We start from the raw sequence: 67,574 nt of genomic DNA on the forward strand, positions 1-67,574 counted from the left end.
GGAACTTGCAAATCCTGCCTGGTGTGGAGAGAGAATGTTTGCGATTAAGTGAAGGTTGTTGAGATGGGGAGATTATCCGGGATTATCCAGAAGCACCCAAAAATGCAATCTCCAGTGTCCCTGTGAGAGGGAGACAGAGGAAGAGGGACTCCTACAGGAGAGGAGGCCGTGTGGCCACAGAGGCAGAGATGAGTGATTTTCCACTGGAGCCTCCGGAGGGGGCGCGGCCCAGAGGTTTCAGCCCAGTGATGCCTACGTCAGACCTCGGGCTCGAGAACGGTGGGAGGACACACTTCTGTTGTTTGAAGCCATCCAGGAATAGGTCTGTCACAGCATTCACGGGAAACCAATACATCCCTAGTTGCCTGGGCTCCCAGTCGGGGAGGGAGCCTATTGCCTGCTGTTCCTCAAACACATCCCAGGCCTCCTGCTGCGGGGCCTTGGCATCAGCTGTGCCCTCTGCCCAAGACTCTTGGCTCAGCCCCCACAGCGGGCTCCACCTCTCGCTTAGGCCTTTGTCCCGACGTCCCCCTACCTTGATCACCCTCCACACCCCCCCATCTTCTCCTTAGCACTTTTCTCCTGCCTCTGTCCCACACCGCCTGCTTGTTCCTCACGGTGGCCCGCTGTGACAGGGAGAAAGGAGAAAGGAAGCTGCTGCCAGATGCCTGGGAACCCCGGCTGGGCATCGGTTCCTCCAGTCCAGCCAGGACGGGGCATGGCCAGGCCTTGCATTTCGGGAGCTGCATCACCGAGTCAGGGTGTCAGGGTGTCAGGGTCTGAGCCGGCACGTGTCGCCAGGAGAAAAGTGTCTAAGGGCCACTAGAGCAGCGTGTGCCGGCCTTACACCCCCTGGAAGTGAGCGTGACTGTGCCCTCTCTCCTAGCATCTGCGTGCTGGCCAGCTGCCTGGCCTCTCCAAAAGCCTGGTCCCTGGTCTACAATGGAGACGTCATTCCCCTTGCTAGGCTCCTGTGGAGGCCCTGCAGGGAGTTGGCACATGGAAGCTTCCAGTAGCTGGCAGAATCGTCTTGCGTAAGGATCCATGTTCACCCACAGGTGCCCGTGGGCAGCTGAGCTGGGCGGCTGCAGCCACATGCGCTCCCACTTGGGCCCCTGGGGACCATCTGTTCCCCATTATATCTGGGGAGCTGACAGGACGTATGGATGAGCCTCATGATCTCACCACCGCTGGGAGGGTGGAGTCCGGCAACCAATCAGCAGCCCTGGCCCATCCGCCCCGTGGCACTGGGAGGAACAGAGCGGGCGGGAGCGCAGTCAGGCTTTGCGGTCCAGACAGACTGAAACAATCATCATTCCCGGGATTTTTACACCTGGCCTCCCACAGACCTTGGCATCCCACTGCTGGCTGGGCTGGCCTGGCCACAGGCCTGGCGGGGGAGGCCATGTGGGCATCTCTGGCCTCTGAGTTCCTGCCCAGTCTCTCTGACTGGGGAGACAGAAGGCAGGAGTGGACAGGGTGCTGGGCATCCCAACAGGGCCTTTGCCCAGTGCTCCCAGGAACGGAGCTTTCTCTTCCATGAAATAGGAGAAGTGATGCCTGCCAGGCTGGGGTACGTGGCTGTGAACCTCCGGTGGGGGAATGAAGGGAGCAGTGTGGTCACAGGGCTGAGCTTCCCCGAGGGGGCTCAGAGCAACAGACCCCCAGCAGCTGGCCCCCTCAGCCTTGTACCATTTGGCTGTGACTTTACATGGTCCCAAATCCAACTTTGCTCCCATTGGTGCTTTACACAAATTCCTAGTTGTTGGCTGATCAGACTGAACTTACACGCCTCTAGGGATGGGGTGCTCACTACCTCCTGAGGACTCTCTTCCACACTTGCACGGCTCTGACTGTTGTCTGCCTTCCCAGGACATCCATGCACCAGTCCTGGCTGTGTCCAGAGAGCCACAGGTGATGTCCTGGGGCCCCCATCCCCACATGGCCGCTCTTCAGCTATGTGCAGGCAGCAGCCTGGCCCCCAGACCTTCTTTCTCCCATCCCTCTGGTGATGGGCATTTGGGCCTCTTCACTATCACTTCCCTCTGGCTGTGCTCTGGTCCCACAGAAGATGTTGCTGGAAATGGCAGAACACGGGGTCCAGCACTTCCCGTGGTGCTAGTGCAAAGGTGCAGCGAGTCCCCACCCTCCCCCACCCTGGCCCCCCCCCCTCCCCCATGCCAGCCCCCACCGTCCCCCACGCCGGCCCCCACCCTCCCCCATGCCGGTCCTCCACCCTCCCCCATGCCGGTCCTCCACCCTCCCCCACGCCGGTCCTCCACCCTTCCCCACGCAGGTCCTCCACCCTCCCCCACGCAGGTCCTCCACCCTCCCCCATGCCAGCCCCCACCCTCCCCCACACTGCTGTTGTCCAGTGTGCCAGAACCCTCTGGCTCCCAGAACGAACCACGTGGGAGCCGAGCCTCTTTGCACCTCATATCTTCATTCATTCATTCATACCTTCATTCATTCATTCATGCAACAAATGTTGTTCAGAGTCCTACTACAGGCCAGGCACAGCCTGTCCTGGGTGTCATTCTCGACATGACAAAATGCCGTGGGGAGACCCGGCTGGAATTGCATTCTTGGTGGCGTGTTGTCATCTCAGCTGAGTGGGCGGGCCTGAGCAGGAAACGCCATGAAAATCATTTTTCTATTTCTGAGCATACTTGTCAGCTTAATGGGAATTTTAAGTGGTTTGCTGAACTTGCACTGTGTGAAGAACAGAACTTAAAAAGCCACATGTTCACTCTACATCGATTCTTTATCTCTCTCTTCTGTGTTTTCCCCCCAAAAGAAATCCATTGCTCACCGCACCGTTTACCAAGCTTCCCGCTAAGACCCTTTCCCCTCACGCGCTGGTGCGTCTTGGGGGCCCTCCCTACCGCTGGCAGTAGTCGCCAGGAAGACCCACGGGCTTTGCTTGGACAGCTTCAGGTCCCGGAGTGCCCCAAGGATGCCGGGCGTGTGTGGACCTGTCGCTTACAGGCGGCACTGCTTCCCCCTATAATGCATACATTGAAGCCCTAATCCCCAGGACCTTAGAATGTGACCTGACTTGGAAGTAGGGTCATTGCAGGGGTAATTAGTTCAGATGAGGTCCATCAGAGTCAGGCAGGCCCTTAATCCAACATGACCGGTGTCCCCATAAAAGGTGGATGTTTGGACCCAGCCATGTCCACAGAGAGAACGTGGTGGGAAGGTTACAGTCACGCTCCCCCAAGCCAAGGGACCACCAGGGCTGAGAGAGAGGCCTGGAACAGACCATGCCCTTGTGCCTGCAGGGGAGCCTGGCTCTGCCAACACCTCGATTTCAGACTTCCAGCCTTCAGGGCGAGGGAGAGCACGTGTCTGCTGCTCAACACCCCCGCCTGTGGGGCTGGGCATGGCAGCCCTGGGAATCCACCATAGCCACTCATAAAACAAACAAATGCCTGGAAAATGGAGCTGTCTGATGAAGGTTTACATTCCAGAGCGTCCACCAGGTAGACTATTATGGGGTGCCTCAATGGCGATTACCGACGATCACCTTAGAACCCATGAAGGCATGTGCTGCATGATGGGGGAAAGGCGTGAAGGCTGGCAGGTGCGCTGTGGACACAGGGCCCCAGCCTAACCCGGAGACTCCTTAGACAACGGGAATGAAACATGCTAAAGATCATCTCACAGAAAACTAGCCCCAGATGTGGCTCTCCACCCACTGCTTCTTTAGGAAGGCAGATTCCCCCTGGGGCAGGCCCCAGCCTCGTCCCCAGGACTGACGGGAACCGCGGGGTGTGGGACAGGGGCAGCCTCAGGGCGGCTCCTGGTTCCACCTAGCACAAGCTCACCAGACCCTAACCTCGTTTGCTTTTAGGCTTCCCAAGTGCCAGGGTCCTAGACCCCTCGTCCGTGCCCCGGCCACCGCCTGTCGAGGCCTCCGAGGTCAGCTTCAAGGTGTGTGTGTGGATGACCGGGCCCCCAGCGGTTGACCGGACCCCCAGTGGGCTCCAGAGCCATTCTGCCTTCTTCACCCTCACCCTCGTTTATGTTCCAAGAGTCCTGGGTTTCCTCAGGTGCAGCTTCAGGGGGCTCTGCCATGGGAGGCCGGTGTGCCGTGGGCTGTGGGCCATGGGAGGCCAGTGTGCTGTGGGAGGCTGTGTGCCATGTGCCATGGGCCTCCCCTGAGAGCAGCTGTTGTTTGTAACAAAATCGCCCTGTGTTGACGTCTTCGGCACAGCTCACGCTCACCTGCAGCTTCATGGGAAGCAGGCATCGCCTCGGTGACGCCTCACCGGGTCCAGGTTCGGGAGCCCCAGAGTCCTGAGAAGCAGAATCGTCAGTGCCCATGCATCCAGGGGTAGGCAAGGGCCCAAATCTCTGCCCGGCCACTTCCTGGCTCTGTGACCTCAGGAAAGGCACCCAGTGCTCTGGGCCTCAGCTTCCTGCACCTGTAACACGAGGACGATCATGCCCGCCTTACCAAGCATAGGATTGGGTGAGATTATGTGAGGGGTGGTCCAGTGCCAGGGTTCCAGGCAGTCACCACCACCACAGGCAAAGCCATGGTGCCCTCCTTGCTGCCCCGGAGGGTGTCAGGGGCCAGAGGATGGGCTGCAGCAGCGCCAGCTCAGGGGCTGGACAGAGACAAGGCGGGCTGGGGGCTACTGTTGCTGCCATACAGAGTCTTCCTCTGTCTGCTCGCAGAATCTCATGGCCGTTGCTGTTACAGGACACTGACTCGAGAGACGAGAGAGACACCAGAACGACACCCACAATTGCTCCTTCCATCTGTTCAGAGAACTTGGGGGTGCCTGCTGAGTGCTGGGCCCTAGTGGGGTGCTGGAGACGCTGTGACGAGGACTCCCCCCAGGAGGGGCAGGGATGCAGCCGTGGGCAGAAGTCATCCCAAGGAGGCAGGTGGTCACCCCTACACAGCCTGGGGCTGGCAGAGGAGGGGAGACCAGGGTCCACGGGGAAGGAAGTTGAAGGCTCAGCAGGCTTCGTGACCTTGCCTGGTGAGTGGGATTTGGACACCCAGGACGGGAAGGTATGGAGGGTGGGGGACGGGAGAAGGAGGACTAGGCTGGGAAGCAGTGAGCAGAACCACTGGGTGCACAGAGCCAGCTGTCGTGTGCACACCTGGTGCTATCAGGGAACCGTCGGGTGCACAGAGCCAGCTGTCAGGTGCCCACCTGGCGCTACCAGGGTCCCCACTTGGATTATGTCTGGTGGGTGGACTCTGGAGATGGCAGCTGCTGCTGTCTACAGCGCCCTGTGTCCTAAGACCTGCAGCTAGCCGACAAGGCTCCGGTGATGTCCTAGAGTGTCTCAGGACAGAGGGGGCCTGTGGAGCTCACTCCCTCCCCTCCAGCCGAGGCCTCGCCATGCCAATCTTCATGCCACCTTGCTGTTTCTTGGGCAACACCTGTGTCTCTGCCCAAGCTGTGACCAGGTGCAGGCCCCCGGCTATCGGCGTGGGAAGAGCAGCTTCTGGGGGGTCTTCTTAGGACCTGGAGAGCTGTGGCTGTGTGGGAGGGTGCAGGGAGCAAGTGTCCTCTTAGGGTCAGGAGCCCCCTCTGACCCTGGTCACTGTCCAGTCATCAAGTGGGTTGCCTGGGGTGGTGAGCAGCCTGTCCTTGAAGGTGTGAGCCGGGACCGTGTGCTCGGCTCAGCCAGACAAGTTTTCTCAAGCCAGAACTGCCCTGAGCGCTCGTCCAAGCGGCCCCCACCCCCTGTGCCAGCCTCGCTGTGCTGTGCAGTTCCAGTTCCATCACAGCAGTTCTTCCTCTGGATGGGGACAGACAGCCCAGCCCTGAATTATTCATGCTGACTCTTGCAGTCTCCGAGCTTGACACCCCATCAAGGAAATGCGTGGTAAATGCAGTGATTTATGCAGGTACTTAAGGCCACAGTGGCTCTGCCCAACCGCCTGGAGGTGATCCAGGCCCCATCTCTCCCCATGCAGGCTTCCTGGAGGTTCCTGGAGGTCTGGCAGTGCAGGTGGGCAGGACCCTTCCAGTTGGGTACCAGGAAGGGATGTGGCCTCTGCGGGGTGCCCCAAAGGGATCCCTCACCTGGAGTGCACTCAGAGCCCCCCTCCCCTGCTATCTGGGCCTGGGCTGAGCTCAAGGGTCCCAAGCAGAGGGAAGGCCAAAGGGGAACACTGCAGAGGGATGCTGGGAAACCCTCTTGCCAGCTCCTGTTCACTGCACTTCACAGTGACTGAGCCTGGGAAACAGCTCAGCTCACTGCAGTTGGGCAGAGAGGGAAACTGAGTCATGGGGTCATTTACCCAGGCCACATGATCAGTCTTTCCCCCATGATCTCTAGGATCTAGGCTAGTGGGGATCATATCTATATCTGGGCATCTCTCTGCCCAGGTTGAGCAATATGGACAAATCATTCATTCATTCATTCATTCATTCATTCATCTGTTCCCAGCTCAGCCACCTACTGGCCTGAGGCCTTGGGTTAGGGACTCAGCTCCCACATGCCTGGTTTCATATGCAGAATGGAGACGACAGCTCCTGCCTCACATCTGTGGTGGGAACGACATGAGTTAGTGCAGGTAAAGGGTTCAGAACAATGAGGTGCACAGAGCCAGCTGTTGGGTTCACACCTGGCACTATCAGGGTCCCCACTCGGATTATGCCTGGTGGCTGGACTCTGGAGATGGCAGCTGCCGCTGTCTACAAGGCCCTGTGTCCTAAGATGTACAGCTCGCTGACAAGGCTGCGGCAATGCCCCAGAGCTTCTCAGGACAGTGGGGACCTGTGGAACATCAGGCAGTACGCACTGGTCGGTACTTTTAGCAGGGCCTTTGGATGGAGCGAGAGGCCTCCCTGCCACACTCCAGCTCCTGACCCTTGTGCCTCAGGCCCAGACCCAGTCCTACCGACGAACATTCACAGAGTATTGCTGTGTGCAGGCCCCCAGGCTCAGGGCTGGGCTAAGCCACTGCAAGAAAGCCATCAGCAGCCCCTCCGCTGGACGCTCTTCTGGGATCCCTTGAATGGGGAGGGACCAGGACTGCTCCAGCCACAGCCTGGGAGAGCCACAGGGCAGGTGCCAGGCGGACTGAGGCTGAATGGAGAGAGAGAGAGAGAGAGAGAGAGAGAGAGAGAGAGAGAGAGAGAGAGAGAGACAGAGAGAAACCCCCCAGGCAGGCCGACCTGGGGATAGCTGAGCAGGGGCACAGAAAGGCAGGGACAGATGAGGAGGAAGGCAGAGACTGTGCCCTCCCTCAGCTCCTCAGCGGCGTGGGTTCCTCTGGCACTGACCTGACCCGGGAGGAGATGACGTCTGCCCCAGGAGGGCCCCCTGCTCAGATGAGGTGCCCTGTGGCAGGGAAGCCCAGGCGGCTGTGCAGAAGAAGGCTGGGAGCCCAGCCCACCCATCCGCAGTGCCCAGAGAAGCAGGCAGGGCCTGTCTGTGGCACAATGGTGCCACCCAGTGGCCATACCCCCAAATCGCACCTGTGCCAGGACCAAAGCTGGGCAGGCAACCCGCGAGAGGTGGAGGTACCCTGCGACCTGAATATTTAGTAAATACAAACTCCACGGGACACTCAGTTAAAGGAAGATTTCAGACGAACGTTGAGTAATTTCTTTAGAATGTGTCCTAAATATTGCACCGGACAAACTCACACTAAACAGTGTTTGTTTATCTGAAATTCATCTTTACCTGGGCTTCCTGTATTTTATCTGTACTTATTTACCTTAGCCTCAAGTGACTTTTAGGACAACAAAGGTTTACTTGGGGTAAACACCATTGGGCTGTTGGGCCTTGGGGTATAAAGGGGCGGTTCTGCTGCCTCCTGCTTATTTCCTGGGGCTTAGAGCAAACTGAAATAGACAGGGGCGCTTCCTTCGGGGCAGGCACCCTGCTAAGCAGTCAGGTATTTAATCCTCACGCACAACCCATGTGGGTAACACCACTGTGTCTTCACTTTACAGATGGGGAAACTGAGGCTCAGAGAAGCAAATCGACTTGCTCCTAACTAGAAGGTGACCTGCTGTGCACTGAATGTTTGTGGCCCCCCAGTTCCTTCCTTCCTTCTTTCCTTCCTTCATTCCTTTATTCTTTCTTTTTCTTTCTTTCTTTCCTTCCTTCCTTCCTTCCTTCCTTCCTTCCTTCCTTCCTTCCTTCCTTCCTTCCTTTCTTTCTTTCTTTCTTTCTTTCTTTCTTTCTTTCTTTCTTTCTTCTTTCTTTCTTTCCTTCCGTCCCTTCCTTTCTCATTCTTCTTTTTCTTTCTTTCTCTTTCTTTCTTTCTTGCTTGCTTGCTTGCTTTCTTTCTTCTTTCTTTCCCTCCCTCCCTTCCTTCCTTTCTCTTTCTTCTCTTTCTTTCTTTCTTTCTTTCTTTCTTTCTTTCTTCTTTCTTTCTTTCCTTCTTTCTTTTTCTTTCTTCCTTCTTTCTTTCTTCTTTCTTTCTTTCTTTCTTTCTTTCTTTCTTTCTTTCTTTCTTTCTTTCTTTCTTTCTTTCTTTCCCTCTCTCTCTCTTTCATTCTTTCTTTCTCTCTCTTTCTTTCGAGATGGAGTCTTGCTCTGTCACCCAGGCAGATTGTGCAGTGGTGCAATCTCCACTCACTGCAACCTCCGCCTCCTGGATTCAAGTGATTCTCCCGTCTCAGCCTCCTGAGTAGCTGAGATTACAGGCACACAGCACCACATCCGGCTAATTTTTGTATTTTTAATAGAGACGGGGTTTTGCCATGTTGGTCAGGCTGGTCTCAAACGCCTGATCTCAAGTGATACCCCCGCCTCAGCCTCCCAAAGTGCTGGGACTATAGGTGTGAGCCACCACACCCGGCCTGCTGCCCACCCCCCATTTCTATGTTGAAGCCCTGATCCCCAGTGTTAGGAGGGGACTGCAGGAAGTGATTATCTCATCCCACGGAAGGCCTCATAGAAGGATCGGTGCCTTTATAAGAAGAGACCAGAGTGTGTGCTCTCTCCCTGGCCTCCCACCACGTGGGGACACAGCATGGACCAAGCAAGACAGCAGAGAGCCTCATCAGACACCACTGTGTGAGCACCTTGACCTGGGCCTTCCAGCCTCCGGAGCTGTGAGGATGTCCACGTCTGTTGCTTCAGCCCCACAGTCTGTGTTACTTTTATTACAGCAGCTCGAACACACAAAGACACTCTCTAAGGGCTCCGCTTCGAGACACTGCCCCTCCCCTGCACAGACACCATTGGGGGTGACTGGTACATTGTACCGATCGGGAGCCTGGGAGAGTGGGATGATACCACGGACAGTGCCAGAGCTGAGACTGGCACCAACATCAGATGGGCCCTGCCTGAGGTTGGCAGAGAACTCTGCCTGTCTCTTTCAGGGGAGAAGAAGCCATGGAGGAGAAGTGGGGGGCATGCAGCTCCTGGGCCACCGAGCCCGGGCCGGGCCACTGCACTTCCCAGCAATGCTGTTCCCAGGAGGGCGTGCTGTGAAGTCCCCCAAAGAGCAGAGAGCGGCTGCAGCTGGCCTGGCTGCAGAGAGCCCACGGCCATCACAAGGGCAGGTGCAGCCCAGGGCCGAGTCCCAGCTCCAGGCTGGCTCCAAGGATGTGGGGACAGGCCATCTGGGGCTTGGGCTCCCTTGTCCTTCCCACCGTTCCAAGAGGGCTAGGTGAACACCCACTGTTCCAGGTGCCAGGGCTATGGAAGGGTCCAGGCAGGCACAGCTCCAGCCCCGTGAGCCAGCCTTCAGACCATGGGGACTGGGGACAGATGATTCTGTGGTTCTCGCAAGTTGGTTCTGGGGATTCTTAGGGGAAGGGGCTCCAGCTCTCTGTGGGGGTCAGAGGAGACCTTGGGTTGAAGCACACAGGAAGGCGGGAGTCTGCCGGGCTGGGGAGGAGAGCTCTGGGACAAACAGCACAGTGAGCACCAAGATCCAGGGGTAGAAGTGAGCTTGGGTATTCTAGGAACAGCGAGGTGGCCCGGGCAGCTGAGTGGCGTCGGGGAGGGGACACACCATGGAGAGATGAGTCAGAGGGGTCCAGACAGATGTCACCAGCAAGACCACCAGGAGCCGCAGGTGGGGAGCTGTGCAACCTCATGTATTTATGGGCAGGGAGACACCGTGACGTGGCTCCTGTAGGCGTCCAGGCCTGAGGGGTGGGGCCCGGGCCTGAGTGGGAGGGCTGGAGGGGGAGGATGCCCCAGATTTGGGGTTTGTGCTGAACATGGTGCCATCAGGATTTTCTGAGGGATTGATGTGGGGCACAAGAGAAACTGAGCCACAAGGACAATTGGAAAGCTCTGGACGGGGGAGATGCAGAAGACCGAGTGGGCTTCTATGCGTACTGAGTGGGACACCCCAGTGAAGGTGGCAGGGATCCCTTGGACACGTGATTGGGTGCACGCTCCAGTTGCATAGGCCGGAGGTCTGGGCTGGAGGCATGAACTTGGGAGTCGGCAGCCTGGGAGTGAGCCTGGGGACCTCCCCGGGGGAGGTCCTGCTCACTGCAGAGGCCCCGGCCCCAACTGCAGTCACAAGTACCTGCAAGTGTCACCACCTCACTGAGGCCTGGAGAGAGTTGTCCTGGCAGCCAAGGCAGACCTGTTGAGCCAAGTGATGTCCACCACCCCTGACAGCATCCTGCTCGCTGGTGACTCCCAGGAGAGTAAAGGGAAAGGCAAAGGGAAATCAGACTTTAAATGGGTGGGCCCCCTTCTCTCTCAGTATAGATGGGAAAATTGAGCCCCAGGAGGCTAAGGGAGATGCCTGAAGGACAGAGTGTTCTTTCCGGTTCTCTAGAACCGGAAAGAAAGTGTAATAGCTTCCCTGGCTGCCCTAACAAACCACCACAAACTTAGTGGCATAAAACAACACAGATGTGTTTTCTCACATACTGGAGGTCAGAACTCCAACAAGAGTCTCACTGTGTTAAAGTCAAGCTGTCAGCAGGCCCATATCCCTTCCGGAGGCTCCTGAGCAGAGAAGCTGTTTCCCTGCCTTGTCCAGCTCCCAGAGGCCACCTGCCTTCCTTGGCTCATGGTCCTTCATCCATCCTCAAAGTCAGCACCAGTGGGTTGAGTCCTCACATCACATCACTCTGGCCTCTGTTCCTGCATCCCTCTTTTACAGTGAAGGACCCTGTGATGACACTGGGCCACCTGCAAGTACAGAATAACCTCCCAATGGTAAGAATGGCTGATTCTCAGCCTGAATTCCACTGCAGCCTGAATTCCCCTTTGCCTTGCAGCCCAAGCTGTTCACAGCTTCAGGATCAGGACTCCTGCTCTCTGGGGACCCTTATTCTGCTGACCACAATCTCCAAGCTCAGACCAAGTCAGGGCCTTTCACCAGCTGCACCCTTCACCTGGAGTGCTCTTTCCCATGAACTTCCCCAGGCTTTCTTCCCCCATGCAAATCTCCGTGCTCAGACATCACCTTCTCCAAAAGGCCTCTGGCTAGGTCACCCCATCCCTGTTGTCCTCTCCCTTGCCTGGTTTTCCTCTTAGCACTGATCACTGCCTGGAATTGGGAAATGCTTGCATATTACAGGTGACATCATTAAGGTAGTGGAACATAGGTAACCTGCTCATATCCCCCCCAAAATAATTCTGTACCCAACCACAGTCAAAAGCTTCTCTTTGAGAACCTCAGGATTCAAGTAGGAGTTTGTGAAACCCCAGTGGAGCCCAAGACTGGGAGGGTTGTTTTGAGAGTGCAGACCCTCACCTAGGTGGCTGATCTGCCAAGCCTGCTCCCAGGTTCAAGCTCACAAATGGCCCAGTCTTCCAACGTGTTTAGCTACAGGTCCATTTGGCCTTGAGCCTACAACCAAAACCATAGGCCAAGGGCTCCAGGTGGAATCACACACATTAGTGCCTTGGCAGAAAGGCTTGTCTGCTCACTGACATCTGTTTTGGCAGTGAACCTGAATGTTGCCCTGTGGCTCAGATCCAGCCCCCTTCAGCTGAGGTCCCAGCTCAGGGATGCTTATACAAGGACCCAGAGGGGACTCACCCATATCTTGTAGCCTAGGAGTATGAACCTCCCTGATGGGGTCACCAACCTCCAACCCACAGTGGATCCTGAACGTGGCCAGTCTCAGCTTCAGCTCCTCTTGCTGCAGTCAGGCACCCATTCCACCTGTGCAGAGACCTGCTGGGAGGCATGCCAATCTGGGCCACCAGGAAAGTCTTCTGGATTCAGGTTCCTGGTCAGTATTCCCAGGTAGCCTCAGTACTTTCCTTGGCCTTCCCCAAGTCAATCTGGGCTGAAAAACCATGTCAACCCCAATTCCTTCACAAAACTTGGGGCAAGCCTGGGCTTAGCGCATCCTCCAGCTGAGATGGCTGCAGTGGTCATAACACTCAGGGGAATCAACAGTCAGTCTGCTTAGAATCCCTGGAAGGCCCTCTGAAGAAGAATAGGCACAGACAAAGCCAGACTGCAAATTAAAATAAATACCTAATCCTTCAATGCACAGACATCATCCCATGTCAACAAGCATCAAGAACATACAGGGAAATAGGAAACCAACATAAAATAGTACCAAAGACCAACGCTAAAGTGATTAAGATGTGTGATCTCTCAGACAAAGAATTCAAGATAGATGTTTTAAGGAAGCTCATTGAACTTCAAGAAAAATCAGAGAATCAATTGTGAAACTTATCACAGAATTTGACAGAGACATTGAAATAATTTTAAAAACCAAACAGAAATCCTGGAGGTGAAAAATGCAATGAATGAAATGAAGAATGAAATAGAGAATATCAACAGCCAGATTAATCAGCGCCTATTTGAAAATACACAAAAAAGGAGAAAAAATAAAAAGAATGAAGACTGCTTACAGAATCTATGGGACAATATGAAAAGAGCAAGTATCTGGGTTATTGTAGTTAAAGAGGGAACTGAGATAGAAAAAGGGGTAGACAACTTATTTCATTATTTCAAAGAAACAATAAAAAAGCTTTCCAAACCTGAAGAAATATATAGATATTCAGGTGCAGGAAAGTTAAAAATCACCAATCAGATGCAACTCAAATAGCAGTACCCCAAGACATATTATAATCAAACTTACAAAGGTCAAAGACAAAGAAGAGAGGATCCTGAAAGCAGTGATAAAAAGTAAGCAAATAACACAGGGAGATCCAATATACTTGGCAGCAGACTTCTCAGGAGAAACCTTATAGGCCAGGGTGGAGTGAGATAATATATTCAGAGTGGAGTGCTGAAGGAATAGAACTGTCAGCCAAGAGTACTGTACCCAACAAAACTTTCCTTCAGAAATGGAGGAGAGACACTTTCCCAGACAAATAAAAACTGACGTAATTTTTTGCTACCAAATCTTTCCTATGCGAAATGCTAAAAGGAGTTCTTCAAACCAAAAGAAAGAATTCTAACGTGATTGTGTCACTAATTTTGTAATCATAATGTGTAAAGCACTTATATTTTTACTAAAGATTAAAAGACAAAACTATTAAGAAACTGCAATAACTGTGATTTGCTAAGATATAGCAGTAGACATCAGAATTTTTTTTGTGACATCAAAAATTCAGATGTGGGGAGAGAAGGAAATTAATGTGTAGAGTTTTTTGTTGTTGTTTATTTTGCAATCAAAGTTAGGTTGGTATCCGTTTTAAATAGCTTGTTATAGCTATAAACTGTTTTTTATAAACCTCATGATAACCACAAAGCAAAGACCTATAACAGATACACTAAAAATAAAAGGCAATAAATTAAAACATACTACCAGAGTAAATTACTTGAGCACAAAGGAAGACAGTAGGAAAGGAAGAAAGGAAGAGAGAAGTTACAAAACAGTTAAAAAACAAGCAACAAAATGACAGCACTAAGTCCTTAGCTATCAATCATAATGTTGAATGTAATGGACTAAATTCTCCAATTAAAAGACATAGAGTGGCTGAATAGGTTTAAAAACAAGACCCAACTATATGCTGCCTACAAAAACTCACTTCATGTCTTCATGTATAAAGACACACAGACACTGAAAATGAAGGGATGGAAAAATATATTTCATGCAACTGAAAATAAAAAAGAGCAAGAACAGCTATAGTTTTATCAGATAAAATAGACTTTAAGCCAAAAAAATTGTCAAAAGAGACAAAGAGGGTCATTAAATAATAATAAAGGGGTAAATTCAGTAAGAGGATATAACAATAGTAAATATATCTGCACCCAACACCACACCACAATTTATAAAGTGAATATTAATAGATCTAAGGGGAGAAACAGTGCACAGTATAATAGTAGAGGACTTCAACACCCCACTTTTGGCAACAGGTGGATCGATCATCCAGGCAGAAAATAAACAAAGAAACATTGGAGTTAAACTATACATTAGACCAAATGGGCCTAATAGACATTTGCAGAACATTTCATCCAACTGCTACAGAATACGCATTTTTCTCATCAATACATGGAACATTCCCCAGGACAGACCATATGTTAGGCCACAGAACAAATCTCAACAAATTCAAAAATGTTGAAATCATATCAAGTATTTTTTTCTGACCACAATGGAATAAAATTAGGAAACAATAACAAGTGGAACTTTAGAAATTGTATGAATAGATGGAAATTAGCATGCTCTTGAATGACCAATGGGTCAATAAAGAAATTAAGAAGAAAAATTTTAAATTTCTTAAAACAAATGAAAATGAAAATGCAACATGCCAGAACCTATGGGCTACAGCAAAAGCAGTACCAAGAGGGAAGTTTATAGTAATAAACACCTGCGTTAAATATAACAGAGGCCAGTGGTAGTGGCTCACACCTGTAATCCCAGCACTTTGGGAGTCCGAGGTGGGCAGATCATGAGGTCAGGGATTTGAGACCAGCCTGGCAAACATGGTAAGACCCTGACTCTTCTAAAACTACAAAAAAAATTAGCCTGGTGGGGGCAGGCGCATGTAATCCCAGCTACTCAGGAGGCTGAGGCAGGAGAATCGCTTGAACCTAGGAGGGTGAGGTTGCAGTGAGCCGAGATCGCACCACTGCACTACAGCCTGGGCAACAGAGGAGATTTCATCTCAAAAAAAAAAAAAAAATAGACTTCAAATGAGCAATCTAATGATATACCTCAAGGAAATAGAAACTCAAGAACAAATCAAACCCAAAATTAGTCAAAGGAAAGAAATAATAAAGATTAGAGCAGAAATAAATTGAGACAAAAAAATACAAAAGATTAATGAAACAAAAAGTTGGGTTTTTTTGAAAAGATAAAATCAACAAATCTTTAACTGGACTATGAAAAACAGACAGAAAACCCAAATAAATAAAATCAGAGGCAAAAAAGGAAACATTACAACTGATACCATGAAAGAATCATTAGAGCGTACTGTGAACAACTATACACCAAAAAATTGGAAAACCTATGTGGAAGGAAAATAAATCTTGGGGCCCCCAAATCACTAAGGTAAAGGGAGAAGTCAAGCTGGGAACTGCTTAGGGCAAACCTGACTCCCATTCTATTCAAAGTCACCCCTCTGCTCACTGAGATAAATGCATCTCTGATCGCCTCCTTTGGAGAGGCTCATCAGAAACTCAAAAGAATGCACCCATTTCTCTCTTATCTACCTATGACCCGGAAGCCCCCTCCTGCTTAGAGTTGTCCTGCCTTTGCTTCAGTTGTCTCCTCTTTGTGGACCAAATCCATGTTCATCTTACATAAGTTGATGGATGTCTCATGTCTCCCTAAAATGTATAAAAACCAAACTACGCTCTGACCATCTTGGGCGCGTGTTGTCAGGACCTCCTGATGCTGTGTCATGGATGGGCATCCTCAACCTTGGCAAAACAGACTTTCTAAATTAACTGAGACCTGTCTCAAATATTCGGGGTTCACATTTTGGTAACCATGAAGGGATTTTGAGTGGAGATGCTCCTGACCATTGACAAATCTCCTATCAGTGCTTGTTACCAGCATATGCTAACTTTAGGCCTCAAGCCAGTAGGACAATTTGCTGAGGTCTGAGAGCACCCTCTTCGGAGAATCCCTGATCTCCCTAAATTTGGTCAAGATCTAAAGCTTATTTTGCTCTACAACTCCCCTTTTTTTTGGAGTTTTACTTGCTTCCAACAAGGAAGGCAAGATTTCCTGCTTCCATGATGATGGAAGGCAGGTAACTCCCTTATGGAGTTTCAGCTCACTCCCAGCAGGGAAGATGATTTTGAGTTTTTTTTTTTTTTATTTTAATGCTTTTAGGATGGTAGAAAGCAATCTTCAGTTTGAGACCCATCCTTAGGTAAGTAGTTGAATTAGAGTTCTGCCTTCGCTAAAGTTTAACAACAAACTGGTCTTAATTTCTCCTTACTTTTTTTTCTTTTTTTTTTTTTGGACGGAGTCTCATTCTGTTGCCCAGGGTGCGGTCTTGGCTCACTGCAACCTCTGCCTCCCCAGTTCAAGTGATTCTCCTGCCTCAGCCTCCCAAGTAGCTGGGATTACAGGCACCCACCACCACCCCTGGCTAATTTTTTTTTTTTTTGTATTTTTAGTAGAGACGAGGTTTCACCATGTTGGCCAGACTGGTCTGGAACTCCTGACCATAGGCAATCTGCCCACCTTGACCTCCCAAAATGCTGGGATTACAGGCGTGAGCCACCGCACCCCTCCTGTTTCTCCTTTTACTATTACAGCGCTCATTGATCATATTGTTGAGTTTTTGTTGTTGTTGTTTGTTCCGGTCTTTCTCCCATCAGATTTGACCAACTCTAATTGACTTGGTCAAATCTGAGTGAGAATTCCAAATTATGGGTAACAAACCCTCTCTAATTTGGCTGAAATTCCTTGCAGCTGCAAAAGAGGAAAAAAACAAAAAACAAAAGCCCAAAACAAAAAAAAACATGGGCTTGGTTTCTGTGTTTGCTTCCTGTCTTAAAAAACAACAACAACAACAACACACACACACACACACAGACACACACACACACACACAAACAAATGTTCTTTTGTTTACTTCTCTTCCACCCTATACCTCCTTCCCCCTTTGCCATCTGCAGTACCAAAAAACCTAGAGAAGGCTTCTAATGACTCAAACCCCTTTAAAGAATTCAGAACAAAGCCACCACTCACCCCTTTTGGAGTGTTCTGTTTCCTTTATGAAGCTTCCAAAGTCATGGGCAGATTCTTCTTAGGTCTAAAGCTCTGTTTTCCTGTATTGCATGACTGCCCTCTTTGGCTTTGGGGATACCAGAGATGACCTTGTACTGTGAGAGGACTTGACCTTGGCCTGTGTAATGGTGGATAAGGGCTACAAACTTCGGGGTGGCTGAGCACAGTTTACAGGAATGGTCTTGGTTATTTTTTATTTTATTTTTTTTCTCCTAGGAAGTGGTTGTTTAAGGATCCTAATTCTAGTTTGGAGATGCATTCTAAAGGGTCTTCTCTTTTGCCTTTTCTCCCCAAGTTAATCTTAATTCAGCTTGTCTGTGCACATTTGCATGAGGAACTGAACTGTTGTTTTCATAGGTAGATGAGAGGCCGAGTTTTCTCAGCTATAAAGAGAAAGGGCATTTGCTTTTGGCAAGCAAAAGACACCCCTGGGTGATCAGGGGCCTCATGGGAGTGTCTGGGGTGATTACCCCCTATGACTTGCAGTGGCCTTATGGGGAAATCCCCAATACAAATTAATTTTTTAAAAGGCTCATCCAGGAAATGCATGTAAGGGCTGATCACCCAGCTTTTTAAGCCCTCTTAGAGGTCATAGACCTCTGGAAACACAAACTGAGACACATAAGAGGGTGGCAGTGAGTTGGTGGTGAAACACTGTGGAATCCGGCCCACAAGCAGCACACATCGATTTACCACACAAGAACCTGGGCCACAGCTCAGCTCCTCCTTTAAAGAAAAAAAAAGCAGGAAACAATATAAGAATGAGGAGAAAACAAGGAGAATTTGAGATGGAGTCTCGCTCTGTTGCCCAGGCTGGAGTGCAGTGGTACGACCTTGGCTCACTGCAACCTCTGCCTTCTGGGTTCAAGTGATTCTGCTGCCTCAGCCTCCTGAGTAGCTGGGATTACAGGCATGCGCCACCACGCCTGGCTAATTTTCTATTTTTTGGTAGAGATGTGTTTCTCCATGTTGGTCAGGTTGGTCTCGAACTCCCGACCTCCGGTGATCCACCTGCCTTGGCCTCCCAAAGTGCTGGGATTACAGGTGTGAGCCACTGCACCCAACCACTCCATAGGTTTTATGTCACCTCTACTTGTCAGAGTCTAGGGAAATGAAAGTAATATGGTCTTTGTGCACTTTTACATTAAGAAAAAGGGGCCCTAAGGTTGAGCTGCAAACTATAGCGTTCCAAAGTTCCCTTTTTTCTCTATTTTCTTTTCTGCCTGCTGTTACTTTTTTACCGAGATAAAACTTGTTTGGATCTAACAGGTTTTTTGTTTGCAGGCTGGTGAATTTGTATTTATCTCATGGTTAAAGTTCTGAAGTAAAAGCTATAGGATCTTTGTGTGTGTGTGTGTGTGTGTGTGTATTTAAAACACCTTTATAATTTCTATAATTTTATGTTTAATTGGCAGTTAAATCCATTTTTTATTTCCCTCTAGCACACCAGACATTTTCTCTCTGTACCTTATGATGTAAATTTTGCTATTTGATTTTCACCTGAGTTGTTTCCTTTAATATGCAAATTTAAGGCTATTTAGCTGACAACTGCCTAGCATAGTGAAACAGGTTATCAAGAATTTGAAAGTCTAAGATAGGAAAAAAAAAGCTTTTTATGAATCTGTAAGATCTACTTCTATTGGCATGCCTAATACATGTGTGTATTTATGTGTTTTGTACACAATGCTTCACCACTGAAAATATATAAAAGAGCTCTAGTTAATTGGCTTAAGAAAATAAAAGTGCTTGAATCAAATACTTTATCAGGAAAAAAGAAAAGACTGGTCAAATGCTGTTTCAAGTTTATGTAACTTAAATCTTTAATAAATAAACTAGCTATAAATTTATTGGTAAAGTAATATTAAAAATGCCTTAAGAATTTCCAGTATACATTTTTGTTTGCATTTATTAATCAAGCAATTTCATACTTATCCCTGCCAAATACTATAAGGTGTCAAAATTTGGCATAGAGGCTACACAACCATAAACCCAGCCCAAGACAGAATGATCTTTGTTTATGTAATTTTTAGTAACTAGGCATTGGTATTGGTTTGATGAAGATAGTAGTAAGATTACCATAACTTCTAATCTAGCGGCCTTAGGTGGTCTAGTCCACAGGCAATAAGGTTTGTTTTGGGCAAGGAATGTTATCATCTTTGTTTCAAAGCTGAACTATAAGTTCCTCCCAAAGTTAGTTCAGCCTTCACCCAGGAATGAACAAGGACAGCTTGGAGTTAGAAGCAAGATGAAGTCAGTTAGGTGAGATCTTTTTCACTGTCTCAGTTATAGTTTTGCAATAGCAGTTCCATAACTTTAAATAATGACTATTGCAGTTTTCATAAATAATCTAGGCAAATGATTAAAATAATTTGGTGAATGTAATGGGATAAATACTTGTAGACAAACTTGTCATAATTTAGAATCTAAAGTTATATTAAATAACAGATATTTCATTATTTGTACATTTTCCAATAAAAATATATTGTAGGAAAACATTCTTTCTATTTTAAAGTGTGCCCTTTCTAAAAAGGTGAACAATTTTTGTTGAATTCAAAGTTTATTTAGAGGTTATGTATAAAGGTAAAAGGAACCAGGAAAAGGAACCAGGAAATAAGAGAGATGTAAAGAAAGTTAGAAAAATAAAGAGGTTTTTTGGTTAAAAAAAACTTAAAGAAAAATAATTTTACATGGGAAAGAATCTTTTGTGGTAAATTTAATCCTATAATAAAATGACTGGTTGTTTAAGAAACAGCGTTGTTCAGGACAAACCAGAAAGTCCAAGCATATCATGAACAGGTTGTTTAAGTCACTATAAGAGGATTTATTTAAAAAATACTTTATATGATCAAGTCATCTATAATTAAAGGGAAATTATAATGGTTTTTCTAGAGATTGGGTTTGATGTAAAAAAAACTACTTTTACACTAAATAATTGGTTAGAACAATAAAATTTTCTTAAGAGAATGATAAATTATGAAATTTTAATAAATTATGAGATTTTAATTTTTTTGACCCAAAGTTCAACTTTTATTGCATCTCGCCATTTTCAGTTTTCTCTACCCTTTTAAAGGATGCAAAGTACTAACAATCTCCTTCAATTCATTTTTGGCTCATGTAAGATTTTTCCTCAAGTTCTGTTTGTTGTGGCCTGATGCTAACAATGTTTTCTTAAAGGTCAAAAGAAAATGTTTTCTTTCAACATAATATTCTGTGCAGTGCAGGTATTTTCTTTTGCCTTTTGGTAACTGGTCTAACAGATTTTATGGTTTATCAAAACAATTCCTGTGCCATTATGATTAAGTTTTGGTTTGCTTAGAAAAAAATGAGATTAAAAAATTTTTTTTTAAATTAAGGTCATTACATTTCTACATCTTTCTGTATAGGCTTTTAAAGTCCTTCTGACATTGAGTTACAGGGCCTTGATTCCTGGATCTAAAAAGGACACCAAGTCCTGCTAAATCTTAAATACTGACAACAATTAAAGCCTCATCTTTGGCCAGGCATGGTAGCTCACGCCTGTAATCCCAGCACTTTGGGAGGCTGAGGCAGGTGGATCACGAGGTCAGGAGATCAAGACCATCCTGGCTAACCTGGTGAAACCCCATCTCTACTAAAAATACAAAAAATTAGCCGGGCTTAGTGGCAGGCACCTGTAGTCCCAGCTACTTGGGAGGCTGAGGCAGGAGAATGGTTTGAACCCGGCAGGTGGAGCTTGCAGTGAGCAGAGATTATGCCACTGCACTCCAGCCTGGGTGACAGAGCAAGACTCCATCTCAAAAAAAAAAAAAAAAAAAAGCCTCATCTTCAGGCCCAGTAGAAGATGCCAATCAAAATAAACTGCATTCCTGAGACACAGAAATTAAAGCTATTCAGCTCCTCAGGGCCCAGGGACTATCACAAAAGAGGTGGACATGTGAGATTGTAAGGGCCAATTTTGAGAGAGAAAATAAGTTGAGTTTCTCTATAATCATTAATCTCAAAGTCACACTGATGCAAGACCAGCATATGGGCCCCTGTGTCAGATTAACAAGGTTTTCTTGAAGCATTAACTGACTCCTTAATAAAGGTTATAAAGGTTACAAAAGGCTTACAGAAGTCATATCTTATGGTCAAGATTAAAATTTTATAGACTGTTTATAAAATTTTGAAAAACAAATGTAATTGGCTTCATGCTGTTTTATTAGGTCTTATTGTTTGGAAAATTAAGTCTCCTCTCCCAAAGAATGAAGGTTTTCACCTTTTTTTTGAAATCCTTGAGTTATCACTTTGGTCAAATTGATGACTTATTTTATAGTAACCTGTGATATCAAGTGTCTTAAAACTTTGATATTTGACAAAACTTTCCAAAATCAAATTGTGAGTTATGTATTTTTCTGACCTAATTAATCCTTTAATATATTAGTTTCCCTGAAGTCCAAAATTGATGTAATTTGGTTTATTTTGTATAAAAATTATAAAGGAAGTATTGTCAAATATGAAATGTTTGGTTTTCTTTGGGCTGAATTTGTTTAACTATGTTATTGGTATGTGTTCCAAAATTATGGGATACTTCTATAATTCTGATATGACTTAGTGTACATTATCAGTAATAATTATAATTGTTACATAAAATTATTGTATTCCACAGAGGTAACAAATTTCCTTGTCAATTGTGTTTTTGACTATGGCTGCCCTAAAATTTTTTGTCATCCACAGACAATTGTTGTCTTTTTTTGGTCCTCTTTAGAAGGTGGTTTTTGTTTTAGTTTGTTTTTTGAGATGGAGTTTCACTCTTGTCTCCCAGGCTGGAATGCAGTGGCACAATCTTGGCTCACTGCAACCTCCGCCTCCTGGGTTCAAGCAATTCTCCTACCTCAGCCTCCTGGGTAGCTGAGATTACAGGCACATGCCACATCACCTGGCTAATTTTTGAATTTTTAGTAGAGATGGTGTTTCACCATGTTGGCCAGGCTGGTCTCAAACTTCTGACCTCAGGTGATCCACCCACCTTGTCCTCCCAAAGTGCTGAGATTAAAGGTGTGAGCCATCATGCCCAGCCAGAAGATGGTTTTACAATAAGCTATAAAACTCTAACAGATGCTCTTAAACGCAGGTTTCTGATAACTCTGGAAATGGTGACATCAGAATATAGGAAAAACTTTCAGGACTCATGGACAGTTGAAATGTTCATGAATATCAAGCAGAACAGAAATTAACTGCATGGACTGAACTAATAGAAGACTGAAGTAATCCTTTTGACTTTTTGCATAAAACATTGCCAATCCTTTGTTTTGTTTTTCAGAGTCAAGAAAACTTTTATTTTGTGCTATTGACAGCTTTTACCAATTTAGTATACTCTATGAACAAAACTTGGAGCATATTTGTTTCTCTCTACCTGATTTCTCCAGAATTTGGAAACTATCTGTGAGTATTCTTACCTTATGCCAATAGTATTATTTGCATAAATTCAATAAGAATGTGTTTTCATTTGTAACAAGACACAATTGGGGAAACTGGTTATTTTACCAAGACTTTGACTGGAATGGTGTGGTTTCCTTTAAGGAATCAAACTTGACTTATGGAGCCAATAAAAGCCCCTTGGGAAAACTGGCCTTACACATTGTCTACACAGTCCGTGTACAGGGTTCCTGACCTGTGGTAAAGAATTCCTCTAGCCCCAAGCGTAAAGGAATTCACCCAACTCGTAGGTATTTGATGGTACAAATCCATGGCTGGGCTGAGCTTTAAAAAATCTTATCTAAGATTCCTTCTTCAGAACAAAGTTCCATCAAAGCCAATTTAAAAGTCTGTGTAAAAAAATAATTATTCTTGTTGCACTGCATACAAATAATCAGGCCAAGTATAATAAAGCAAATCAATCCTACAATGATTTGTCTTTAGTAAAAATGGGAAACTGGAGAGAGAAGAATTATATTTCAAAAACTATAGGACACCTGTTTTTAGTGTCTAGTCTTGCCTAATGTTTTTTGATTTTTATTATTTTCTACAATTTGGACCAAATTCTAATTTTTCTTGGTTACAAGTCTTCAAAATAGTGTTTTAAATTTTGTTTCCATCTTTTTTCCCGTGTTTCCTAATTTGGAGTCACTGAAAACTACACTGTGCTTTTGTAAAGCCCTGGGAACTGAAACTAGACAACTTAAACTTCAGAAGAAAATAACAGCAACCTGTTTACATACAGAAGTGACTTACATATCTGCCTGCTGATGTATGAACTTCAGAGTAATATGGGCCTATATTAATTTTCCAGCATTGTTCTTTTGTTTGTTGTTGTTTTTCTCCCTTCCTCCTCCTATTTTCTCTTCATGGGACATGAGACCTCACAACCTGCTAAAAATGAGCTTTCCTAATAACTTGGGACCCACCTGTCTAGGAATAAACTGTCCCAGCCATGAGAGACCAGATGAAACCTGAGACCAGAGACTTATTGTCTTCTAAAATGTTTTCTCCAAAAAATTTTTAAAAGAAAAGGGGAGAAGACCGGGTGCAGTGGCTCACACTTGTAATCCCAGCACTTTGGGAGGCCAAGGTGGGCAGATCACCTGAAGTCAGGAGTTCAAGACCAGCCTGGCTGACGTGGTGAAACCCCATCTCTACTAAAAACACAAAAATTAGCCAGGTGCAGTGGCATATGACTGTAATCCCAGCTACTCAGGAGGCTGAGGCATGGGAATTGCTTGAACCCGGGAGGTGGAGGTTGTGATGAGCCAAGATCACGCCACTGCACTCTAGCCTGGGTGACAGAGTGAGACTCCATCTCAGAAAAAAAAAAAAAAAAAAAAAAAGAAGGAATGAAAGAAAAGCAGGCTATGTGTAAGGAAAATAAATCTTGGGGCCCCCAAATCAGTAAGCTAAAGGGAAGAGTCAAGCTGGGAACTACTTAGGGTAAACCTGCCTCCCATTCTATTCCTAGTCACCTCTCTGTTCACTGAGATAAATGCAGATCTGATTGCTTCCTTTGGAGAGGCCAATTAGAAGCTCAAATGAAGGCAACAATTTGTCTCTTATCTACCTATGACCTGGAAGCCCCTGCCCACTTCAACTTGTCCCAGCTTTCATTCTAGTTGTCCTGCCTTTCCAGACCAAACCAATGTTCATCTTACATATGTTGATTGATGTCTCGTGTCTCCTTAAAATGTATAAAACCAAACTGTGCTCTGACCACCTTGGACACATATCATCAGGGCCTCCTGAGGCTGTCTCATGGGCATGCATCCTCATCCTTGGTAAAATAAACTTTCTAAATCAACCGAGACATGTCTCAGATATTTGGGGTTCACATCTAGAAGAAATGGATAAATTCCTACACACATACAACCTACCAAGATTGAACCATGAAGAAACAGAGAACCCGAACAGACCAAAAATGAGTAATGAGGTGAAATGAGTAATAAAAAGTTTATCTTGAAAGAAAAGCCCAGGACCTGATGGATTCACTGCTGAATTCTACCAAACATTTAAGTAGAACTAACACCAATTCTACCCAAACTATTTCAAAAACTTGAAGAGAAAAGAATATTTCCAAACTCATTCTACAAGGTCAGCATTACCCTGACACCAAAACTAGACATGGATGCAACAGAAAAAGAAAATTACAGGCCTGTATTCCTGATGAAAATAGATGCAAAAATCCTCAACAAAGTATTAAGAAACTGAATTCAACAATACATTTAAAAATGCATTCACCACAATAAAGTGGGATTTATTCAATGGATGCAAGGATGGTTCAACATATGTGAGTCAGTGAACATGATACATCACATTAACAGAACAAATACCATATGATCATTTCAATAAATGCTAGAAAAACATTTGATAAAATTCAGCATCACTTCATGATATAAAAACTCTCAACTATTTGGGTATATAAGGAACATACCTCAAGATGATAAAGACCATATATGACAAACTGCAGCTAATGTCATACTGAATAGGGAAAAACTGAAAGCCTTTATACTAAGGTCTGGAACAAGACAAGGCCTTTCCACTTTCACCACTTCTATTCAACGTAGTACTGGACATCCTAGCCAGGGCAATCAGGCAAGAGAAAGAAATAATGGACATCCAAATTAGAAAGGAAGAAGTCAAATTTTCCTTGTTTGCACATGACATTATCTTAATTCGCCAAAAAACTTAGAACTTATAGACAAATTCAGTGAAGGTGCAGGATACAACATCAACATGCAATAACCAATAGCCTTTATATATGCTAATGGCGATCAATCTGAAAAAGAAGTCAAGAAAGAAATCCCATTTACAATAGCTACAAAAAATATTTAGGAATAAATTTAGCTAACAAAGTGAAAGATCTCTACAAGAAAAACTATAAAATATCAATGAAAGAAATTGAAGAAAACACCAAAAAAAGGAAAGGTATACCATGCTCATGGATTGGAAAAATTGATATTGTTAAAATGTCTATACTACTCAAAGTGATCTACAGACTCAATGCAATTACTATCAAAATACCAATGATATTCTTCATATAAATAGAAAAAAACCATAATTCATATAGAGTCACAAAAGACCTTAAATAGCTAATGCAATCCTGAGCAAAAATAACAAAACCAGAAGCATTATACTACAAAGTGCTAGTAATGAAAACAGCATGATGCTGGCATAGAAACAGGCACATAAACCAATGGAACAGAATAGAGAACCCAGAAATAAATCCACGTACTTGCAGTCAACTTATTTTTGATGAAGATGCCAAGAAAAATACAGTGAAGAAAGAATTGTCTATTTAAATAAAGAACTCAAACAATAGCAAACAAATAATTCGATTAAATAAATGGGCAAAAGACCTGAATAGACGTTTCTCAAAAGAAGACATAAAAATGGCCAACAGATATATGAAAAAATACTCAACATTACTAATTATCAGGGAAATACAAATAAGAAGCACAATGAAATATCATCTCACCCTAGTTAGAATGGCTATTATCAAAGAGATAGAAATAACAAATGCTGATAAGGATGCAGAGAAAGGGGAATGCTCGCACACTGTTGCTGGAAATGTGAAGTCATTACGGAAAACAGTGTGGAGGTACCTCAAAAAACTAAAACTAGAACTACCACATGATCCAGCAATCCCACTGCTGGGTATATACCACCACCCCAAAAGGAAATCAGTACATCAGAGAGATATCTTCACTTCTATATTTATTGCAGCACCATTTCCAATAGCCAAGATATGGAATCAACCCAAGTGTCCATCAATGATGAATGGATAAAATGGAAATGTACCTGTACACGATGGAATATATTATTCAGCCTTAAAAAAGAATAAAATCCTGTCATTTGCAGCAACATGGATGGAACTGGAGAATATTATGTTATGTGAAATAAGCCAGGCATAGGAAGACAAATATGTGTTCTCATTCATATGTGGGAGCTAGAAAAGTGGATGTCATGGATGGAGAGAGGAGAACGGTGGTTACCAGAGAATGGGAAGGGAAGGGGGAAAGGAGATGAAGAGAAGTTGGTTAAGGGGTCAGTACAAAATTTCAGCTAGATAGAAGGAATATGTTCTAGTATTCAATAGTGCAGTAAGGAAATTGGAGTTAACAATAATTTATTGTATATTTCAAAATAGCTAGAAGAGAAGAATTGTAATGTTTCTAACTCAAAGAAAAGACAAATGTTTGAGGTAACAGACATCTCAATTATCCTGATTTGATCATTCCACATTGTAGCAAAATATCACATGGACTCTCAACAGATGTAGAAAAAATTAAGTTGCAAAAAAAAAAAAAAAAAAGAGAGAGAGACAGAAAAAAACATATTTGCATATTGCATTATATTTCTTTACGGTTGATCTCCGGCCCAGAGTGCAGGTACCATAAAGATGAGATTTTCTGTTTTGTGCACTGCTATATCCCAAGCATCCAGAATCATGTCTGGTGCATCAAATGATCCCGTGGACGAATGCGCTGATATGAGTGATGTGAACATGACTCTCGAACACGAAGGAAATTCTTCAGCAGGCAGAGGGGTGAAGCTTTGGGCCCTGTTAGATGTTGTCTGAACTGAAATATGGGCTGTGAATGTGACATTGAGCTGCAGCCCCTGATGGAGAGATTGGCCTGTGCAGGGTTACAAGGGGATGTGCTTGTTATCCACATCCCGGGAAGGCAGGGAGGAAACCAGAGAGAAACTGGAACTGCAATGAAGTCCCAACGAAGCCCCCACTGACCCCATGGCAACTCTGGAGCAGGGCAGCACTTCTGAGTTGAATGGAATCAGGCTGAGTGGAGTTGGCCTGTTGTACTTCCAGCTCACCAGCCATCACCTGTCCCTGGGGTGAGCAGTGACCATGAGAGGCAAAGAAGGCAGACAGTGAGGGTGTATTCCTGCAGCACTTTGGTGCCCTGGGAGAAAGACCTCACTCCTAAAGGGGGATTTGGGCAGCATAGTGGGTGGTCCACACAGTGTCCAAATCCACAGAAGGGCAGAGGGGCAGGAAAGGATTCCAGGAACCTGTTTGGAAGCACTTGGGGTGGAGAAGGGGCATGCGGCAGGACAGGGTGAGCGGCACCCCTCCAATGCCCCTCCCAGCTGTGCCTGGCCAGGGCGCAGGTGACGTGCCCAGCTCCGACCGGCTCCCTGGATGGCCGAGGGCAAGTTGCCATGCGTCTTTGGGTCTCAGTTTGACTACATCTGAGGCACAGAATCTGTTGTTTCTAAAATGTGTCACAAAATGTCCAGATGTCCCCCTAAAATGTGTCACAAAATGTCACAGATGTCCCCCTACATCTGTTGTTTCTAAAATATGTCACAAAACCCCAAAATATTTGCTGTTCCCACCCATTTTGGCATTTGTGTCTTGAAATGTATTTTTATTCTCTTGTTGAATTGTGATGATTTGATCAATCCCAAAGGCACCTTGGGCATCTGCCCCGAGGGACAGGACGCAGCCATGGCTCCCCCACCCCATGAGAAGCTCAGGTGTCCAGAAACAGGCAGACATGGAGCAGAGGGGAGCAGGTATGTGGGGGGCAGCAGTAGAGGGGGTAAGTCCGGGGGCTTCCTGAGGAGGGCCAGGAGGAATTAGCAGTTTCAGGGGTGCTGTTCTTCATGGGGGTAAAAGTCCCATTTCCTTGGGGCTTCTGCAATATGGCCCCAGCTGGGACCCCTCCCTCTAGCCTCTGGATTCTGTCTTGGGGTGGCACAGATGGAAGGCAGGGCCCGGACGGCACCTGCAGCTGTCACCTGACCTCTCACTGCTCATCTGTAGGATGGGCCAGCGACACCCACCTGTGAGCCCCCTCCCACCTTCCTGACGGTCCTGTCCTCTAAGGGAACTCTGCCAGGCAGAGAAGGGTGGCTGCTGACAGTCCTGTCCTCTAAGGGAACTCTGCCAGGCAGAGAAGGGTGGCTGCACCTCCACCCCACCCAGGTCCCCCAAGGCGTGCCATATCCCTCTTCTCTCACCAGCTGCTCTGTCTCCTCCCTGCTGGCCTGGGCGAGACAGAACCTAGGGGCTGCCTTTCTGTCCCACACAGGCCCTCAGCCCCCTGGTCCCCAAAGCTCAGCTGGACACAGGCTACAGCAATGAGACAAAACTCAAAGGGCCCAGAAATAACACCAGGAAAATAGCACAGAGAGACTGGTGGCCTCCCCACCACGCCCTAGCCCAAGAACCCTGCTGTGGCGGGGCGGTCCCTGGCTCTCAGCCTTGGTGGCTGCCCTTCCTCCAACATCCCCAAAGAGAAGCAGGTCCCTTTTCATTATGGGCATGCCCTGGGACCCGCCTCTCCTGGGGGCTGTCCAAGGGCCTCACCCCGCCAGCCCACACTGCCCAGCTTCCTCGCGAGGGTTACACAGACGGAGCACCGACCCGAGGTGTGCGGAAGAGGGGTCCGTGATGCTCCAGAGCAGCCCCCACACACCTGCAGCTCCCTTCCCAGTCTCACCCTCCCCATCCCCTGAATCCTAAGGATTGTTCAGCACAGAGCTGTGAGCCGAACATTGTGCTGGTGCTTGGGGCCTCCCTGCTGGACAAGACAATCACTCCTCCACTCATTCACTCTCTGGGCTACAGTGTCTTTGCGCAGGGAGTGCGTGTGGCCCCAGCCCTGAAGGAAACAGCTGTCCTGAAAGAAATACCCAGCTCCCTCCTGTGGAAGCTCGGGGCCTCCAAGAAGCCAGGACAGCATCTGTTGGATTTCCTGGGGCCCTGGGGAGGGCACAGGAGAGAACCGGAGTGGGGAGGGGCGTCAGGGAGGGTGGGGTGGGCAGAGGCACAGTTCCTGAGCAGCGCTGTGGAAGCTTCCACTGGCCCCCAGGCCACTAGGAAGTCCTGGAGCTGGAATCCCCTCCCCCGGGAGCCTCCCGCTGTAGTCAGCCATCCCGGTGTGGGGTGTGGGCGCAGCGACGGAAGGCTCTGCAGACAGCCGATCCCGGGGGCCCAAGTCCATGGCCCAGAAACAACTTTTGAAATGTATTTGGGCAACTGTCCAACCTGGAAACCTTGTAGGAGGAAGGGCCTTGTGTTATTCTCCAAACAGCTGCACCGGGTTTGATGGGCACCCGGACTACTGCAGGCCTCACGACTGCAGTGTGACCGCGCGGCCGTGCACACCGTGAAGCTGGCACCATGTAGGGTACTGATCATGTCCTCCCGGAGAACCAGGGGGCTGCCAGACCCGAACTCTGTGGGTGCAGCAGATGCTGCGGCTGCACCCACCCCGTGTGGCCTCGGCAGACCCAGGGCCCTGGGAGTTCTCGGTTTACCCATCTGTGAAATGGGCTGCTCCCAGCATCACTGCTCTGTCTCTGACCCTCCTGGTGACGCTGGGGTCACATTGGTCTCCATCTGCCCTCATGTCATCCTCAGATGTGACTAGCTCAGGCAGAAGAGCTGGCGAGCATCTAACTCTGGCTGTCTCCGGGGAGCAGTCGTCTCATCTCCTTACCCCTTGCAGATACTAAGGACCCACGTGGCCCCATCAGCTGGGACCAGGAGGAGAGCCCTGGCCTGTGCACGAGCTGACTTTCTATCTGACACAGAGAGCCTGTGGTGCCGTCTTTGGTTCAATGTAACGCCAGGGTGAGAAACGGACAACTTCTAGCCTCCAAGGAGACCCTGGGGCATGGCGGCAGACCCTCGCTGCACTGAAGGGTCTCCGGGGCTCCAGGACCCAGGCAGCGAGCGGTGCGGCCCCACCTCTCCACCGTCCGCCTCTGGGAGCCTCGGTTTCCTCAGCAGGGATCATGACACTTCATGGCTACTCTCATTCAGGGGGAGGCTGTGTCATCGCCACTTTGTAGATAAAGGAAATGAGGCCCAGAGACGTTGATTAACCACCCAAGGTCACACAGCCAGAATCTAAGCCCAGGTCTGTCCAAGGCCTATCCAGATTTTTCTTCCAGGAAGGCCCTCCCTCTTCTTTCCCGTCTTCCCATCACCCATCTCTTTCCTCTTCCTGTCCTCTTCTCACCTCTTCTTGCCTCCCCTCCCCCTTTCCCCCCTTCTTCCCCTCTCCTCCCTCAATTTCTCCTTCCTTCCTCTCTCCTCCCCAAGCTCTCAGGTGAACTTGCGTCCCACCTCTTATGGCGAATGGTCAGCAGGTGGCAGCAAACCCCGCCTTCCTGCGCTGTAGGAGGCGGTGGTCAACCTCTCCTGCAAACTCTCCACCTTTGAATATTAAGAACAATATCTCCTGCAACATCTCCACCTTTGAATATTAAGAACAATATCACAGACTGGTTGTACACCCCCTGCGATATTGGGAGTCATATCAGCCTCTCCTCTCCATGGATATTAGGAATAATATCCCAGGATGGGTGTACACCTCCTGCTGTATGGGGAGTCATATCGTCCTCTCCCTTCTTGGCTGCTAGGAACAATGTCAGAGGGTGGGTGTACACAGCCTGCGATATTGCGAGTAATATCACCCTCTCCCTCTCTGGATATTAGGAGCAATGTCACAGAAGGGGTGTACACCTCCTGCGATACTGGGAGTAATAGCATTCTCTTCTTCCGTGAATATCAGGAGCAAAATCACCGGGTGGATGCACACCTAGTGCTATATTGGGAGTAACGTCATACTCCACCCCTGGAGATTATCTTTGGATCAATATCACCGGCTGGGTGTACACCTACTGCGATATTGAAAGTAATATCATGCTCTCTCCCTCCCTGGACATTAGGAGCAATAGCACAGGTGGGTGTACACCCACTGAGGTATTAGGCGTAATATTAGTATGAATTATTCCTCATTTATTATTAACATGAATATGAATGACCGGTATTAATATTAATATTAAGAAATAATTGCTAATAAAAAGTTTTCAGATTATTAATATTAATATTAATTATTAGGAGCTAATATTACTGTTTTCTAATGAATAAGATCAATATCAGTTATTAATATCAGGCATCATTAATCATTAATATTCATCATTTATTGTTATAATGAGTAAAACTCTTTAATATGAATTATCATTATTATCGGTATTGATTTTAAAAATTATATTATCAGTTATTAATATTGATAATTATTAGTGTCAATTAATAATTGGGATTATTAATTGCGGTAAGTCGCATTGCGCCATTCCACCCCTCCCTCGGCAGCTCGTTTACGACCCAAAACGGGGACACAAATGCCCCTGAGAGAGCAGCGGTATACTGGGATAGATGTGGATGGTCACGTGGTGGAGAAGCGTGTTTTTGGGTACCAGCCCTTCACCTGCGTCGACCTTCTCTACTGGAAAAACAATACACCGCCCTATACCAAAAAGCCACAAGCCCTAATTGATTTGCTCCAAATTGTTATCCAGACCCACAACCACACCTGGGCTGATTGGCAACAGTTGCTCACATTCCCTTTAACAGAGAAGAAAGGCGGAGAGTCCTCCAAGCAGCAACTAAGTGGCTAGAGGAGCATGCACCAGCTGATTATCAAAACCCCCAAGAGTATGGAAGGACCCAGTCACCAGGAACCGACCCCCAGTTGGACCCACATGAAAGAGAGGATATGCAAAGGCTAAACCGAGACAGGGAAGCTCTCTTGGAAGGATTAATGAGGGGAGCGCAGAAGGCCACAAACGTTAACAAGGTCTCTGAGGTCATTCAGGGAAAACAGGAAAGTCCAGCACAATTCTACGAGAGACTGTGTGAGGCCTATCGTATGTATACTCCCTTTGATTCCGATAGCCTTGAAAATCAGCCCATGATTAACATGGCTTTAGTCCGTCAAAGCGAAGAAGACATGAGAGGAAAACTGCAGAAACAGGCTGGGCTTGCAGGGATGAATCCATCCCAATTACTAGAAATAGCTAGCCAGGTGTTTGTAAACAGGGATGCAGTAAGCCCTAAGGAAAACGGCAAAGAGAATGGAGGTCAGGCCCGGAGACACGCCGCCCTGTTTGTCAGCTGCAGCAATCAGAGGGACCCCCCCAAAGAGGCAAGGGAAGGGGGGCCCTGGGAAAGAAACTCAGCTTGGCTGTCAGAGTTTGCAGCGTAACCAGCGTGCTCATTGTAAAGAAATAGGACAGTGGAAGAACAAATGCCCTCAGCTCAAAAGAAAACAAGGTGACTCAGAGCAGGAGGCCCCAGACAAGGAGGAAGCGGCCCTGCTCAACCTGGCAGAAGGGTTCTTGGACTGAGGGAGACCGGACTCAAGCGTCCCCAAAGAGCCTGTGGTCAGAATGACAGTTGGGGGTGGAGACATTGACTTTCTTGTAGATAGCGGTGCTGAACATTCGCTAGTAACCGCCCCGGTCACCCACTTATCCAAAAAGACTATTGACGTCATCGGAGCCACGGGGGTTTCAGGAAAGCAAGCTTTCTGCTTGCCTCGGACTTGTACTGTAGGAGGACATCAAGTCATTCATCAGTTTTGGTACATGCCTGACTGTCCCTTGACCTTTTTGGGAAAGGATTTGCTCAGCAAGCTGAGAGCCACTATCTCTTTGACAGAGCACAGCTCTTTGATGCTAAAGTTACCTTTAACGGGAGACATTATGAGGCTTTTGCTCCCCCGAGAGGAGGAATGGAGACTTTTCTGAATTGAGCCGGGCCAAGAGAGAAGACCAGCTCTGGCTAAGAGGTGGCCAAGAGTACAGGCAGAAGACAACCCTCCAGGATTTGCCAGTTAAGACTGGGGCCCAGCCAGTGAGGCAAAAACAGGACCCGGTCCCCACAGAAGCCCTTCAAGGTATCCAAGTCCGTCTCAAGCACCTAAGAAGTTTTGGAATTATTGTTCCTTGTCAGTCTCCATGGAACACTCCCCTCCTGCCTGTTCCCAAGCCACGGACCAAGGACTACCGGCCGGTACAGGATTTGCACTTGCTTCATCAAGCTACACTGACTTTCCCTCCAACAGTACCTAACCTGTCCACATTGTTGGGGTTGTTGCCAGCTGAGGACAGCTGGTTCACCTGCTTGGACCTGAAAGATGCTTTCTTTCCTATCAGATTAGCCCCTGAGAGGCAGAAGCTGTTTGCTTTTCAGTGGGAAGATCCGGAGTCAGGTGTCACTACTCAGTACACTTGGACCGGGCTTCCCTAAGGGTTCAAGCACTACCCCACCATCTTCGGGGAGGCGTTGGCTCAAGACCTCCAGAAGTTTCCCAGCAGAGACCTAGGCTGCGTGTTCCTCCAGTAGGTTGATGGCCTTCCGCTGGGACACCCCACGGCACTCGGGTGTGCCAAGGGAACAGATGCCCTACACCGGCACCTGGAGGACTGTGGGTAGAAGGTGTCCAAGAAGAAAGCTCAGATCTGCCGACAGCAGGTACGTTACTTGGGATTTACTATCCAACAGGGGTCCGAACACAGCCTGGGATCAGAAAGAAAGCAGGTCGTTTGCAATCTAGCAGAGCCTAAGAGCAGAAGGCAGGTGAGAGAATTCTTGGGAGCTGTGGGGTTTTGTAGACTGTGCATCCCAAACTTTGCAGTATTAGCCAAGCCTTTGTATGAGGTCACAAAGGGGGCGGGGAACGGGAACCTTTGGAATGGGGATCCCAACAACAGCAAGTCTTTCATGAGTTAAAGGAAAAACTTCTGGCATCCCCAGCCCTGGGGCTACCCGATCTGACAAAGCCTTTTCCATTGTATGCATCAGAGAGAGAAAAGATGGCAGCTGGACTTTGAACCCAAACTATGCGGCCCTGGCCGAGGCCGGTGGCCTACCTCTCTCAACAACTAGACGGGGTTTCTAAAGGATGGCCCCCCTGTTGGAGGGCTTTGGCAGCAACTGCCCTGCTAGTACAAGAAGCAAATAAGCTGACTCTTGGGCGAAACCTGAACATAAAGGCCTCCCGTGCTGTGGTGGCTTTAATGAATACTAAAGGACATCATTGGCTAACGAATGCCAGACTCACTAAGTACCAGACTTGGCTCTGTGAAAATTCCCGTATAACCATTGAAGTTTGTAACAGCCTACACCCCTCTACCTTGTGTCCCGTATCAGAGAGCCCTGTTGAGCCTTATTGTGTAGAAGTGTTGGACTCAGTTGACTCTAGCAGACCTGACCTCCGGGACCAGGCTTGGGCATCAGTAGAGTGGGAACTATACGTGGACGGGAGCAGCTTCTTCAACCTCCAAGGAGAGAGAGGTGCAGGGTATGCAGTGATAACCCTGGGCACTGTTGTTGAAGCCAGATCGTTGCCCCAGGCCACTTCAGCCCAGAAAGCTGAACTCATTGCTTTCATTCTGGCCTTAGAGCTCAGTGAGGGTGAGACTGTCAACATTTACACTGATTCTCGGTATGTCTTTTCAACCCTTCAAGTGCATGGAGCGTGATAGAAAGAAAAGCGCCTATTGAACTCTGGGGGAAAAGACAGAAAATATCCACAAGAAATCTTGCAATGATTAGAAGCAGTATGGAAACCCCACAAGGTGGCAGTTAGGCATTGCAAGGGACACCAGCGAGCTTCCACCTTGCTGGGTTTGGGGAATTCCCGTGCTGACTCAGAGGCTGGAAAAGCAGCATCTGCCCCCTTCCGGGCATCAGTGCTCCCTCAAGCACCTGATCTTGGACCTACTTCTTCTAAAGAAGAAAAGGACTTTCTCCAGGTAGAGGAAGGACAAGTGATGGAGGAAGGATGGATTCAGTTACCAGATGGGAGAGTAGCTGTGCCACAGCTGCTAGGAGCTGCAGTTGTACTGGCTGTGCAAGAAACCACCCATCGAGGTCAGGAGTCACTGGAAAAGTTGTTAGGCCGGTATTTCTACATCTCACCTTTGTCAGCCCTTGCAAAAACGGTGAGGCAGCGGTGTGTTACCTGCCGACAGCATGATGCGAGGCAAGGTCTAGCCGTTCCGCCCGGCATACGAGCTTATGGAGCAGCCCCATTTGAAGGTCTCCAGATGGACTTCACCGAGATGCAAAAGTGTGGAGGTAACAAGTATGTACTAGTTCTTGGGCGCACCTACTCTGGGTGGGTGGAGGCCTATCCAACACGAACTGAGAAAGCTTGTGAAGTAACCCCTGTGCTTCTTCGAGATCTGATTCCTAGATTTCGACCGCCCTTACGGATCGGCTGAGACAACGGGTCTGCGTTTTTGGCTGCCTTGGTACAGAAGACGGCAAAGGTATTGGGGATCACGCGGAAACTGCATGCCGCCTCCCGGCCTCAGAGTTCCGGAAAGGTGGAGTGGATGAATCGGACTATCAAAAATAGTACTATTGTCTTCCCCGCTGGATATTTAAAACAATACCACAAGTTGCGTCAAACCACCTGCTAAATTTGAGGGAAAGTTATCCTCTCCCCCAATCCCCCGGCCCCGGATATTAGAGACAATAACACAGGGGTGATGTGCACCCACTACTTTATTGGGAGTAATATCATCCTCTCCCTTCTTGGATATTAGGAATAATATCACACTGTGTGTGTACGCCTGTCGCGAAACCTCCCTGGATATGACGAACAATATCATGGGGGATGTACAACTTCTGAGATATTGGGAGTGATATCATCCTCTCCCCTCTGGAAGTTAGGGACAATATCACAGGGGTAGTGTACACCCTCTGGGATGTTGGGACTAATATCATCCTCCCGCCCACTGGATATTAAAAAGCATATCACAAGGGGGGTGTACACACACTTCGATATTGGTTGGAATACCATCCTCTCCCTCTTTGGATATTCGGTGCCATATTTCAGGTGGGGTATACAGCACCTGCAATATTGGAAGTAATATGATTTTCTCTCCCCCTGGATATCAGAAACAATATTACAGGGGGTTGTGAACAACCCCAGCGATATTTGCAGTCATATCATCGTCTCCCCTCACGATTTTTAAGAACAATATCGTAGGGGTGGGGGATGTACACCCCCTTTCATATTTGATATCATCCTCTTCCCCCCTGGATATTAGGAGCAATATCAGGAAGGGATGTACAGACCCTGCGACCTTTGCTGTCATATAATTGCCTCTCCCCTAGATATTAGGAAAAAATGTCACTGGGGATGTGAACAGCCCTGCGATATTGAGAGTAGTATCATCCTCTCCCCCCTTGCATATGGGGAACAACATCACAGGTGGGGTGTACTGCCTCCGTGATATTGGGAGTGAAATTTTCCTCTCTTCCCCTGGACATGAGGAAGGGTATCAGAGGGGGAGGGTGTACATTCCCTGCGATATTCAACGTAACCTTATCCTCTCCCTCCCAGGGTATTCAGAACAATATTACAGGAGGGGTGTACACCCTCTGCGATATTGAGAGTCATATCATCCTCTTTCGCTCTGGATGTTAGGAACAATATCACAGGGTTGTGTACACCCCCTGCGATATTGGGAGTAAGATTATCCTCTCCACCCGGGAAATGACTAACAAGGTCACGGGGGGGTATACTCCCCCTGCGATATTGGGAGTAATGTCGTCCTCCCCAAACCTGGATCTTAGCAATGAGATCACAGAGGGGGTGTACACACCCTGCGACATTGGAAGTAATATGATCCTCTCCCCACCTGGATACTGGGAAAGATAGCACAGCGCGGGTATACATTTCCTACGCTGTTGGGAGTAATATCATTCTTTTCCTTTCTGGATATTAGGAAGAATATCACAGGGGTGCTGTACAATTACTTCGGTCTTGGGAGTAATATCATCCTCTATTTTCCTGGATATTGGGCACAAAAACACAAAAGGGTGTACAACCCCTGCGATATTGGGAGTAATAGCATGCTCTCCTTCACTGGATGTTAGAAAACAATATCATCAGGGCTGAACACCCCCTGCGATAATGGGAGTCATGTTTACTCTTTCACAGGCCATTTGGAACAATATCACGGGGGGTGTTTACAAACAGGGGTGGTGTACACCCCCTGTGATATTGGGAGTGACATCATTCTCTCCACCTCTGGATATTGAGAACAATATCCCGGCGGGAGGTGGTACACCCCCAGTGATATTGCGAATAATGTCATCCTCTCCTTCCCTGGATATTAGGAACACTATCACAGGGGGGTGTACACCTTCTGTGATATTGGAAGCAATAACATCCTCTCCCCCACATGATATTAGAAAAAAATATCACTCACGGTTTACATACACCCACTGTGATATGAGGAGTAATATCTTCCTAGGGTATTACGAATAATTTCACAGTCTGTACACACATGGTGTACACTCACTGTGATATTAGGAGTAATATCTACCTGGTAGATAACAAAAAACATCGCAGGATGTACACCCACTTTGATATTAGCTGTAATATTTTTCTAAGTTGTTACAAATATCACAGGGTGTACAAACATGGTGTACACTCACTGTGATATCAGGAGTCGTATCTCTGTAATATATTATGAATAATATCACAGGGTGTACACCCACTGTATTATTAGGAGTAAGATCTCTGTAGGATATTACAATTAAGATCACAGGGTGTAGAGCCACCGTGATATTAGGAGCAATATCTTTCTAGGATATTACAAATAATATCACAGGGTGTACGCCCACTCTGCTATCAGGAGCACTATCTCCCTAGGATATCAAAAATCCTATCACAGGGTGTCCAATCTCTGCCTTCCATGTTCTAAGGGATTCTCCCGCTTCAGCCTCCTGAGTACCTAGAGTTACCCGCCACAACGTCCGGCTAATTTTTTTTTACTTTCACTGGAGATGGGGTTTCACCACGTTGGCCAGGCTGGTCTGGAACTCCTGACCTCAGGTGATCCATCAGCCTCGGCTGCCCAAAGTGCTGGGATTACAGGTGTGAACCATGGTGCTGGACCAAGAGTTATATATTCAATTCATTTGGAAACACAGCTCCCATTTTAGAGTGTGCATGTACTTTTATGAAGAAATGATGTCAGAAAACAGAAGGATGATAATAAATATGAAAAGTAACAGGCATGTGAAAAGCTCTTCCGATTGAGAACGATAAGGTTCGATTTCATTTTCAGATAATGGGGTCCTAGCTCTTGTGTCATCCTTTTACATATTCTACATCAATGGAAGTTGTAGCACGGTGTCAGAATAAAGTAGAGTGTATTTCATGGCTTCTTAATTTCTTTCAATTAGACTGAGATCTTTTTCTTCAAGAGAGAAGGACATTGTCATTGCATTGCATTTTTTCTGAAAAGAGTAGGCCGTATTTTACTGAGATCACGGATTTGTGATATATGACGTTTTGGTCTTCTAATATTCTTCAGTGGATTTTCTCTAAAATAGTATGTACAGAAAGCCTTGTATAGCAAAAAAGTAAATCACGTAATAATTCTGAGATTGTTGGAATTGTCACAACTGAGAAACATTGCTGGCGGCGTATGGTCCGCAAGTGTGAAGACGTTCCTTGTGAATTGCTTGCATCTAGCATTAACGGCTGGTTTTTATCTTTTATTTTTCCAATCCTCTTTCCTTCTCAAGGTGTCCAAGACACACAGAGCCACGGAATCTCACAGGTGTCTGAGAATTCCTCCTCCTGGGACTCTCAGAGGATCCAGAACTGCAGCCGGTCCTCGCTTTGCTGTCCCTGTCCCTGTCCATGTATCTGGTCACGGTGCTGAGGAACCTCCTCAGTATCCTGGCTGTCAGCTCTGACTCCCCCCTCCACACCCCCATGTACTTCTTCCTCTCCAACCTGTGCTGGGCTGACATCGGTTTCACCTCGGCCATGGTTCCCAAGATGATTGTGGACATGCAGTCGCATAGCAGAGTCATCTCTCATGAGGGCTGCCTGACACAGATGTTTTTCTTGGTCCTTTTTGCATGTATAGAAGGCATGATCCTGACTGTGATGGCCTATGACTGCTTTGTAGCCATCTGTCGCCCTCTGAATTACCCAGTCATCGTGAATCCTCACCTCTGTGTCTTCTTCATTTTGATGTCCTTTTTCCTTAGCCTGTTGGATTCCCAGCTGCACAGTTGGATTGTGTTACAATTCACAATCATCAAGAATGTGGAAATCTCTAATTTTGTCTGTGACCCCTCTCAACTTCTCAAACTTGCCTGTTCTGACAGCGTCATCAATAGCATATTCACATATTTCCATAGTACTATGTTTGCTTTTCTTCCCATTTCAGCAATCCTTTTATCTTACTATAAAATCGTCACCTCCATTCTCAGGATTTCATCTTCAGATGGGAAGTATAAAGCCTTCTCCACCTGTGACTCTCACCTAGCAGTTGTTTGCTGATTTTATGGAACAGACATTGGGATGTACCTGACTTCAGCTGTGTCACCACCTCCCAGGAATGGTGTAGTGGCGTCAATGATGTACGCTGTGGTCACCCCCATGCTGAACCTTTTCATCTACAGCCTGAGAAACAGGGACATACAAAGTGCCTTGCGGAGGCTGCGCAGCAGAACAGTCGAATCTCATGATCTGTTCCATCCTTTTTCTTGTGTGGATGAGAAAGGGCAACCACAGTAAATCTCTACATCTGCAAATCCTGCCCCTTAGTCACATTCTTTTTGTGGCTTGATGGCTTTTATTCCTTTCCGCATTTCCTTTGTGAATATTGCTTTCTTCATTATGCCTTGAACTGGAATGGGTGAGGATTCTGGGACCCTTTGTTTAGCAGAAACCTCATGACAGAATCCTCTATACCTAGGCAGCCTCTTTTAGTTTCTGAGCAATAACCCTGTCATCCAGGTGGAATCACAACCATCTTTTTATATACACGAAGTCCTCACTTCGTTTTGGAATTCCCTGAAAACTGACTTAATGGAAACAATGTACAGGAGGTCCTCCAACACAATTGGTTGTTCAAAGTTGTGTAGTTGTACTGTTGATGAAAAATAGGTGGTTTCACTGTACATAATTTTGCTTCAAGGTGAAGTTTCCAAGAGACTTTCAAAGATGTTAAGTGAGGACATACTGTACATCAAATTCATATCCTCTTCCACAGTTCATGTGGAGTTTTTTTATGAACTGCTTCTAGAGAATCTATTTAGGCAGGTTAAGTGTAGAGATCCATGTCGCCGTTCCTCAATCTTGGCTTTGAGTCAAATCACCTGGGGAGCTTACAAATGATGAGGCCTGGGTCTCAATACCTGAGATTCTGATTTCCTTGCACCTGTGTGAGTATGTGGATTTTTTTTTTCTTTTAAAGCACCAGAGGTGGTTCCAATGACGAAGTTTTTAGAGGCATCAAGCTCCAATGAGGAAGAACAGAAATTAATTGTAATATGATTTCTTCAAATATTATCTTCAAATGCATTGTCCATCAACACCATACAAATGTTTATTATGCTGTTTTTTCTTACCATTTCGCATTTTCTATTTCTTTCTTTTCCTTTTTTTTTTTTTTTTTGAGTCAGAGTTTCACTCTTGTTGCCCAGGCTGGAGTTCAATGTCACGGTCTCGGCTCACTGCAACCTCTGCCTCCCATATTCAAGCAATTCTCCTGTCTCAGCCTTCCAAGTAGCTGGGATTACAGGCATGCGCTACCATGTCTGACTAATTTTTTTTTTTTTTGTATTGTTAATAGAGACAGTGTTTCTCCATTTTGGTCAGGCTGGTCTTGAACTCCCGACCTCAGGTGATCCGCCCGCTTCCGCCTCCCAAAGTGCTGGGATTGCAGGCATGAGCGACCTTGCCCAGCCACCACTTAGCATTTACATTTTACCTTTCTTCAAGTTATAGATTTATACACACATTGGTTGCTACTTTATTATACACTTGCATATACATAAGATGGGAAATAGAAAAGAATAAAATGGGCACAGTATCCCTGAAGTTTCATATTCCGAGACATTTTAAAATTATTTGCTCTTCAGAAATTTGTTTCAATGAAGAAACTGTGGTATACACACCCAGTGAAGTATTATTCAGCCTAAAAAGGAAGAAACTCCTCTCCGCTACAGACAAAATGGATGAGATTGCAGGTCTTTATATTAAATGAAATAAGCCAGGCAGAGAATGACAAATATTTCATGTCCTCACTTCTATGTAGGAAGAAAGAAGGAAACCTTGGCCAGGTGTGGTGGCTCAGGCCTGTCATCCCAGCACTCTGGAAGGCCGAGTCGCACAGATCACTTGAGTCCAGGAGTTTGAGACCCGCCTGGCCAACATGGTGAAACCCCGTCTCTACGGAAAACACAAACAATGAGTCAGGCGTGGTGACGCGTGCCTGTAGTCTCAGCTACTCGGAGGGCTGAGGCCCAAGAAGCACTTGAACTCGGGGGGCGGAGCTTGCAGTGAACCCGGATTGTGCCTGCGTACTCCAACCTGGGCAACAGAAAGAGACTCCATCACACACCTACACACAAAAGGAATCTCAGGAAGGTGGAAAGTATAAAGGTGGTTAGCAGACGCTAGGAAGAAAACAGGTGGCATAGGGAATGAAGACAAGTGGATAATTGGGTCCCAAAATACAGAAAGATAGAATAAGTGAGTTCTAGTATTTGATAGTACAGTATGAAAATTTTAGTTCACCAGAATTGCTTGCATATTTCCAGATGCTTTGGTAAGAAGCTTCCTAACTTTCTCATTATGCTGGTTTTTAAGCTATTCTCTTTCTGTTCTTGAAATCATGCTGGTTTTTTTTTTGTTTGTTTGTTTTGAGATGGAGTTTCACTCTTGTTGCCCAGGCTGGAGTGTCATGGTGCAAACTTTACTCACCGCAACCTCTGCCTCCTGGGTTCAAGCGATTCTCCTGCCTCCACCTCCCGAGTAGCTGGGATTACAGGCATGCGTCAGCACGCCCAGCTAATGTTGTATTTCTAGAAGAGACTGGGGTTTCTCCCTGTCGGTCAGGCTGGTCTTCAACTCCTGACCTCAGGTGATCCGCAAGCCTTGGACTCCCAGAGGGCTGGGATTACAGGCGTGAGCGACTCCGCCCGGCCCATGCTGTATCCTTATCTGTTGTCTGTTGTTGTTTGTTTGTTTTGGAGACCAGAAATAACTTCTCACCTATATGTTCAAATGATTTTTCACGAGTGCTAAGAAAGCTCATTGGTGGAAAAGCAGCCTTTTCAAGAAATGGTGTTGGAGAAACTTGATTTCCACATGCAGAAGAATGAAGGTGGACCCTATGTCACACCAGGTGCAAAAATTAACACAAACTGGATCAAAGACCTCACCCCAAGTGCTAAAAGTATCATACGCCTAAAAGAAAACATTGGCCCTACTTTCATGACATCAGATTGGACAATGTTCTCTGGGATATGACACCAAAAGCATAGGCAACAAAAGAAAATTAGATTCCTTGGATTACATCTAAATGACAGATACTTTTGTGCAGCAAAAAACACTGCGAACTGAGTGAAAAGATAACCCATGGATTAGGAAAAATATTTGGAAAGCATATATCTGAAAAGAGGCTGATAGCCATCATATATAAAGAACAGCTAGAACTAAACAACAAGAAACCCAAAGCATCCCATCAACAATGGTCAGAAGACTCGAGTAGACATGTTCCTAAAGAAGATATAGCAATGGCCAATAAGCATCTAAAATGATGTTCAAAATCACTCATCATAGGGAAGCACAAATCAAACCAAGAATGTGATACCACACATTAGGATGGATATGATAAACAAACAGGCATTGGTGAGACTAGAGGGAAGTAGCAATGCTCGAATATGATCGGAGGGAATGTAAAACCGTGAAGGAATGGGGAAAATAGTATGGCGTGTACTGAAAAAATTAGAAACAGAATGATCAGATGTTCCCGCAGTTGCATTTGTGGGTACCTACCAAAAAGAATTAGAAGCCAGGAGAGGAAGAGAGACTTGTGTACACCCATATTCATAGCAGCATTATTCACAACAGCCAAAATGTGGAAGCAAACCAAGGGTTCGTGGACAGATGAATGAAAAAGCACACTGCAGTTCCTTCATACAGTGGAAGACTATTCAGCCTTCAAAAGGCAGGCACTTCTGGCCGGTGCGGTGGCTCACGCCTGTAATCGTAGCGTCTTGGAAGACCGAGGTGGGCGGATCACCTGAGGTCAGGAATTCAAGACCAGCCTGGCCATCTTTGTGAAACCCTGTCTCTACTGAAAATGCAAAAAATGAGAGGAGCGCGGTGTCGTGTGCCTATAGTTCCAAGTACTCAGGAGGCTGAGGCACAAGAATGGCTGGAACCCGGGAGGCGGAGGTTGCAGTGAGCCCAGATTGTGGCGCTGCACTCCAGCCTGTGCGACAGAGTGAGACTCCATGGAAACACAAAACAAAACAAAGTCAAACGAACAAACAAAACCAAAAAACAAACAAACAAAAAAACAACAGAGAGGCACTTCTGACGCAGGCTGCAACATGGATGAACCTTGAAAACATTATCGTCACTGAAATAAATAAATCCCAAAAGGATAAACACGCCCAGGCTCGGTGGCTCGCACCTGTAGCCCCAGCACTTGGGGAGGCTGAGCCAGGCGGATCACTTCAGGTCAGGATTTCGAGACAAGCCTGGCCAATATGGTCTCTATTAAAAATACAAAAATTATCTGGGCGTGGTGACGCACGCCTGTAATCCCAGCTACTCGGGAGACTGAGACACAGGAATCGCTTGAACCCACAATGTGGAGGTTGCAGTGAGGCGACATCACGTCACTACACTCCAGCCGGGGTGACAGAGAAAGACTCTGTTTCCAAAACAAGAAAATTAAACACGGTATGATTCCACTTATCTATCAAGTGTCTAGAGTAGTTAAACTCATAGAGTTGCAAACTAGAAAGGTGGCCCCCAGGGGCGGGCGAGAGAGAGGAGTGGAGAGCTTGGTGAAAGGGTGCAATTTCCATTTTGAAAGATAAAACTGTTCCAGAGACGATGACGGTGATGGTTGCTAAACAATGTGAACGTACTTAATGTCATGAAACTGTAAACTGAAAAAGCGTGGAAACAGTAAATGTTTATACTGGCCATTCTATATGAACTAATATATATTTATAATTTTTCATATTTATACGTGGTATATTTTCCCATAATAAAAGATGAAAATTAAAGCAGTTGGATGTTTAAAAAGAAAAGAAAGAAGTGAAGAATACACACCAGCTTTCTCCTGATTAGAGGAAGAGCCCCAAAACTTCTATGGACACTCACTTTTCTCTTCTACTTCTTGCATTATTATGAGGAAATCCTTAGAGGTTGGGGAACTTGGGTGACTTTGGCTAATAAGGAGCTCTGTGCCTTGAGCCCCCCAGGCCACAGAATAGTAAATAGTCAGTCTGTGCCTCCAGCCCTGCAGTGTGAGGTTGCAGTCCTGTGGGCTCCACTCCCGTCACCTGTATCAGGAGGCTCATGTCTCACCCTGTCTTCTTGCCAGCCTTGAGGACGGAGCCTGAGCCTCCATGGTGCACCACAAAGGGAAGACAGTGGACATGTTCTCCGTGGTCATGGCCCAGCAGATGGGAAGGGCAGTTCAGTGAGTGTAGGCAAAAGAGAGAGAGATCAGACTCTTACTGTGTCTATGTAGAAAGGAAAGACATAAGAGACTCCATTTTGAGAAAGACCTATACTTTCAACAATTGCTTTGCTGAGATGTTGTTAATGTGTAGCTTTGCCCCAGCCACTTTGACCCAACCTGAAGCTCACAAAAACATGTGTTGTATAAAATCAAGGTTTAAGGGATCTAGTGCTGTGCAGGACGTGCCTTGTTAACAAGATGTTTCCAAGCAGTATACTTGGTAAAAGTCATCGCCATTCTCTAGTCTCAATAAACCAGGGGCACAATACACTGTGGAAAGCCACAGGGAGCCCTGCCCTTGAAAGCGGAGTATTGTCCAAGGTTTCTCCCCATGTGATAGTCTGAGAAGTGGCCTCGTGGGAGAAGAAAGACCTGACCGTCCCCGAGCCCGACACCAGTAAAGGGTCTGGCTGAGATGGATTAGTCAAAGAGGAAAGCCTCTTGCAGTTGAGAGAGAGGAAGGCCACTGTCTCCTGCCTGCCCATGGGAACTGAATGTCTTGGTATAACACCCGATTGTACATTTGTTCAATTCTGAGATGGGGGTAAAACCGCCCTATTGTGGGAGGTGAGACACGTTTTCAGCAATGCTGTCTTGTTATTCTTTACTCCACTGAGATGTTTGGGTGGAGAGAAACATCAATCTGGCTTGCGTACGAGTCCAGTCATAGTACCTTCCCGTGAACTTCATTATGACATAGATTCTATTGCTCACATGTTCGTTGCTGACCTTCTCCTTATTATCACCCTGCCCTCCTACTACATTCCTTTTTGCTGAAATAATAAAAATAATAACCAATAAAAACCGAGGGAACTCAGAGGCTTGTGTCAGTGCAGCTCCTTGGTATGCTGAGCGCCGGTCCTCTAGGCTCACTGTTGTTTCTCCATACTTTGTCTCTGTGTCTTATTTCTTTTCTCAGTCTCTCATCCCACCCGACTAGAAATACGCACAGGTGTGGAGGGACGGGCCCCCCCTTCAAGTGAGTGCTGAGGGACGGTCAGGAACCTTGTTTTGTTTCCTCCTCAGGACAGACAGCAGAGTGAGCTGGGCAGATGGGAGGAGACCAATGTGCAAACTATCCGCTCAGCAGAGTGTGGAGTTTCTGTTCTTGATTGTGCTGGGGTCTCAGAAATCTACTTCAAAATTTTGCTACCCTCCCCCACTGGTTGTCCTTTTCATAGATATCTCACCCACGATAGCAGGGAATGAGTCCCTCTAAACTATTCCCTCAGGAATAGTGAGAGCCAGCCCCTCTTCCCACCCTGGATTTTAGGACCCCCATCGCAGGGGGGTGAGGCACCCCCCGCGATGCGGGGAGTAAGAGCCAGCCCCTCATCCCCCCCCGGCTCTTAGGACCCCCATCGCAGGGGGGGTTAGGCACCCCCCGCGATGCGGGGAGTAAGAGCCAGCCCCTCTTCCCCCTCTGGGTTTTTAGGATCCGCAGTGGACTCACAGTCTGTTTACCACATTGTGAGTAATATCATCTCCCCTCTGGAAATTATGAACTATTTCACAGACGGGTGTACACCGTCTGTATTGGGAACAATATCATCCTCGTCCTCCCTGAATATTAAGAACAGTAACACAGGGGTGTTTCTACTCCCTGCGGTACTGGGTGTCATATCCTTCTCTCCCACGTTGCAATTAGAGACAATATCATTGGGGGCATGTCCACCTTCTGTTATATTTAAAGTAAGATCATCCTCTTCCCTCCAGGATCATGGGAACAATATACCTGGGGGGTGTACACTTTCTGCCATATATGTAGTCATATCAACCCCTCCGCCTTGGAATATTACGAAGGACCATCTCACACGGGGGTGTACACTTCCTGCGATATTGGAAGTAATATCAACCTCTCGGCCTCTTAATATGAGGAAGAATATCACAGGGTGGGTGTACACCTCCTGCTCTATTATGGGGAGGCATATCTATCTATTATGGGGAGTAATATCATCCTCTCCCTTTCAGGATATTAATAACAATATCACAGGCTGGGTGAACACAGCCTATGATGCTGGAATTATTGTCACCCTCTCCTCTTCGGGATACTAGGAACAATATCACAGAAGAGGTGTACACTCCCTGCGATATTGGGAGTAATATACGCTTCTTCCCTGAATATTAGGAGCAATATCACCGGGTGGCTGTACATTCATTGCTATGTTGGCAGTCATGTCATACTCCACCCGCTGGATATTAGGATCAGTGTCACAGGGTGAGTGTACACCTACTGCGATATTAAAACTAATATCAAGTTCTCCATCCCTGGATATTAGGAACAATATCACAGGTAGGTGTACACCCCCTGCGGTATTAGGAGTAATAATATTATGAATTATTAAACATCAGTCTCATTAATGATTATAAATGGTAATATTAATTAATAGTATAACTTTATTAGTCATTAATGATTATTTTAAAGATATGATTATGCATGATTAAAATTAATTCTTACTATTAATGCCATTTTTAATAATATTAGTTATTAATATTAACATTAATCATTGTTTTATTACCAACATCACTTATGATGGATTTAAGTAACATTAATTACTGATATTATTATTTTACTATTAATATTGATATTGCTATTATTAATTGTAATCATGAATATTTTTAATCCACATTAAGTTTTACTGTCTCCACTGTAGTTATTAATATCAATGATTACTGTTAATTGTTATTATATTTATTAATATTAATAATTAATAAAACTGTTCCCGATATCCGTGGGGGAGAGGATATGACTCCCAATATCGCAGAAAGTGTACAACCCTCTATGATGTTACTCCTAATAGCCAGGGGGTAGAGGATGACATTATGGAAAATATCGCAGTGGGTGTACATCCCTTCGATTATGTTGTTCCTAATATCCTGGGTGGGAGAGGATGTTACGACTCCCAAAATCGCAGTGGGCGGAGACATCTCCTGTGATACTGTTCCGAACATCCAAAGGTGGAGAGGATGATATTTCTTCCAATTTCGCCGGGGGTGCACACCACTCCTGTGATATTGATCCTAATATCCGGGGGGCGAGAGGATGATATTAGTCTGAATATTGCAGGAGGTGTACAATCCCTAGGGTTATTGTTCCTAATATCCAGGGACAGAGAGGATGATATCACTCCCATTATAGCAGGAGGTGTACACCCCTTGTGTGACATTGTTCCTAATAGGCAGCGGGGGAGAGGAAGATATCACCACGAGTATCGCAGGGGGTGTACACCCCCTTGTGACATTGTTCCTTCTATCCTGGGAGGGAGAGGAAGATACTAGCGGCAATGTCGCAAGGGCTGTACACACCCACTGTGATATTTTTCCGAATATCTGGAGGGGGAGAAAATGATGTTACTTCCAATATCGCAGGGGGCTTACATGCTCCTGAGATATTATTTCTCAGGTTCAGGGGGAGAGGATGATATTACTGCCAATATCGCAGGGGTTGTACACACCTCCCGTGATGCGAGGAGTAAGAGCCAGCCCCTCTTCCCACCCTGGCTCTTAGGACTTCCATCGCAGGGGAGTGAGGCATCCCTCGCGATGCGGGGAGTAAGAGCCAGCCCCTCTTCCCCTCCTAGCTCTTAGGACCCCCATCCCAGGGGGCTGAGGCACCCCCCGCCATGCGGGGAGTAAGAGACAGTCCCTCTTCCCCCACTGGCTCTTAGGACCCCCATCGCAGTGGGGTGAGGCACCCCCGCAATGCGGGGAGTAAGAGCCAGCCCCTCTTTCCCTCCCTGGCTCTTAGGACCCACATCGCAGGGGGGTGATTCACCCCCCGCGATGCGGGGAGTACAAGCCAGCCCCTCACCCCCCATGGCTCTTAGGACACACATCGCAGGGGGGTGAGGCACCCCCCGCGATGCGGGGAGTACAAGCCAGCCCCTCACCCCCCATGGCTCTTAGGACACCCATCGCAGGGGGGTGAGGCACCCCCCGCGATGCGGGGAGGGCTGAGACTGGGGTCTGGGCTGTTCCGGACTTCAACACTCACCCCTTGTCCCCACGCAGGGCTATGGTGTGTGCTCGGCGGGGCTGGAGCGGCTGGCTTACCTCCTTGTGGCTTACAGCCTGGACGCCTCAGTCGCCTCACTACTGGGCCTGCTGGGCTTGTGGCTGTCACGCCCGGTTTCCCTCGTGGCTGGAGCAGGGGTGCACCTGCTGCTCACCTTCATCCTCTTTTTCTGGGCCCCTGTGCCTTGGGTCCTTCAACACAGCTGGATCCTCTGTGTGGCAGCCGCCCTTTGGGGTGTGGGCAGCACCCTGAACAAAACTGGACTCAGCAGTGAGTATAGCTGTGGGCACTGGGAGGGCAGGGCAGGGGGCTTTATGGCTATCTGTGGGTGGTTGGCTAGACATAGACATCCCAGGGACAGATATGGGGTCCCATGGTCACATAGCATCCTGTGGACATGACAGAGTCCAGTGGGTCTTCCTGTGGACACTCCAGGGGTGGAAGGGAAGTCTCATGGACACACTGGGGGCAGATGGGTAGGGCGTGGACACCCTGGAGACAGGTGTGGGGGTTCCACGCCATGGACATTCCATTAATACCCCATGGTGGGCACAGGGCCCCATCAACACTGGAGCATCAGTGTGAAATCTCGTGGCTACAGGGGGCAGGTGTGGGGCTCTGTGGACACCCCTTAGGGACGGTATGAAAAACACATCAGGGATTCTTCCTTTTCATACCAGGGGACAGGGCTTACCCTGGCATATTTTTCATGACACTTGGAGCAGATGTTTTGGTCTCTGCCTCACAGAGCATGTGGTAGGAGCAAGTGGCCTGTTGTACATCCACGGCATAGATACAGACATGGGCCTTTGTATAGAGAGGAGCAGGCCTGCAGCCCCAACCCAGTCTGCTCAGTACCAGAGTCCAGGCCCCAGGTCTGGGCTGCTGGGGAACAGGGCCCTGTTTGCAGAAGGCAGCGGGTGGGCCCATGTTCAGCTCCAGGATGCTCCCTGCCCACAGATGGGCACATGCAGTGACACACAGCTAGCACACATGGGCACAGTCCTGCAGGGCATCCATGTCAGTGTCTGTTCTGATGGGCCGAAACTAAGAACAGTTTTGAACGTCATCCTTGGGGGTGTGGAGTGGCAGAGGTCATGCCTGCTCCTGGCAGGGCAGAGGGTGGCTCGGTGTCTCTGTCTGTAGCAGGGGCTGGAGCCTCATACTGCACCACAGTCTCTTGGCCGTTTTGCCCAAGGATAGTCAATTCTGGGCAGAGTCCATCCTGGGTATCTTGGACCCATGTTGTGCCCTGTCTGGTCATGGCATCCCCTCTGCCCAGCTCCATATCCCATCTCCTCCGGTGAACCCTGGGGGATCCTTGTCTCTTCATAGCAGCACTGTGGGGGTAAAGTCACCCTGCAGGGCCCCAAGACAGGAGTGTTCATGTCCTGAGTGCCTGGTGAAGGTGTTAATAGTGGCCCCTATGATTTGGCAGGTGCCATGCCCACTTTCTCACTTTAGAACTTCAGAACACAGCACACAATAGGCATAGGCTCATCTCACCATTGGGAAAAGCAGCTCTGGGGAGTTAAGTACCCAAATCACCCACAGAGCCAACGTTACAGTCCTGAGAACGAGTGTGCATCTTCTGACTCCCAATGCATTACTCTTGTTGCCCACCCTGGGAGGACTCACTGGAAAGGAAGCCCCCTCTCCATGCTTAGCTTCAGGTTTGATTTGCAGAGTTGGCAGCTGCAAACAGTTCGATCTCTCTAGTCCAGGCTGAGAAAGAGAAACAGCGCCTGCAAGCTTGGTACTGCACACCTGGGGTTGGGGACAGGACATGACTAAGCACAGAGCTTTCTTCTTTTGAGGCCACGCATGTGGTGCGGAGCGGGACCACCTGCATCCACACAACCCGGCACACCTGCTCCTACTTCTGCTTAGCGTGTGAGCAGCGTGGTGACCAGGGTCTCCACCAGGGGGCAGGCCAGGACCAGCTTACAGCACTTTCTAGGCGCTCTCTGGTCCCGGGCTGGGACACATACAGGGCTTAGTAAAGTTCGTAGATGGTAGCTAGGCAGCCCCAGGCCCCAGGTGACACCTCTCCCCTGACTGCCCTGTACTGCCTGCCTGCAGCACTCCTGGGAATCTTGTACGAAGACAAGGAGAGACAGGACTTCATCTTCACCATCTACCACTGGTGGCAGGCTGTGGCCATCTTCACCGTGTACCTGGGCTCGAGCCTGCACATGAAGGTGAGACTGGGCAGGGTTGGGGGCCCCATGCCCAATGACAGGTATTTCCTTAGCCCCTGCCCTGGCTTCACAGCTTCCTAAACGCCACCCCTTCCCAAGCCAGTCTCTGGGCCAAGGCCCCATTCCTGCAGCCCACTGGGTGGCCCCCAACTCAGCACCCCACTTACTGGCCCACCTCCAGCCAGTCTCAGTTTGCCCACCTCTGAGGGGATTTGTGGGTGCATCACAGCCATCCTGTGGGCTGTTTGGTACCCTGTTGTCCAGATGTTGCGTCTGTCTCCCTTCATGTCCTGAACGGGAGCAGGCTTCTCATGCTCTGCTCCCAAAAGATGGTGGCTCGGTCTAGCAAGTCCCAGTTGCTAAACATTTTTTAAAAATAGAACTAAAGGCCGGGCACGGTGGCTCACGCCTGTAATCCCAGCACTTTGGGAGGCCGAGGCAAGTAGATTGCCTGAGGTAGGGAGTTTGAAACCAGCCTGACCGACATGGTGAAACCTCGTCTCTTCTAAAAATACAAAAATTAGCTGGGCGTGGTGGCAGGTGGCTGTAATCACAGCTACTCAGGAGGCTGAGGCAGGAGAATCGCTTGAACTGGGAGGCGGAGGTTGCAGTTAGCCGAGACGGGGCCTTGGCACTCCATCCAGCCTAAGCAACAAGAGCGAAAATCCATCTCAAAATAAAAATAAAAATAAAAATAAAAATAAAAATAGAACTAAAAATAGCAGGGAGTGGGCTGGGAGCAGTGGCTCATGCCTATAATCCCAGCATTTTGAGACGCTGAGGTGGGGGTATCACCTGAGATCTGGAGTTCGAGACCGGCCTGTGTAACAGGCTGTGAAACCCTGTCTCTACTAAAAACACAAAAATTAGTTGGGCATGGTGGCACGTCCCTGTGATCCCAGCTACTCTGGAGGCTGAGGCACAAGAATGGCCTGAACCTGGGAGATGGAGGTTGCAGTGAGCCAAGATTGCGCCACCGCACTTCAGCCTGGAGGACAGAGCGAGACTCTGTCTCCCAAAAAAAAAGGAAAAAAAGAAAAAAGAAAAGCAGTGAGTGGGCTGGGCATGGTGGCTCACGCCTGTAATCCCAACACTTTGGGAGGCTGAGGCGGGAGGATTGCTTGAGGCCAGGAGTTCAAGACCAGCCTGGGCAACATAGGAGACCCTGTCTCTACAAGAAATTTAAAAATTAGCTGGGCGTGATGGCGCGTGCCTGTAGTTCCAGCTGCTTGGGAGACTGAGGTGGGAGGATGGCTTGAGCCTGGAAGATTGAGGCTGAAGTGAGCGTGCCACTGCGCTCCAGCAGTGGGTGGGGGAAGGGAGGGAGGGGGCGCGGTGGGGAAACGGAGCGACCGTGTCTGGAAAAAAGAAAAGAGCAGGAAGTATGCATACAGAGGTGTGTGTGTGTGCTGAGCTATGGTGTGAAATCATTCCTGACTGCGGGTTATAGTCAAATCCCCATGAAGAGCATCACTGCAGCCCACGGGTGTGTCAGGGACACAGTGTTGTGAGCCCTGGGAAGGCAGGGCCTGTGGCCAGCACTTTATCAACACTGGCACATGCACCCTATGAGGCAAAGGGATTTGCATTGTCCCCTTACAGCGTGGGACACTGAGGTCGCCAGGGGCATGGCGACTGTAAGGGACAGTGCTGGATGTGAGCCTCGCCTGCAGGAGGCGGTCCAGGAAGCGTGGGTGGAGCGGCTGGAGAAGTTGAGGGTCGCGTGGCCCGGGAGGCTCCCGGAGGAGGGAAGGGCCTATCTCAGAGAGGGGCATAGGCGAGGAAGGTGCGGGGCAAGGCGGCCGCGGGTCCCTGGCATCCCTCTCCTTACGCCCAGGCTAAGCTGGCGGTGCTGCTGGTGACGCTGGTGGCCGCCGCGGTCTCCTACCTGCGGATGGAGCAGAAGCTGCGGCGGGGCATGGCCCCGCGCCAGCCCTGCATCCCGCGGCCCCAGCACAAGGTGCGAGGTTACTTCTACTTGGAGGAGGACAACTCGGACGAGAGAGACGCGGAAGGCGAGCATGGGGACGCCGCGGAGGAGGAGGCGCCGCCCGCGGGGCCCAGGCCTGGCCCCGAGCCCGCTGGACTCGGCCGCCGGCCCTGCCCGTACGAACAGGCGCAGGGGGGCGACGGGCCGGAGGAGCAGTGAGGGGCCGCCTGGTCCCCGGACTCAGCCTCCCTCCTCGCCGGCCTCAGTTTACCACGTCTTAGGTCGGGGGCACCCCCTCCTAGTCCCGCGCTGTCTTCAAAGGCCCCTGTCACCCCTCCCCCACGTTGGGGACGCCCCTTCCAGAGCCCGTGTCACCTCCGGGCTTCCGCAGCCCCCCTCCAAGGCGGAGTGGAGCCTTGGGAACCCCTCGGCCAAGCACAGGGGTTCGAAAATACAGCTGAAACCCCGCGGGCCCCTAGCACGCGCCCCAGCCCCGGAGCAGGGTCAGGGTCTTCTTGCGACCCGGCCCCGCTCCAGATCCCCCCAGCTCTCGGCCGCGGACCCGGGCCGCGTGTGAGCGCGCTTTGCACCTCCTATCTCCAGGGTCCTCCGAGAGCCACGATTTTTTACAGAAAATGAGCAATAAAGAGATTTTGTACTGTCCTGACTGGGGAGTCCCAGGCCGCCGGGGATGGAGCGCCCCTGGGGTACACACCCGGCTGGCCCGGCGTCTGGGCGCGGTGGTGGGAGGCCCTGACCTAGGGGGACCACGGGGTGTGGGGAGTGCGGAGCCCCACTGGGGGCGGGGCGAGGTGTCCGTAGGCCCCGCCCACCAGCCCTTCCTCCCTCCTGAGGCCCCGCCCCCCATATCTGCCTGCCTTTGCCAGCCCCAGCCAGGAGAAGGGAGTGGCGGAGCGGCTGGCAGATACAGAGGAGGGTGTGACGGCGTTGCTGGTCCCCCATGGGTCCAGAGGGCAAGACAGACTCCCGAGGCACACCCTCCAGGGGCCTGTGTAGGCATCCTCGGCCCTCCAGCGACCATCCCCGCGTCGGACAGGGTCCACTTCCGAGCCACGGTGGGGTCACCCTGTGCCCAGTAGGGGCCTTGGAAGTGGTGGTTGGAGGCCAGGTACGCTCGGTTACTACCCTTTCCCGGCTACAGCCTCAGCTGCGATGCCCACGAGAAACAGGCTGGTGGAGGGGCAGACCCCCTACAAGGCCTGAAGTTGCCGTTCCTCCACCCACTCCTCTTGTGGGCACAGGAGAGGGACAACCCCGCCATGAAGAGCTCTGAACGGTTGGGTGAGGACAAGTAGGGGCCGTGGGAGGGCCATGGAGCCCCCAGCTGCACCCCAGCAGGCCCGGGGCTGGCCCACACCATTCCTCACTCCCCACAGCCTCTCCACCCCTGATTTTGGCGAGACCCTCGTCCGTACCTCCAGGCTCCATGTCTGCCTCAGCATCGCTCTATGGATTCTCCCAGCCCTAAACTGGCCCCATCTCTCCTCTCTGCCCTCATGTGAGTTTGGTTTTTGAAGCCTCTAGTGGTCCCTGGGGCCAGACTCTGTGGCCTTGGACAGGGAGTCTCCCATGTAAGCCACAGGTTCCTTCTCTGTTGAGTGTGTGAGGGAACATGTTGGAGCCCTTAGTGTGGCGGCAGCAAGTGCCCCAGGTCCTGTAAGAAACACAAAAGGGTGCGGCGGGAGACTTGACATTTTCTAAATCTGGGAGGGAACGCTGCCTTCCTCACGCCGAACTTCAGTGAAAAGCAGACTCAGAAGCGGTCCCAAGGTGCCACTGTAAGCTGGGTGAAGGCCAGCGCTGTGTGCTTCCAGTTCCCCCTCGGCATCTGTAGACTGAGTGTTCTCTGGAGGTGGCTGGCTGTCGACATCCTCCAGGCAGCCTCCAGCAAAACCAGTCGGAGTTGGGCAACCTGACGCTCAGATGATTCACCTCTGAATGGAGGGCAAGGTGATATTTGGAAGGGTGTGGGCCCCTGGGATGCTGGGCAAACGGGCAGCGGGTGCCTGGATAGTGGGCCTACAGCTCTTCCCAGTTTCGAGTCAATTCCAATGTCCATGATGCCAAGGAACAGAGGCTCTGATGTTGAGCAGACTTGAAGGTGATCCAGGCACATGGAGTGGCCACTCAGGGGCGTGGCTCCTGGCTGTGCTCTTCCTATATGGGCATTTCCCATGAGAAGGCTTCACAGGCCACCTGGCTGCTCCTGGCACACGGAGAATGCCCAGATGCTGACATGTGCCAGACAACACACGTACACCTGATAGGCCACACACATGCAACATGCAAACACACGTGACGGGTAACACCTGTGACAGACACTACATGACAACACACGTGCACACATGATGGGAAACACATATCACAGGCCGTGCGACGTGAAACACACATCACAGGCTGTGCGATGGGAAACACAGCGCAGGCAGTGCGACGGGCCCTGGCAGCAAGCTCAGCAGGCTGGCTCTTTTCGAGCAGGAGAAGAGCTCATTGCAAGAGATGACACTGGCGTAGGTGGCACCTCCCCTGTCTCCATCAACCCCAGATAAGGTGACTGGGTGGAGGTTCTGGACCCCTGAGTGGACGAGAAGCTTGTGTAATGGCCTCCGTGTCTGATTGCACCCTCGCTCCTAAAGCACCTCTGATTTTGGCCATGTGCACTGTGGGGATTTTTCTTTTTCTTTTCTTTTTCTTTCTTTTTTTTTTTTTTGCAAAGGAGTTTCATTCTTGTTGCCTAAGCTGGAGTGCAATGGCGTGATCTCAGCTCACTGCAACCTCCGTCTCCTGGGTTCAAGCGATTCTCCTACCTCAGCCTCCCGAGTAGCGGGGATTACAGGCGCCCACCACCAAGCCAGGCTAATTTTTTTGTATTTTCAGCAGAGACGAAGTTTCACCATGTTGGCCAAGCTGGTCTCAAACTCCTGACCTCAGGTGATCCACCTGCCTCGGCATCCCAAAGTGCTGGGATTACAGACGTGAGCCATCACACCCGGCTGGGATTTTTCAATTATGTGATTCCAAGAATCTCCAGTCCAAGATTTTCCCTATCTTTAAGTTCTCAGTAGCAGGTTAGATAACCTGAGAAGTCTCCCTCTTCAAAACACCTAGGAATGCTGGGTAAGAAACAAATGTCCTTTTAACTATAGAGCTGAGGCCGGGCATGGTAGTTCACGCCTGTAATTCCACAACATTGGGAGGCTGAGGTGGGCGGATCACCTGAGGCCAGGAGTTCGAGACCAGCCTGGCCAACGGTGAAACCCCATCTCTACTAAAAATACAAAAATCAGCCAGGAGTGGTGGCAGGGGCTTGTAGTCTCAGCTACTTAGGAGGCTGAAGCAGAAGAATCGCTTAAACCCGGAAGGCAGAAGTTGCAGTGAGCCAAGATCACGCCATTACACTCCAGCCTGGGCAAAAGAGCGAAACTCCATCTCAAAAAATATATAAATAAAATAAAATAAAATAAAATAAATATATAGCTGAGTTCTTCAGAAAATAAGTTAAGTCCCCTAAGGCCAGAAGTGAAGACGGGAGTGAGAACCAAGGTGGGGACAGAGGAGCTGGTGCTGCAACTGCCTGAGGGCAGGGCTGGGTTGAGCGTTGGAAGTCCTTACAAGGCAGGGGGTCAGGGTTACAGTCAAGCATGATGAAGTTGGGGCCACAGAAATGCAACACCTTTAGAGAAAGGAACAGAAACATTTCCACCCAGGGGAACAGAGAGAGGTGAGAAAATTTGAGCTTTAGGTGTTGAACAAGTTTCCCATGAGATCGTTGCGTTTTCAGGCCTCTCTTATGTAAATGTGGAACTCCTACAATGAAGTCATGCTACCTGTGTGGTCTAGGAATGCAAGAGTTGAGAAATTAACACTAAAAAGTTGCTTTGGGCCGGGCGTGGTGGCTCACGCCTGTAATCCCAGGTCTTCGGGAAGCTGAGGCAGGTGAATCACCTGAGGTCAGGAGTTCGAGACCAGCCTGGCCAACACGGTGAAACCCCGTCTCCACTAAAAATACAAAAAATTAGCCACGCCTCGTGTGCGTGTAATCCCAGCTTCTCGGGAGGCTGAGGCAGGAGAATAGCTTGAACCTGGGAGGCAGAGGTTGCAGTGAGCTGAGATTGCGCCACTGCACTCCAGCCTGGGCAACAAGAGTGAAACTCTGTCTCAAAAAAAAAAAGTTGCCTTGGCTTAGTGGTACCCTGGGGCTCCTGGAAAGGCCAAATAGAAAACCTCTCTAGGTGGCTCCCTCAAACCTGGCCACCCAGGATTCCCCACATAAAGCCCCTCTGAAGCTGAGCTCACGATCCAAAATTACAGAACGCACAGGAAACACGTCACCGCCAGAAAAGGCAACAGAAATACAAAAGAGCAGGATTCGACACCCGCTCCAAATACCCCCAGCTAGGAGAGAGAAGCTGTCCAACAGGTATGTGAGATAGGTAGCTTCTATAAGGGCTGCCAGCGATCTCCCACCCTTGACTCTTCACAGCTTTGTGTAATTTCCATCCCTTGATTGTGGGCTGGACCTAGTGAGTTTCTTTTAACCAACTGAATTCTTATTTTACTTATTTTATTTTATTTTATTTTATTTTATTTTATTTTATTTTATTTTATTTTATTTTACTTAGAGATAGAGTTGCACTGTACTGTCCATTCTAGGCTGAAACTCCTGGCCTTAAGCAGTCTTTCTGCCTCGGCCTCCCAAAGTGCCAGGATTATAAGCATGAGCCACTGCGCTCAGCAGCCTTCGCATTTATTTATTTTTGAGACTCGCTGTATCGCCCAGGCTGGAGTGCAATGGCACGATCTCGGCTCACTGCAACCTCCACCTCCCAGGTTCAAGCGATTCTCCTACCTCAGGCTTCCAAGTAGCTGAGATTACAGGCGCCTACCACCACGCCTGGCTAATTTTTGTATTTTTAGTAGAGACTGGGTTTCAGCATGTTGGCCAGGCTGGTCTCGAACTCCTGGCCTCAGGTGATCTGCCCGCCTCGGCCTCCCAAAGTGCTGGGATTACAGGCGTGAGCCACTGAACCTGGCCAACCAACTGAATGCTAAACTGGCCTGAGAGATTCTCACTCCCTGGTGTCCACACCCCGCTAATGCCCTCCTGTGAGTGAATGTGATGGGCTACAGTACTTTTGAGCTAATCAAATGGGACGATACCTAATGGACCTGAACCAGTCAGGCAAGTCTTTTAAAAGAAAGGGACATGGCAGAGAGGCGCTCTTCTGCAGGCTTGGAGTAGGGCAAGTGGCCATGGTGCCACCTACAAGGGGGCCCCTGGAAGCCGAGAGTGGTCCCCGATGGCAGCTTGCAAGAAAACAGGGACCTCAGTGCCCCAACGTAGGGAACAGCCCCTCTCCCCCGCCGGCTCTTAGGACCCCCATCGCAGGGGGTGAGGCATCCCCCGCAATGCGGGGAGTAAGAGCCAGCCCCTTTTCCCCTCCTGGTTTTTAGGATCCGCGGTGGACTCACAGCCTCTTTACCGTATTGTGAGCAATATCATCTCCAACTCTGGAGATTATGAACTGTTTCAGAGACAGGTGTACACCCTCGGTGTACAGAGGGTGTACACCCGTCTGTATTGGGAGTAATATCATCCTCTTCCTCCCTGAATATTAAGAAGAGTATCACAGGGGTGTTTCCACTCCCTCGGATATCGCGTGTCATATCCTCCTCTCCCACGCTGCAATTAGAAACAGTATCAGTGGGGGCGTGTCCACCTTCTGTGATATTGAAAGTAATATCATCCTCTTCCCTCCAGGATCATGGGAACAATATCCCTGGGGGGTGTCCACTTTCTGCCATATATGTAGTCATATCAACCCCTCCGCCTTGAAATATTATGAAGGACCATCTCACACGGGAGTGTATACTTCCTGCGATATTGGGAGTAATATCAACCTCTCGGCCTCTGAATATTAGGAAGAATATCACAGGGTGGGTGTACACCTCCTGCTCTATTATGGGGAGTCATATCTATCTATTATGGGGAGTAATATCATCCTCTCCCTTTCAGGATATTAATAACAATTTCACAGGCTGGGTGAACACAGCCTGCGATGCTGGAATTATTATCACCCTCTCTCCCTCGGGATACTAGGAAGAATATCACAGAAGAGGTGTACACTCCCTGCGATATTGGGAGTAATATCATATGCTTCTTCCGTGAATATTAGGAGCAATATAACCGCGTGGCTGTACATTGATTGCTATGTTGGCAGTCATGTCATACTCTACCCGCTGGGTATTAGGATCGGTGTCACAGGGTGAGCGTACACCTACTGCGATATGAAAACTAATATCATGCTCTCCATCCCTGGATATTAGGAACAATATCACAGGTAGGTGTACACCCCCTGCGGTATTAGCAGTAATAATATTCTGAATTATTAAACATCAGTCTTATTAATAATTATCAATGGTAATATTAATTAACAGTATAACGTTATTAATCATTAATGATTATTTTCCAAATATGATTATGCATGATTAAAATTAATTATTAATATTTATGTCACTTTTAATATTAGTTATTAATCTTAATATTAATTATTGTTTTATTACCAACATCACTTATGATTGATTGAAGTAACATTAATTAGTGATATCATTATTTTATTATTAATAGTGATATTGCTATTAATTATTAATAGTAACCGTTAATATTTTTCATCCGTACTGTTTTAATGTCTCTACTGTAATTATTAATATTGATGAATACTATTAATTGTTATTATATCCATTAGTATTAATAATTAATAGAACTGTTCCCGATATCCGTGGGGGAGAGGATATTACTCCCAATATTGCAGAAAGTGTACACCTCTCTATGATGTTACTCCTAATAGCCGGGAGGTAGAGGATGACATTATTGAAAATAGTGCAGTGGGTGTACATCCCTTCGGTTATCTTGTTCCTAATATCCTGGGTGGGAGCGGATGATAAGACTCCCAATATCGCAGGGGGCGGAGACCTCCCCCGTGATACTGACCCTAACATCCAAAGGTGGAGAGGATGATATTTCTTCCAATTTCGCCGGGGGTGCACACCAACCTTGTGATATTGATCCTAATATTCAGGCGGCGAAAGGAGGATATTAGTCTGAATATTGCAGGATGTGTACACTCCCTAGGGATATTGTTCCTAATATCCAGGGACGGAGAGGATGATATCACTCCCAATATAGCCGGGGTTGTACACCCCTTGTGTGACATTGCTCCTAAAGTGCAGCGGGGGAGAGGAAGATATTACAGCCAATATCGCAGGGGGTGTACACCCCCTTGTGACATTCTTTCTTCTATCCTGGGAAGGAGAGGAAGATACTAGCGGCAATGTCGCAGGGGCTGTACACACCCGCTGTGATATTGTTCCGAATATCCGGAGGGGAAGAAAATGATGTTACTTCCAATATCGCAGGGGGTGTACATCCTCCTGTGATATTGTTTCTTATATTCAGGGGGAGAGGATGATATTACTCCCAATATCGCAGGGGTTGTACACACCTCCTGCGATATGGGGAGTAAGAGCCAGCCCCACTCCCCCCCGGCTCTTAGGAGCCCCTTCGCAGGGGGATGAGGCCCCACCCCGAGGTACGGGGAGTAAGAGCCAGCCCCTATCCCCCCTGGCTCTTAGGACCCCCATCGCAAGGGGGTGAGGCCCCCGCTATGCGGGCAGTCATATCACCCCCCTCTGGATATGACGATTCACGTCGCAGGGGGACGGGCGCCCCCCGCGATGCGGGGCGTCATATAACCCCCCCTTCCCCCCTGGAAATTACGGTCCACGGTGGTCACACAGCGTGTTCACGTTATTGTCAGTAATATCTTCTCCGCCTCTGGAAATTACCAACTATGTCACAGATGGGTGCACATCCTCTGCGCTCTTTGGAGTAATAGCATCCTCTTTCCCCTTGATATTAAGAACAATATCACAGGAGTGTTTTTACCCCTAGGGGCATTCCGTGTAGTATCATCCTCTCCCACGTTGAAATTAGAAACAATATCACTGGGGGCGTGTCCACCCCGTGCGATATTGAAAGTAACATCACCCTCTTCTCTCCTGGATCATGGGAACCATATCACTGGGGTTGTGTACACTTTCTGCGGTATTGGGAGTAAGATCATCCTCTCCGCCTTGGAATATTAAGGACCATATCACAGTGGGGCTGTACACACCCTGTGCCGTGAAGAAGAGTATTATCCTCCCCTGCCCTGCACATTGGAAAAAATATCAGAGTGGGTGTACACCTCCTGCGATGGGGGGTGATATCATCTTCTCTTCTTCTGGATAATAGCAACAATAGTACACGGGTTTGTACACTTTCTGTGACATTGGGAGTAATACCAACCTCTCCACCTTTGAATATTAAGAACAATATCACAGACTGGATGTACAACCCTTGCGATATTGGGAGTCATATCAGCCTCTCCTCTCCGTGGATATTAGGAATAATATCCCAGGATGGGTGTACACTTCCTGCTTTATGGGGAGTCATATCGTCTTCTCACTTCCTGGCTGCTAGGAACAATATCAGAGGGTGGGTGTACACAGCCTGCGATATTGCGAGTAATATCACCCTCTCCCCCTCCGGATATTAGGAACAATGTCACAGAAGGGGTGTACACTTCTTGAGATACTGGGAGTAATAGCATTCTCTTCTTCCGGGAATATTAGGAGGAATATCAACGGGTCGATGCACACCCACGGCTATCTTGGGAGTAACGTCATACGCGACCCCCTGGAGATGATATTCGGATCAATATCACCGGTTGGGTGTACACCTACTGCGATACTGAACGTCATATCATGCTCTCTCCCTCCCTGGACATTAGGAACAATATCACAGGTGGGTGTACACCCACTGAGGTATTAGGGATAATATTCATATTAATTCTTCCTCATTTATTAACATGAATATGTATTACCAATATTAATATTAATATTAAGAAATCATTGTTAAAATAGTGTTCAGATTATTAATATTAATGTTAGTTATTAGGAGCTAATATGACAGTTTTCTAATGAATAAGATCAATATCACTCTTTAAGACCAGGCGTCATTAATCATTAATATTCATCATTTATTGTTATCGTGAGTAAAACTCTTTAATACGAATTATCATTATTATCGGTATTGATTTTAAGAATTATATGATCAGTTATTAATATTGATAATTATCAGTATCAGTTAATAATTGAGATTATTAATTGTGGTAAGTAACATTGCGCCATTCCACCCCTCCCTCGGCAGCTCGTTTACGACCCAAAACGGGGATTCAAATGCCCCTGAGAGAGCAGCGGCATACTGGGAGAGAGGAGGATGCTCACGTGGTGGAGAGGCGTGTTTTTGTGTACCAGCCCTTCACCTCTGCCGACCTTCTCAACTGGGAAAACAATACCCCGTCCTACACCGAAAAGCCGCAAGCCCTAATTGATTTGCTCCAAACTGTTATCCAGACCCACAACCCCACCTGGGCTGACCGCCACCCGTTGCTCATGTTCCTCTTTAAGAGAGATGAAAGGCGAAAGGCGGAGAGGGCTCCAAGCAGCAACTAAGTAGCTAGAGGAACATGCACCAGCTGATTATCAAAACTCGCAAGAGTATGGAAGGACCCAGTTACCAGGAACCCACACCCAGTTGGACCCACATGAAAGAGAGGATATGCAAAGGCTAAACCGAGACAGGGAAGCTCTCTTGGAAGGATTCAAGAGGGGAGCTGAGAAGGCCACAAACGTTAACAAGGTCTCTGAGGTCATTCAGGGAAAAGAAGAAAGTCCGGCACAATTCTACGAGAGACTGTGTGAGGCCTGTGGTATGTATACTCCCTTTGATCCCGATAACCCTGAAAATCAGCGCATGATTCACATGGCTTTAGTCCGTCAAAGCGCGGAAGACGTTAGAAGAAAACTGCAGAAGCAGGCTGGGCTTGCAGGGAAGAATACATCACATTGATGAGAAATAGCTAAGCAGGTGTTTGTAAACAGGGATGCAGTAAGCCACGAGGGAAAATGCAAAGAGAATGAAGGTCTGGCCCGGCGAAACGCCGACCTGTTTGTTAGCTGCAGCAATCAGAGCTGTCCCCCCCAAAGAAGCAAGGGAAGGGGGGCCCTGGGAAAGAAACTCAGCTTGGATGTCAGAGTTTGCAGTGTAACCAGTGTGCTCATTGTAAAGAAATAGGACAGTGGAAGAACAAATGCCCTCAGCTCAAAAGAAAACAAGATGACTCAGAGCAGGAGGCCCCGGACAAGGAGGAAGGGGCCCTGCTCAACCTGGTAGAAGGGATATTGGACTGAGGGAGACCGGGCTTAAGTGTCCCCAAAGAACCTCTGGTCAGAATGACAGTCGAGGGTAGAGACATTGATTTTCTTGTAGATACCGCTGCTGAACATTCGCTAGTAACCGCCCCGGTCGCCCCCTTATCCAGAAAGACTATTGATGTCATCGGAGCCATGGGGGTTTCAGCAAAGCAAGCTTTCTGCTTGCCTGGGACTTGTACTGTAGGAGGACATCAAGTGATTCATCAGTTTTTGTACATGCCTGACTATCCCTTGCCCTTGTTGGGAAGGGACTTGCTTAGCAAGCTGAGAGCTGCTCTCTCTTTGACAGAACACAGCTCTTTGCTGCTAAAGTTACCCGCCACGGGAGTCATTATGACCCTTACGGTCCCCCAAGAGGAGGAATGGAGCCTTTTGTGAACTGAGGCGGGCCAAGAGAGAAGACCAGCTCTGGCTAAGCGGTAGCCAAGAGTACGGGCAGAAGACAACCCTCCAGGGTTGATCAGTTAAGACTGGGGCCCAGCCGCTTAGGCAAAAACAGGACCCGGTCCCCAGAGAAGCTCTTCAAGGTATCCAGGTCCATCTTAAGCACCTAAGAACTTTTGGTATGATAGTTCCTTGTCAGTCTCCACGGAATACTCCCCTCCTGCCTGTTCCCAAGCCATGGACCAAGGACTACAGGCCGGGACAGGATTCGGGCTTGCTTAGTCAAACTACTCTGACTTTCCATCCAACAGTACCTAGCCCGTCCACATTGTTGGGGTTGCTGCCAGCTGAGGACAGCTGGTTCACCTGCTTGGACCTGAGAGACGCTTTCTTTCCTATCAGATTAGCCCCTGAGAGCCAGAAGCTGTTTGCCTTTCAGTGGGGAGATCCGGAGTCAGGTGTCACTACTCAGTACACTTGGACCGGGCTTCCCCAAGGGTTCAAGGACTCCCCCACCATCTTCAGGGAGGCGTTGGCTCGAGACCTCCGGAAGTTTCCCACCAGAGACCTAGGCTGTGCGTTGCTCCGCTAGGTTGATGAGCTTTTGCTGGGACACCCCACGGCAGTCGGGTGCGCCAAGGGAACGGATTGCCCTACGCCGACACCTGGAGGACTGTGGGTGTAAGCTGTCCAAGAAGAAAGCTCAGATCTGCCGACAGCAGGTACGTTCCTTGGGATTTACTATCCGACGGGGGAACGCAGCCCGGGATCAGAAAGAAAGCAGGTCATTTGCAATCTAGCAGAGCCTAAGAGCAGAAGGCAGGTGAGAGAATTCTTAGGAGCTGTGGGGTTTTGTAGACTGCAGATCCCAAACTTTGCAGTTAGCCAAGCCTTTGTATGAGGTCACAAAGGGGGCGGGGACCGGGAAATTTTTGAATGAGGATCCCAACAACAGCAAGTCTTTCGTGAGTTAAAGGAGAAACTTATGTCAGCCCCAGCCCTGGGGCTACCCGATCTCACAAAGCCTTTTACATCCTATGTGTCAGAGAGAGAGAAAAGATGGCAGCTGGACTTTGAACCCAAACTGTGGGGCCCTGGCCGAGGCCGCTGGCCTACCTCTCTAAACAACTAGACGGGGTTTCTAAAGGACGGCCCCCGTGTTTGAGGGCCTTGGCAGCAACTGCCCTGCTAGTACAAGAAGCAAAGAAGCTGACTCTTGGGCAGAACCTGAACAGAAAGGCCCCCCATGCGTGGTGACTTTAATGAATACTAAAGGACATCATTGACTAACGAATGCCAGACTCACCAAGTACCAGACTTTGCTCTGTGAAAATCCCCGTATAACCATTGAAGTTTGTAACACCCTGCCACCTTGCTCCCGCTGTCAGAGAGCCCTGTCGAACATGATTGTGTAGAAGTGTTGGACTCAGTTGACTCTAGCAGACCTGACATCCGGGACCAGGCTTGGGCATCAGTAGACCGGGAACTATACAAAGATGGGAGCAGCTTCGTCAACACCCAAGGAGAGAGAGGTGCAGGGTATGCAGTTATAATCCTGGACACTGTTGTTGAAGCCAGATCGTTGCCCCAGGGCACTTCAGCCCAGAAAGCTGAACTCATTGCTTTAATTCGGGCCTTAGAACTCCGTGAGGGTGAGACTGTCAACATTTACACTGATTCTCGGTATGTCTTTTGACATACCTTCTAGTGCATGGAGCGTGATAGAAAGAAAAGGGCCTCTTGAACTCTGGGGGGAAAAGCAGAAAATATCAACCAGAAATCTTCCTGTATTAGAAGCAGTATGGAAACCCCACAAGGTAGCAGTTATGCATTGTAGGGGGCACCAGCGAGCTTCCACCTTGGTGGGCTTGGGGAATTCCCGCGCTGACTCAGAGGCTCGAAAAGCAGCATCTGCCCCTTTCCAGGCATCAGTCACATCTCCTCTGCTCCCTCAAGCACCTGATCTTGGACCTGCTTATTCTAAAGAAGAAAAGGACTTTCTCCAGGTAGAGGGCAGGACAAGTGATGGAGGAAGGATGGATTCGGTTAGCAGATGGGAGAGTAGCTGTGCCACAGCTGCGAGGAGCTGCAGTTGTACTGGCTGTGCATGAAACCACCCATCGAGGTCAGGAGTCATTGGAAAAGTTGTTAGGCCAGTATTTCTACATCTCGCGTTTCTCAGCCCTTGCCAAAACGGTGAGGCAGCAATGTGTCAGCTGCCGACAGCATCATGCGAGGCAAGGTCCAGCCATTCCACCCGGCATACAAGCTTATGGAGCAGCCCCCTTTAAAGATCTCCAGGTAGACTTCACAGAGATGCCAAAGTGTGGAGGTAACAAGTATTTACTAGTTCTTGGGCGTACCTACTCTGGGTGGGTGGAGGCTTATCCCACAGGAACTGAGAAAGCTCGTGAAGTAACCCCGTGTACTTCTTCGAGATCTGATTCATAGATTGGGACTGCCCTTCCGGATCGGCTTAGATAACGGGCTGGCGTTTGTGGCTGACTTGCTACAGAAAACGGCAAAAATATTGGGGGATCACACGGAAACTGCATGCCGCCCCCCAGACTCAGTGTTCCGGAAAGGTGGAGCGGATGAATCGGACTATCAAAAATAGTATTATTGTCTTCCCCGCTGGATATGTAAAACAACACCACGAGGGGCGTCAAACCACCTGCTACATTTGAGGGAATGTTACCCTCTCCCCCCGTTCCCCGGCCCCGGATATTAGAGGCAATAACACAGGGTAATGTACACCCACTGCTTTATTGGGAGTAATGTCATCCTCTGCCTTCTTGGATATTAGGAACAATATCACACTGTGCGTGTACGCCTGTCGCGAAATTCAATGGAATGTCGTCCCGTGCCTCCCTGGATATGACGAACAGTATCACGGGGGATGTACAACTTCTGAGATATTGGGAGTGATCTCATCCTCTCCTTTCTGGAAGTTAGGGACAATATCACAGGGGTGGTGTACACATTCTGTGACGTTGGGACTAATATCATCCTCCCGCCCCCTGAATATTAAAAACCATGTCACAAGGGCCGTGAACACACACTTCGATATTGGTATGAATACCATCCTCTCCCTCTTTGGATATTCGGTGCAATATTTCAGGTGGGGTATACACCACCTGCAATATTGGAAGTCATGTTATTTTCTCCCCCACTGGATATTAGAAAGAATATCACAGGGGGGTGTGAACAACCCCTGCGATATTTGGAGTCATATCATCGTCTCCCCTCAAGAATATTAAGAACAATATCTTAGGGGTGGGGGTTGTAAACCCCCTTTCATATTCGATATCATCCTCTTCCCCCTGGATATTAGGAACAATATCAGGAAGGGATGTACAGACCCTGCGACATTTGCTGTCATGTAATTGTCTCTCCCCTAGATATTAGGAAAAATGTCACTGGGGATGTGAACAGCCCTGCTATATTGGGAGTAGTATCATCCCCTCCCCCCTTGCATATTGGGAACAATTTCACTGGTGGGGCGTACTGCCTCTGCGATATTGGGAGTACAATTATCCTCTCTTCCCCTGGATACTAGGAAGGGTATCAGAGGGAGAGGGTGTACATTCCCTGCCATATTCAATGTCACCTTATCCTCTCCCTCCCAGGGTATTCAGAACAATAGGACAGGAGGGGTGTACACCCTCTGCGATATTGGGAGTCATATCATCCTCTTTCGCTCTGGATATGAGGAACAATATCACAGGGTTGTGTACCCCGCCCTGCGATATTGGGAGTAATATCATCCTCTCTCCCTGTGGATATTAGGAAGAGTATCACCGGGCTGTGGAAACCCCCTGCGGTACTGGGAG

The 67,574-nt window shown here is 48.3% G+C and overlaps 2 pseudogenes; both read left to right on the forward strand.

Moving 5' to 3' along the window:
• Nucleotides 38,864-39,880, forward strand: OR7E85BP (olfactory receptor family 7 subfamily E member 85B pseudogene; annotated as a pseudogene).
• UNC93B8 (unc-93 homolog B8 (pseudogene)) lies at nt 48,887-53,261 on the forward strand (annotated as a pseudogene).
• The last annotated feature ends 14,313 nt before the right edge of the window (nt 53,262-67,574 follow it).

Source organism: Homo sapiens, chromosome 4, assembly GCF_000001405.40.
Source record: "Homo sapiens chromosome 4, GRCh38.p14 Primary Assembly".
In the NCBI taxonomy this organism is placed as follows: domain Eukaryota; kingdom Metazoa; phylum Chordata; class Mammalia; order Primates; family Hominidae; genus Homo; species Homo sapiens.